Source organism: Urtica dioica, chromosome 1 (genome assembly GCF_054948205.1).
Source record: "Urtica dioica subsp. dioica isolate 48M chromosome 1, U.dioica_male_clone48M_v1_H2, whole genome shotgun sequence".
NCBI lineage: Eukaryota > Viridiplantae > Streptophyta > Magnoliopsida > Rosales > Urticaceae > Urtica > Urtica dioica.
Genome location: NC_142756.1, coordinates 23907351 through 23978825, shown reverse-complemented (window position 1 = coordinate 23978825; position 71475 = coordinate 23907351). Strand labels below are relative to the sequence as shown.

At 42.5% G+C, this 71475-nt stretch overlaps 3 protein-coding genes and 1 long non-coding RNA gene across 7 annotated transcripts; 2 read left to right on the top strand and 2 right to left on the bottom strand.

The window, feature by feature from the left end:
- Positions 1-129: 129 nt before the first annotated feature.
- Positions 130-1936, bottom strand: LOC149407820 (uncharacterized). Its single transcript, XR_016301718.1, has 3 exons — positions 1614-1936; positions 748-848; positions 130-367 (listed from the first exon to the last, which is right to left on the bottom strand). It is a non-coding gene; the product is annotated as an uncharacterized LOC149407820 (long non-coding RNA).
- Positions 1937-18439: 16503 nt separating this feature from the next.
- On the top strand, positions 18440-20461 carry LOC149407819 (RING/U-box superfamily protein). Of its 4 annotated transcripts, XM_089615634.1 has the most exons (3): positions 18440-18634; positions 19261-19990; positions 20119-20461. In XM_089615634.1, the coding sequence occupies exons 2-3, from the start codon at positions 19328-19330 to the stop codon at positions 20230-20232; spliced, it is 777 nt and encodes a 258-aa protein (XP_089471760.1). In that variant the 5' UTR covers positions 18440-18634; positions 19261-19327; the 3' UTR covers positions 20233-20461. The 4 variants fall into 4 exon arrangements, with proteins under 4 accessions (XP_089471760.1, XP_089471745.1, XP_089471756.1 ...); XM_089615619.1 differs by having other exon boundaries at positions 19261-20461; XM_089615630.1 differs by having other exon boundaries at positions 19245-20461.
- A 67-nt stretch (positions 20462-20528) lies between these two features.
- Positions 20529-23779, top strand: LOC149407818 (lysine-tRNA ligase). Its single transcript, XM_089615609.1, has 6 exons — positions 20529-21044; positions 21220-21369; positions 21461-21719; positions 22228-22446; positions 22698-22840; positions 23243-23779. The coding sequence occupies exons 1-6, from the start codon at positions 20736-20738 to the stop codon at positions 23543-23545; spliced, it is 1383 nt and encodes a 460-aa protein (XP_089471735.1). The 5' UTR covers positions 20529-20735; the 3' UTR covers positions 23546-23779.
- A 24928-nt stretch (positions 23780-48707) lies between these two features.
- LOC149407817 (uncharacterized) lies at positions 48708-49909 on the bottom strand. The gene is made up of 3 exons (XM_089622169.1): positions 49133-49909; positions 48758-48889; positions 48708-48713 (listed from the first exon to the last, which is right to left on the bottom strand). The coding sequence occupies exons 1-3, from the start codon at positions 49907-49909 to the stop codon at positions 48708-48710; spliced, it is 915 nt and encodes a 304-aa protein (XP_089478295.1).
- Between the last annotated feature and the right edge of the window lie 21566 nt (positions 49910-71475).

Here is a 71475-nt window from a genome sequence, read left to right as displayed (position 1 = left end):
AGTCTATCGCTCTTCCGTCCTCTCGATTCTAACCTACTTCCTAGAGTTAGAAGAGAGTCTAACTATACACAGAGCAAACGTGGCTGGTTCAAGTTAGCGTTTGAACCTAACGGGCGTACCCGAACTAAGTTTTCAAGCAAGAGTGGCCGAAGCCTTAACTTTCGAGTTTATTCATTTTAGGCTTTTACCTACTCTTGTTTACTAGCAAGCAAATGCACAAACAAACAGGGTTATACCCTTGGTAAGTAGTTGACTTATGTCTCCTCACTTACCCGGAATTGTTCGACAGAAAGCTTGACGATTCCCGAAGATGTCTTGCTTCACACGTTCTTCGAGGCACTTGGCACTTGTCGAAACGTCGGAAGAACTAGCATCCGAAGTTGAACATCCGTTAGTTATTGGATTCGAGTTTACTTAAAGAGGATATGGTTCGTTGTCGGGATTAGAGTTGGTTCGGAATTCGAGAATTTAATTTATTATTCCTCGGTTTTTCGGAAGTTAAACTTATTCAAGACTCGCGTACTCTCGAATCGAGAATGATACGAAATAAAGTTCAACGAGTAATCATGAGTCTTAAATAAATTAAATAATCCGAAATTAAAATAACCGAGAATTCCAAACGAATAATAAATTAAACTCACAAACGTTATTAAATAAATAATCATAAATTATTTATTTAAATACTGAAAATACATATCATAAAACAAACTAAAAGTATTTAAACGCTATAAGCGATTTAAAACTCACGAGTTAATCGAGCTTTATTTCGATAACTCCTTTATCCTGATATCTTCAAAAACCGGCCTTGTCGTTTTCGACTCGTCGGGTTCCCGCTCGTCCGTCAAGATCTGTAATTCAAACCCGGAATCCCATAACGAGTTAACATCTTAATTCCAACTCTAATAAACTTCCAAAATCCAAATCCCGTTTTCATAACTTACAACCCGAACCCAAAACCAATTCAAGCGAACTCAACCCGAATCCAACTAACCGAAAACGTCCTAACACAACAACGATCACAAACATATCAAACCGAGGCTCATAAATCAATCCACAAAACAGTCTCAACACCTCACATGATCCAATATAGCTCACGGCCAAAACACACAACCAAACTAAACAATTTCAAAACCTCAAAACAAACCCACGGTCAAGCAACTACTCAACCCAAGGTATATAGGTTCTCAGATTTATCCTAACAGCCTCAGATAACAACAATTCATCGTAAATCTGAAAACAAACCTTAAAGATTCACACGGCCAAGAGCAATCCTAATGAAAATTCGTCCAAAAATTCAACAGAATTCCAAACAGCCATTATCAACCAAAACTCAAGCTTTAAACAGGTTTAGAACGTCTCAGAATCATCACATAACTCGCAGAAATCAAAAGCCCCAAACAAAACCTAGTTTATCACATTTTCGGCCAAATTTCATACCAAAACCAAGAAAATTCATAACAATGCTCAAATCCGAGTTAGGAACATCTTTAATCAAGTCCCACAACAAATTAAAACCCATCAATTCCACTGATTTCGACTCGGATTCAAAACCCCCAATTTCACAAGCTATGAACCCTAGCTTTGAATCCAAACCAAAGAGAAGAAATCATCACCTTAATCAGCGAAATCCCTTGCTTCCACTGCTTCCTCGTCCTCTTCCCGGTGATTTCCCCTTGCTCCAACGTCCCGGTGGTTCACGGCGACGTTGTTCTTCCTCGGCCCGGAACGTGCGCGATGGAGGCTCAGCGAAGGTGATGGCGCGACGTGAAGAAGAAAGGAAGAGGGGAAGAGAAGTGGCGGTGATGGTGAAGCTCAGTAGCTCGACGAGCGTGAAGATGGAGCTCGAATTTTTTTGTTTCTTCTTTGTCTGGTTTTCTTTTTCGGCTGAGTAACGTGAGGAAGAAGAGGGAAAGAAGAGAGAGATAGAGAGAGACCGAGAATGAGAGAAAGAAAGAGAATGAGAGAGGGTGAGGTGGCCGAGAAAGAGCGAGGGAGAGTGGAATAAGTGGCCATGTGGCACTCTCTCGTCACGCCACATGTGCACAGGTGGTCCACTCAAATTTTGACACGACTCTCTTAAAACGACCCCTTTTTCTCTTTTTCTTTCAATCTCATCCTTCAAAATGTTGCACATAAGTCCTTTTAAAATAAAATCTCACAATCTTGTCCTTAATTAATTAAAAATAATCTTGAAAAATAACCGAGAAAATTAATATGATTTCCCGTTATTTTGAATATATTTAAGGGATTCCGGAATTAATTTTTACTCTCGAGATTTTTAAATCCCTGAGTATGTTCCGAATAATAATATTGAATTACTCGAATATTCTTATTCCGAAATTTCATCGACCTTAAATATTATCATTTTCCAAGATATTTAAAATTTACGGACGTCTCATATGCAACAAGAATTTGAATTAAAACTCGTCCAGTTTATTCAAATTCACAAGTCGAGCGTCTACAAATGTTTAGACATTACACGTACCGACATGTACCACGCTCACTGGGAACTGCGAGCTCGTCGCGATACGCACGCCGATAGGTAGCGTACTCGCTGGGAAATGAGCGCAACGGCCACCCAGCTCGCGCGCGCCGATAGGCAGCGAGTCACGAATGGATGGCCGAGAATCGCACCCGCCGGATGAAACTGGTCTAGCCAGCGTCCGCGGGAAACTTCGCCGCCAAATGCGGCAGTAATCCGTGCCGACCGGTTACGCTAAACATAGTAAGCCGAGTTCGTAAGACACGCACCAGTCAAAATACAAATCGATTACACTAAGCATAGCAAGTCGAGAAAATAAGACGCACAATAAAAGAAAGCTTCCATCAGAGCAAAACGATGTTGCACAAACAACCCGACGAGAAAAGTACGAAAGTACGACACATGTCAAACACAAAAAAATCCGAAAGAAAGCGTAAAGCGAGCGCTAAACAAGTGCGCAAAAAACCAAAGTAAAGTAGACTAGTCTGAGCCGAAGTCTATCTGCTCTTCGTCATCCTCGGGACGAGGAGCGCCCGACCCATCGACAGCCTCTCCACCAAGTGGACGGTTCGTCGATTGGGCGGCCTCCGCAGGGTCTTGGGGGTGCGGGTCGTTCACCTCTGGTTCGTCCTTAAAAGGAGGGAACATGGTCTTAAAAAAGGAGAAGGTTGTCCCTCGGGGCGCGTTCTCCTTCGCGGTCGCGTCTCGGACTCGCTTGGCCGCTTCGTAACGAGCCGCCTCCAACGCCAAGTCCCAATCGTCCTCCAAGTCCGTCTTGGATCGCACGGCGTCTTCCTTCTCCTCGGCGAGGGTCTGCATCTCCGTCCGTAAGGTGTCCCTCTCCCTCTCGACCTTAACCCGAGCGATCTCGCTCGCCGATAGTCGAGCATGGACAATGCTCAGCTCCGCATCCCGGCTCGAGAGTGCCACCTGGAGTTTCTTCGTTTCTCCCAGAAAGGTGTCAGCCGCCTGCTCCGCCTTCTCGCGAAGCGCCCTCTCGGCAGCCGATTCCCCGTGAGCTCGCTCCAGCTCCCCCTCGAGCGCTTCAAACTCTTGGGCGGTGCGGGTCCCCGCTAGGACGACAGCATGCGCAGCCTCCATACTCGTCTTCTCCTTTTCCATGATCTGCATGCGTCGTAGCATATCTCGGAGAATGCGATCGCTCCGCTCTTGGCGCGCGAGCATCTGCAAATAGATGAAACGCGGATAATCAAGATAAGCACGACAATCATACATAATGCAAGCAAACGAGCCATACCTTTCGGGCATCGCCGATCCCGTTCTGGAAGTGCTCAAGATCGCTCGTCGTCAGCAGACCTTTGAAATCCCGCAAGGAGGTCTCAAGGATCCCTCGGGAGCATTGATCTCTCAACTCTGCCGCCTCCGCTAGGAGCATAGAGTCCAGGCTGTTTGACACCGTCGATGTGTGAGCGCGTTTGTGGCCAGACGTGACCCGAGAGAGGCCGACGATGATGGTCGCTTGTTGGAGGAGATCGTTTCATTCCTCGCCCGCGATGGCGACCCCCCGCGACGGGCCTCGGCTGGAGGGCGAGCCACGATCGTAGCATCGTCGGTGGGCGTTGCTCTCGGCATTTGTGTTCGCGGTCGATGACGTCGAGCCATGGTACCTGCAGAGAAGAAAAGAGCGTTTGTCAGTTAAAACATAACGATAAGCATAAATAATGGAAGAACAACGATAGCGCGACGACGCATATTCGATCAGTACCCCCCGCGTCGGGTGGGGGAGCAGACGAACCCCCCGCCTCGGATTCCGGGCCGGTCTCCACTCCAGGTCCGGAGCATGAGGAGTCTTCGTCAGCAGGCACGAACCATCCGGTGGTTGCCATAAGATCCGGGGACTCGAAAAGCGATCCTTGCCGCCTCGAGTCGGGAACCGCTCCGATCACGAGCGCGAGTTCGGAGCTCTCGATGCCGTAGTCGGCCGGGAATTCAGCAACGGGGCCAAAGGTGAGAGGTGCCGTCCCGAAGGCAGATTCGGACAACCACACCCAAGGGTATCGGTGTTTCGAGGTCAGCTTGGTGAGGATGGTAAATCGCTTCCGGTGCTGAACCTTGTAGAAGCCGGGTTTCCCGGGAACATCGAAGACGGCCACGAGATTCCTGATGTCGTCAGCCGTCACGGCTCGACCCTTCGCTCGGTGCAGCATCATGTGGCAGGCAGCCACCATACGATAAAAAGATGGAGACATCTGGGCCGCATGAACACCGAGCCGAGCTAGAAGATCCTGGATCACGGGCTGAAAAGGCAATCGCAGCCCTCCCCGAAGGCTCGCCTCGTGAACGGCGGCGTACCCCCTCCGAGGACGAGTCGGCAGATCGTCGGACAACGGTCGCAAAAGCGATACGGCCGACGGGATGTGGAACCGCTTCCTCAAACCACAAAAGCTGGCAAATGAGAGCGAACTCGGGAAATCGATGCCGGAGCAGTCAAAGCTATCTCGAATCGCCGTTTCCCCGAGGGGAAACAACGAGGTTCGCTCTTCTTCCTGCGCAGTCGAGCTTGTTGGAGCGACCGATAGGACGCGACGACCCGACGTCTCTCCCGAACCCTCGTGGTGCCCGCTACAGTGGCTCGCTCGGGCCGCGGTGTGCGTGCTCGGCCCATTGGGGCCCGTTTCTCGGGTGTTGACCGCGAGAGGCAGCCCCGTCGGCGCATCCGGCCCGTTCGTGAGCCCATGGTGCGCGTCAAGCGATGGGATGGCCGTGTGGTCCCCATAGGATGCGTCCGGCCCAAGCTCGTGGTTCGGCCCGAAGTCCTGTGAGGGGTCAAGCTCTCTCTCACCTAGGCCCGGCCCAATGGGTCCTAGGGTTTGAGCATGCTTCAAGCTTTCCCCACCTAGGCCCAGCCCAATGGGCCCTAGGGTTTGGGAAGGGTCCAAGCTGGCCGCCCCCTCTCCTCCAACAGTGGATGGCCGGCGCGCCCCATCTCCGGCGCCGGCTCCTCCGCCCATGACGCCGGCCGTCGCCGGCGGCGTCTCCTCGTCGCGCGCGCCCCGGCCTGGTTGGGGCTGGTCCACCCGGGCCACCATGGTCTCCGGCCACCTGCAACGCGGCCCCACCCGCGCGGGTAGAGCCCCCCACGAAGCCGACCCGGCCGGACGCGGCCTCCCCAGCGCCGGCGCCGCCTCCACCGGCCCAGGCGGCGTGCCCCACGCCTGGGTTCGTCGCGCGCGCCTCCACCAGCGCCCCCCCCCCCCCCCCCGGGGTCGGGTTCGCCCCAGACGACGACGACGCAGCCGGGCAAGGCCCCCCCGGCAGCAGCGCGACCTCCCTCGGCCCCGTCGGCCCCGCCAGTGAGCTCCTCGGCCGCGTCGGCGTGCGTCTCGGCCCGCTCGGCCGTCCCGGCCCCGCCTGCACGCGCCATGGTCGCGCCCTCGCCCGCCTCGGCCCGCTCGGCCGACCCAGCCACGCCACAGCGCGACCCAACCACGCCACAGCGCGCCCCGGCCACGTCGGCCACGCCGGCGCTCGCCTCGACCCCGCCGGCGCCGTTCCCGGCCGGTCCGGCCCCGCCTGCGCCCTCGCTCGACCCAGCCCCGGCAGCGCGTGCCCCGGCTGCCCCCTCGCTCGCCTCAGCCACGCCAATGCTCGCCTCAGCCCCGCCGGCGTCGCCCTCGGCCGCTGGGTGCTCTCCCTCGCCCGCCAACCAAGCATCCACCGTGGGAAGGTCTTGGCCGTCCAAGTTCGTCGTCATTCGGTCTAGGAAAATCAAACCTAGGGAAGGGAGAGAGTGATGATCGACCGGAGGTGGTGAAATTCGATCTAGAAAATCGTCCAAAGTCTCGTGAGGGTCGTCAAAGAAGAACGAGACGAAATCCTCGGGGGGCCCATTCGCCGACGTGTGGTTGGGGGACCCCATGGGCGCGAATAACGACGAACACGTCAGCAAAAAATAATAAAATAATACCTAAAGTAAGCGAGCTTACCAATTATTGACAAGACGATTTGACGAGACGACTGAAGACGGAGCTGCTTGAGTTTACCACACGGGCTGCGCCCGGTGCCAAACTCGGGGGGCTAATGTTATCGGCCCGACGAGGTCCGACGGCTCGATCGACATTTCGGGCGGCCGAGCAAGCTCACTCGGCCAATGGCCGAGTGAAACCCTAGCTTCCAGCCCACACTCGGCCGGCCCATCAACTCACTCGGCCAATGGCCGAGTGAGCCTTCTCTCGGCCCAGGCCCATCACTCGGCCAATGGCCGAGTGAACTCCTCCATATGTTCACTCGGCCAATGGCCGAATGAAGCCCAGACGTCCCAGCATGTTCGCTCGGCCAAGGGCCGAGTGAAGCCTCCAGACGGCCCACCATGCTCGCTCGGCCAAACGCCGAGTGAGACCTCTCTCGGCCCAGACTTTTCATTCGGCCGATGGCCGAATGAAGCTCACCCGGCGTCCATTCCTTCACTCGGCCATTGGCCGAGTGAATCTCCCTCGGCGGCCAGCATCTCACTCGGCCATCGGCCGGCCGAGCCTCCTTCGGCCAATGGCCGACTCAGCCTCACTCGGCCAAGGGACCCTAAAAAAGTCCCTTGGTCGCCTATAAATACCGGGGTCCCTCCCCTGGTCCAGGTAATCCGAATTTGAGTACTGAAACGCTGTCGAACTCGTACCTCGCTAGTTTCTCTCAAGTCTCGACCCCTAAACACTAAACCCTCTACAATCCCCCTCAATCCTACTAATGTTGAGCGTCGGAGAGGTAAACAGAGGCAACCCCTCTGTTTCCCCTTTGTAGTTCACACCTTTTTGCTTACATTTCAGGTGCTTGGACGAGATAGAGATCACCTACAGCTAAGGGACGGCTTGGGATACCAAGCCCGACACGCTCGAGTTGAGACGAGACCACTTGGTCCGGCCTTGGGTCTGACCGTCTGCGACTCCTAAATCGTTGTCCGAAAAACTACGACAACAGTTTCTATCACTAAATCACTCGAAAAGAAGGAATCAATGAGTGGGCACTTTTAAACACTACGACTTAAGAACAAGTCTTGAAGTCGCAGAGCTAAACACTAGGTCGAGTGAGGACCTAGGTGCCAAGACAAGAAAAAATCGAAAATAAACTAGAGAGAGAGAGAGAGGATTTTCGGCCACAAGTTCTAGAGAGAGAGTCTCTCAAATCTCTTAAACTTGGATGAATGAATTGTGAGGAAATGAGGCTCCTATTTATAGGAGAGGTCTCACCTTCAATAAGGTAGTTTCCTCTTCTATAGAATATCACATATTCATGAGCTAATTTCCCTATTTCCTACTTGAGACACACGGCCAAAACAAGTCTTCTAGAAGCCTTGATTTGTTTCCTATGTTGTTCAAGGCTTGCCTTTTCTCTCATGTGGCCGATTCCTTATGCATCCCATATGCAAAATTTGTTTCCTCTTTTTCTTTTGGCAAGTATCTAAATACATTTATGCACAAAATAAACTCTTTCTCTTGGGTATTTTGGGCGCCCATCTCTCATCTAGAAGGAGCTTCTAGAAGCTTCTTCATTTGTTCATGACAACATGAGAAAAGCCCATTAAGAATTTTCAATAAAATTCTTATGAAATGAAATTAATTCACAAGGCCCAATAATCAAGTCATGGCCGAGTGACATTAAGTCATCAAATGAACTTGTCAAAAAATTTATTGACATTCATTTCATCCTATGTCTCAAAAGACAAAAATACCCTTTTAACTATTTTCGTTCTTGTTTTGACTTACCTTCCAGTTTAACTATTCCTATCGATGTGATTCGTGACAGTGACCTCATGGACCCAAATGAACAAAGCTTGAGCTAAACACTTGGACTCAAAAGTTCACAAACCTTTTCCAAGTTTAGCTTAATGCCAACTGACTCCACTAAAGAGCTGACACTGAAAATCTCTCGGTTCAAATGAATTTATTTTCTACTCAAGAATTCGACCTAATTATGATGAGCGGATCCACTGAACATTATCTATGTTTACCCTTCATGAATGTCATCAGCTAGTCGGGATTTACTAATTTACCATTTTACCCTTCTAGCTGTTATTTCCTCAACTCCTTTGTCGCTTGTGAATAAGTTAGAAACAATGTATTGACGAGGAGCTAACAAGTCACATTGTTTCATCCAAAAGAGTCAGGACTCAATTTGGACACTGGCCAGTTCATTTATTCACACTCCAAGGAACAAAGCATGAGGTGACATACATTGCATTTCAGCAATCTTGTACATGAATTCCATATCTATGAGAACTTCACAAAGTTACTCATGACAGACTCACAACTTAGTACTTCACCAATAGGCCTTGTTCGGAATCACATAGTGAGTCCGAACTTTAACTTTCTCAAATGAGAATACTAAGGTGTGAAATGGCATGTCTCATTTCAGGATTAAGGTAAGCATGATGCAATTCATACATAGTGACTTCGAGACATAAGAGGTTAAATGGTTTGTTCTTATATTGTCTCTAGAAGTGCACTGGTCAATTCAGTACCTTCGGAAGATACCTAGAAGAACTATAGAGTCCCCAACTCTCAATGCCTCATAACCAGACATCATAGATTCTTCTAACAATCATACTGAGGTCAATAGTACTTTGACCCTAAGATTGCGAATATATCGTTTTATGCAAACTACGAAGAATTTGTTCATGCAAATCTATATTTGTCTCTTCGTAAGTTGTTAAGTTTGTTTATGGACTAAAAGACTAAGGTTTTATCATAAAGCTTCAAACAAAGAAAGAATGAATGAACGTTTCAACTTTATTAATGAATGAATAGGCAATTACAAGCAAGAGTCTTCATGAGACTTTATTACATCAAATGTACAAAATAAAGACTACAACTCTTCTTGTGGGCACCATTGACAACAAACTCCCACTTGACTCAAAGAAGGTGTGTGTAGTCCTTCATGCCTAATCCCTCGCGATGTTGGTCGAAGACCTTGTTCGCTAGGGCCTTGGTGAATGGATCTGCGAGGTTGTCCACCGTTGAGATCTTCTTCACTTCCACATCTCCGCGCTGCACGATCTCTCGAATCAAATGGTATTTCCTCTCAATATGCTTAGAGCGCTTATGGCTTCTAGGTTCCTTTGAGTTAGCGACAGCCCCACTATTATCACAATAAAGGGTCATGGGCTCGTCGACGTTTGGAACAACTTCCAAATACTTAAGGAATTTTCTAAGCCATACAGCCTCTTTGGATGCTTCACAAGCAGCCACATATTCTGCTTCCATTGTTGAGTCAGCAATGCAAGATTGCTTAATACTTCTCAACACAACAGCTCCACCATTAAGGATGAACACAGATCCCGAAGTGGATTTCCTGGAATCCTTATCCGCTTGAAAATCGGAGTCGGTATATCCCGTCATAGTCAGGTCAGTACCTAAGTATGTAAGCATCAAGTTCCTAGTTCTTCGAAGATACTTAAGAACATGCTTAACAGCAATCCAGTGCTCGGGTCCAGGGTTGGATTGGAAACGACTAACTACGCCAACGGCGAAACAGATGTCAGGTCTAGTGCAAAGCATAGCATACATGAGGCTTCCTACGGCAGAGGCGTAAGGAATCTTCCTCATGTCTTCAATCTCTTGTGCAGTCTTGGGAGACTTGTCCTTAGAGAGTGAAACTCCATGCCTAAAGGGTGTTTGACCCCTCTTGCTGTCTTGCATCGAGAAGCGATCCATTACCTTATCAATATAAGATGCTTGAGAGAGCGACAGAGTCCGGTTTTTCCTATCTCGAAAGATTTGGATCCCCAGAATGTACGCGGCTTCTCCTAGATCCTTCATATCGAATTGCTTTGCCAGCCAGACCTTAACCTCAGATAACTTACCCACGTAATTACCAATGAGTAGTATATCATCGACATATAGTACCAGAAACACAACTTTGCCTTCGTGTATTAACTTGTAAACACAAGGCTCATCTATTGACTGTTCAAAGCCGAAGTTCTTTATAGTTTCATCGAATCAAATATTCCATGACCTAGATGCTTGCTTTAGTCCATAAATGGATTTAAGCAACTCACAAACCTTGGTCTCTTGACCTTTATCCACGAAACCGTCTGGTTGAGCCATCTAAATGCGCTCGTCAAGATTGCCATTCAGAAAGGCTGTCTTGACATCCATTTGCCAGATCTCATAGTCGAGAGCTGCAGCTATGGATAGGAGTATGCGGATGGATTTAAGCATCGCGACTGGCGAGAAGGTTTCTTCATAGTCAATCCCTTCTTGTTGGGTATAACCCTTCGCCACAAGTCGTGCTTTGAACGTCTCGACGTTCCCATCAGGACCCCTTTTCTTCTTGTATATCCACTTACACCCTACGGGTTTAATCCCTTCAGGAAGGTCTACAAGTTTCCAGACTTTGTTGACATACATCAAGTGCATTTCAACTTTCATGGCGTCAAGCCAAAGGTTTGATTCAGAACAAGCCATCGCTTGGCTATAGGAAACAGGGTCATCCATGTCGGAAACGGCTACTAGAGAGTCTCCATAAGACATGTACCTGTCAGGCTGTTGAACAGCCCTCCCACTACGTCGAAGTACTACTTGACGAGATTCTGATGAGTTAGGTTGTGTTTCAGTTGGGGTAAGAACAGTTCTTACAGATGAGGTAGAAGCTTCCTCACCCAACTTTTCTTCAAGCACAATTTTGCTTCTAGGTTTCGCATCCTTCATAAAGTCCTCCTCAAGGAAACGAGCATTCGTGCTAACGAAAGTCTTATCGTCCTCGGGACTATAGAAAGTAAAACCTTTGGTTTCCTTCGGATATCCTACAAACAGGCACAATTCTGACCTACTAGCCAACTTGCTAGTCTTTTGCCTCAGCACGTGTGCAGGGCAACCCCAAATTCGGATGCGGCCAAGATTCACTTTACGGCCAGTCCATCGTTCATAAGCGGCCGTTTTAGACGGAACTTGGTTCAGAATGTAAGCGGCTGTTTCGAGGGCATATCCCCAAAAGGAAAGCGGGAGTGATGAGTAACTCATCATTGATCTAACCATCTCCATAAGAGTTCGGTTTCTTCTCTCTGACACTCCGTTTTGTTGAGGTGTGCCAGGTGCGGTAAGCTGAGAAGCGATACCTTCTTCTTTAAGAAAGTCATCGAACTCTCCAAACATATACTCACCACCTCGATCAGATCGAAGGGTTTTGATCACTTTGCCAGTTTGCTTTTCCACTAAAGCCCTAAAGACCTTAAATACGTTAAAGGTCTCGGATTTGTGTTTGAGCAAATAGACAAACCCATATCGTGAGTAATCATCGGTGAAGGTAACGAAGTATTCGTATCCTCGACGTGTCTGTTGGTTGAGCGGACCACATACAACAGAATGTACTAGTTCCTAACAACTCAGTGACTCTTCGACCCTTATCAGAGAAAGGTCGCTTAGTCATTTTTCCTTCTATGCAGGATTCACAAGTAGGTAGTGAACCTATTGCAGAGGCTTGGAGGGGACCGTCCCTCACAAGTCTCTTAATCCTATCTAGACTGATATGACCAAGTCTTAAGTGCCATAGGTATGTTGATTTTGTTAGATCGGAGGATTCAGAAAGTTTGATCCTCTTTGGCTCCCTAATTAGATCGTTATCTATTTCGGTGTCTAAAAGAGAAGGTTGAGTGGGATAGATGTAAAAAAGAGCATTCTTCATACATGCATCAGTGACAAAAGAATTATCAGGAAACGAAATACGAATTCCATTCTTAATGAACTTTAAACAATAATCTTGCTCTAGAAGACGAGCAACGGATATTAAGTTCTTCCCAAAGGTATGAACAAAATAAACATTATTCAAGTTTAAAGTGCGGTCTTCAAAAGACAGCGTCACGGATCCCACAGCCTTCGCAGACACCAGGCTCCCATCACCCCATTTGAAACAGAACTCGCCTTCCTCTAAGCTTTTGGTTTTCTTAAAACCATTTAAGGAACAACAAATATGGTTAGTAGCAGCGGAGTCAAGAATCCACGTTGATACATTATCAGCTACTAAGCATGCTTCGGTAACTAGTACAATACTATGTTCCTTTGCTTTGAGATAGGCAGGACAGTTCTTTTTGTTGGCCTTGTAAGGTCCCTTCTCAGTTCTAGAGGCGGAGGCTTTGTGCTCAGTAGCATGTGCCTCTCCTTGATTCCTCTTTCTCTTAGTGAGACCTACAGCAGTGTGAAGTTCCTCCATAAGCTTGGTAACAGTGTACTCTAGCTTGTTAATGGAGTAGTTCATCTTGGAGGTATTAAGAGATGCAGGGAGAGTTTCTAAGATCACATCTATGACATTCTTCCCATCAATCTCAGATCCTAGGATTTCCTTTTTACTCAGATGACTAATGATCAATATCATAAAGTCTCCAACAGGAGTCCTAGCCTTCATGTGACAGTCCATAAACTGTCGCACTGCTTCTTGCCTTGCTTGACGCCTTTGCCCTCCAAGCATCTCATGGAGATTGGTGAGCATGTCGGCGGCAGACTCGATGTCACGATGTTGTTGTTGCAACACATTGTTCATTGATGCTAAGATATAGCACCTCACAATCTCATCGGAGCAGAGCCAGGCCGCCAAGGCATCTTTGTCCTCTTGAGTTGAATCATTATTCGTCAGAGGAGGACACGGGGTGGTGAGTACCCATTTGTGCTTGGTAAGGATTATGTCGAGGTTATGTTTCGAATCTACGTAGTTTTCGTTTTCGAGTTTGTTCGAGGAAAGGATGAACGAGAGATGTTTGCGAGACATGTTGCTTATTTAAGTTGAAACAAGTTTATGATTAGTCTTTGGTTTAGGATTTAAGTTTTATTAAGACTTTTATAAAATCCAAAGGTGTTATAAACCAAACGATAATTTACTCCCTCAAGAGAAGGCCGCAAAAAATCTCCTTTTATAAGTAAATGACACATCATTAATGCTAAGCCAAGATGTCAATACATCAATTTTGACTAGCCACCTTTTAAATTGGTTTGATCACTCACATCCTTTCGCAGAGCCTCAAGGGAGGATTACTAGGGATTGAGCCTAAGTGTGCAACCAACCACTTAGTCCAAAAGATCAGCTTTGAAAAACAATCCCCCAAGGGGAGGCCTTGTCATCATTGCATCACTCTCGGACGTAGCTCATTGAGCAATGATCGAAGCAATAACGCCTTGGAGTACTCACATTTAAGTGAGGGTCGCAAGAGCGGCTCTTAGTCCCACGTTATTGCATCTTTCATTAGTGTTGGGGATCGTGGGTTACAAACAACGAATATAACCCTCCCACTTAGTTTATGGAGTTGGTTCATCGACTCTTAAAAGTTCGGAAACAGATTTCCTAGTTAGAGAGCGACAGAGCGGACAACTATAAGAGAATCCTAGATCGACATGTTCAAAGCAGTATTAGTGCATAAAGGCACAAGGTACATACTCGATCTTTTCCTATTTTCTATTTTGGGAAAGTGCGTGAGGGAAGTGTGAACTTCAACTCACTCGAACACTTGAAAGTTTGAGATTACACATCTTTTTATTTTTCGGCTTGTCTACAAGGAGACCTCCCACTCAAATTTTCAAGAGCATATAGATTTTGAACATATGTGATATAGATATAGTTTTGAAAACATTTTGAAAATTTATTTGATTTGGATGACAAAATATTTTTCAAGTTTGAAAGTGAAAACGGTTTTTGAAAATTCAAACTAGTTTTGTAAAAATTCAATTTCAATTAAACTTTCAAAAATCAAAACATTTTAATCTTACACATCATGTTTATAATCATATGAAAAACATTTTTGCTCAAGAAAATTTTCTCATTAGAGTTCTATAACTCATGGTAGTGTGGTTTGAAAATCCGGATTTCTAAAAAACTGGAGTTTCAGACAGCCGCGCACCTCGGAGTGAAATCGCCATATCTGGCGGCTCCGATGTCCTTTTGAGCCGAAACCGGTGGTATTGGACAGAGGACAGACAGAGCTTTCATTAGATTCAAGAATCATTAAATTTAGATTTCTGAGCAGAGAGTTATACCACTTTATTGCGGGTTTACTCCAGCTCGAAGAAAAAGAAATAAATTAAAGCTTGGTCCTTTTTAGGTGCGAAAAAGAATCAAGCGTAACGGAACGTTTTAAGATGTTGTTTAAAGCTTTTATTTGTGTTTTATTAGCAGGGTAATAACATAGAATAAAAGAAATAACAACAGGCATAAAACAAATACGGTAAATAAAAGAAACTAGAAAGACAAGGTAACTAGTCCCAAATTTACCGAAATTTCTCAAACCTTTAAAACACGTTTTTCAATATAAAAAATTAAAACTTTTAGAACTGATTCTAATGTGTTTTAAAAACATCCCAAACTCATAGAAAATCAACATGGTTATTAATTTAAAGGCATGAGCAATAAATTAAAAAAAAAATCTTAAGATAACAATTCTAACTTGTCACAAAATTAGTAAACTTTCGAAAACGATTTTCAAGCTCATAATTTTAAAAATATGTACATGCATCTGTTTGACCATAGCTCTGATACCATTTGTTGGAATTGATCTAGGGTTTAAGAAAAAGATTAAACGCTTCGGGAAGCGGCAGAATTTTAAAAAATTTCTTTTCAAGTAAAACAGTTTTTACTAACCTAGACAAAGAAGCAAGTACATGTAATTAAAAACCAATATGAGCTAAAGAGTTTACTAACCTTTCTTGAAGCTTGAACTTTGAAGAAGCTTTTGGAAAGTTTGCAACGCTCGTCTCCCCTCGCAGCACGTCTCTCTTTCTTTCCTCGGCACCTCGAGCAACCACGAAAGTTTCTATCACTAAATCACTCGAAAAGAAGGAATCAGTGAGTGGACACTTTTAAACACTACGACTTAAGAACAAGTCTTGAAGTCGCAGAGCTAAACACTAGGTCGAGTGAGGACCTAGGTGCCAAGACAAGAAAAAATCGAAAATAAACTAGAGAGAGAGAGAGAGGATTTTCGGCCACAAGTTCTAGAGAGAGAGTCTCTCAAATCTCTTAAACTTGGATGAATGAATTGTGAGGAAATGAGGCTCCTATTTATAGGAGAGGTCTCACCTTCAATAAGGTAGTTTCCTCTTCTATAGAATATCACATATTCATGAGCTAATTTCCCTATTTCCTACTTGAGACACACGGCCAAAACAAGTCTTCTAGAAGCCTTGATTTGTTTCCTATTTTGTTCAAGGCTTGCCTTTTCTCTCATGTGGCCGATTCCTTATGCATCCCATATGCAAAATTTGTTTCCTCTTTTTCTTTTGGCAAGTATCTAAATACATTTATGCACAAAATAAACTCTTTCTCTTGGGTATTTTGGGCGCCCATCTCTCATCTAGAAGGAGCTTCTAGAAGCTTCTTCATTTGTTCATGACAACATGAGAAAAGCCCATTAAGAATTTTCAATAAAATTCTTATGAAATGAAATTAATTCACAAGGCCCAATAATCAAGTCATGGCCGAGTGACATTAAGTCATCAAATGAACTTGTCAAAAAATTTATTGACATTCATTTCATCCTATGTCTCAAAACACAAAAATACCCTTTTAACTATTTTCGTTCTTGTTATGACTTAGCTTCCAATTTAGCTATTCCTATCGATGTGATTCGTGACAGTGACCTCATGGACCCAAATGAACAAAGCTTGAGCTAAACACTTGGACTCAAAAGTTCACAAACCTTTTCCAAGTTTAGCTTAATGCCAACTGACTCCACTAAAGAGCTGACACTGAAAATCTCTCGATTCAAATGAATTTATTTTCTACTCAAGAATTCGACCTAATTATGATGAGCGGATCCACTGAATATTATCTATGTTTACCCTTCATGAATGTCATCAGCTAGTCGGGATTTACTAAATTACCATTTTACCCTTCTAGCTGTTATTTCCTCAACTCCTTTGTCGCTTGTGAATAAGTTAGAAACAATGTATTGACGAGGAGCTAACAAGTCACATTGTTTCATCCAAAAGAGTCAGGACTCAATTTGGACACTGGCCAGTTCATTTATTCACACTCCAAGGAACAAAGCATGAGGTGACATACATTGCATTTCAGCAATCTTGTACATGAATTCCATATCTATGAGAACTTCACAAAGTTACTCATGACATACTCACAACTTAGTACTTCACCAATAGGCCTTGTTCGGAATCACATAATGAGTCCGAACTTTGACTTTCTCAAATGAGAATACTAAGGTGTGAAATGGCATGTCTCATTTCAGGATTAAGGTAAGCATTATGCAATTCATACATAGTGACTTCGAGACATAAGAGGTTAAATGGTTTGTTCTTATATTGTCTCTAGAAGTGCACTGGTCAATTCAGTACCTTCGGAAGATACCTAGAAGAACTATAGAGTCCCCAACTCTCAATGCCTCATAACCAGACATCATAGATTCTTCTAACAATCATACTGAGGTCAATAGTCCTTTGACCCTAAGATTGCGAATATATCGTTTTAAGCAAACTACGAAGAGTTTGTTCATGCAAATCTACATTTGTCTCTTCGTAAGTTGTTAAGTTTGTTTATGGACTAAAAGACTAAGGTTTTATCATAAAGCTTCAAACAAAGAAAGAATGAATGAACGTTTCAACTTTATTAATGAATGAATATGCAATTACAAGCAAGAGTCTTCATGAGACTTTATTACATCAAATGTACAAAATAAAGACTACAACTCTTCTTGTGGGCACCATTGACAACAAGAGGAAGGACGGCTCTGAGGCGGCCTTGGAGAGGAATGACGGCTCTGAGGCGGCCTTGGAGAGGAAGGACGGCTCTGAGGCGGCCTTGGAGAGGAAGGACGGCTCTGAGGCGGCCTTTGAGAGGAAGGATGACTCTGAGGCGGCCTTGGAGAGGAAGGACGGCTCTGAGTCGGCCATGGAGGAAGGCCGGGTCTGAGTCGGCCTTGGAGGAAGGCCGGGTCTGAGTCGGCCTTGGACCGGCCACCGGCCGGGCGCCGGCTCTGGGCCGGCCATTGGTCAGGCGCCAGCTCGGTGGCCGACCGGGAGTCGACCGGTCGGACCGTGGCCGGCCGGGAGTCGCCGTGTGGTCCTTGGCTGGCCGGTCGGGAGTCGTTGTGACGGTCCCTGGCTGTCGTGGCGCGTTTTGACTCTTTTGCCCCTGTCGGTCGTCGACGGGCCGACAACAATCTCGTATTTATAGTTGCAGCATGTTGGCGAGCTCAGGTCATCTAGGGCCATGTCATGCGTCGAATGCCGTCTTATTGGGGGGGGGGGGGGGGTGGCATTTGACCCGGTTTGGATGGAACAGTTGAAGAATTTATGTTGCGGTTAGTATGCTTTGTCCAGGTCTTAAGGATACGGTTGAAATGTTTGCTGAGCAAGCTGACCTGGGCCTAGCTGACCTCTATCAAAGCTAGCTCGACTAATTGGTTATGCTTTGACCCGGTTTGTATGCTTTGACCCGGTTTGGATGGAACAGTTGAAGAATTTATGTTGCGGTTAGTATGCTTTGTCTAGGTCTTAAGGATACGGTTGAAATGTTTGCTGAGCAAGCTGACCTGGGCCTAGCTGACCTCTATCAAAGCTAGCTCGACTAATTGGTTATTTTCGAGACATCGAGCTTACCATATGCTATGTCCAAATCGATTCCTTTGCGGACAAGTTTCATTGGCTTGGGATAGTAAATCAAAATATTTTTCATATAAAAAGTTAAAGGATTTATTTTTCATATAGAGAGGTTTTGATTTTTTTAAATAAAATAGTAAATAATTATTTATTTTAGGAGTTCAATTTTTTTTTAAATAAACGAAAATGTGATATTTGTGATATAATATTTTTTGAGGATAGTTATATGTCATTTATACTAAATTGAAATGAGATGTACGATATTTCTGATAACTAATGATAAATCGCGTATTTCGATTAAAATTAATTTTAAATAAACTATAATTTTAATTAAAAATTGTCATTTGACTAATTATTTTATCGAGTCAAATTCTTCATGAATATAATTGATATTGTAAGTAACATAATTGATATTTTACAAAAACTAATTTCATTTCTTCACTTCGCTTTCACGCATTTGTCAAAGACTAATGTCTCTCAGAGCTTCAAAGCTCTCTTATATCACTCCCGCAGAGAAAAAAAAAAGAAGGTGATTGTCAGAGAGTTTAGGAATTTTTTTTTCTTGACCTCAAGACTCTCAGGTCGATCGTGTTCCGATTCACAATTACCCGTAAGATCTGTCTTCCGAAGCTAATCTCTCTCTTTTCTATTATTTGATTTCGAATCTTTCTCATAGGGTGTTTGAAAAGTGCCGAAGAATCGGTTATACCTTTATAAGTCGAAATATTTCAGATGGAGTTTATCGAACCTGTCATTTGATTTATTTTAATCGATTAGGTTACTCATTCTAGCGGTGTAAGTTATTGGTAATGGTATTGAGAATTAGAGCCATTTTGTGCTTTAATAACTCATATATTATACCATACACTGCAAAATGTGAGCTTTACAGTCACGGTCTTGTTTCCTGAGATTTGTTTGCCTGTTGAACTGTGAATTTAACCTAATACGAATTGCGGTGTCGAATGGAGGAAAAAAAACAAATCTTCCGAGCCTTTTATAGGGTGTTAGATTAGATTTCGTTTCTTATGTGCTAAAGAATTGATATTATCATTATATCTCGAAGCTTGTCAAATAAAGCTTATTTAATCTATCATTTGATTGATTTTGATCGCTTAAGTTCCTCATTTTAGCTCTACAAGCTATCGGTACTATTGCTTATTAGGGACTGTTTGTTGCTTTATAAATCTCGCCATTTGTTTGCCTGCTTAACAGTGTATCAGTTTAAATGCGGTGCAGTATATCGAATGGCAGTGCTTTCTCAGTAGAGAAACCTCGAAACCAGGTTCGGCGTTTAAGCGAGTAGATGTGGAACTTCGCGTCGGGTTGCATCGCCGGGACAGTGGGGTCGAAGAAGAAGCCTCCTCCGAATCCAAAGCCGGGCTCTTCGGATTGCTCGGACGACGAAGCTTTGTCTTCGGCGGCGGGACGAGAGGAAGGGCTCGAGTGTCCGATCTGCTGGGAGTCGTTCAACATTGTGGAGAACGTCCCGTTCGTGCTCTGGTGTGGCCACACGCTCTGCAAGAACTGCATCTTGGGGCTCCAGTGGGCGGTGGTGAAGTTCCCGACCCTCCCAATCCAGCTCCCTCTCTTCATCTCCTGCCCTTGGTGCAGCCTCTTGTCCTTTCGCCTCGTCTATCGTGGTACCCTCAAATTCCCCCGCAAGAACTATTTCCTCCTCTGGATGGTCGAGAGCATGAACGGAGATCGGGTCAAGAATCAGACCTGCTTCTCCGAACATCGTGGCTCGGGACCCACCTGGTCTCCGGAGACGAGTGGCGCTTCCTCCGGCGGGTGTGGCCTCCGACGGGGAACCTACCACCACCTACGCAACCACCGCGCAGTGCTGGCGAGGCCGGAGGAGCGCGGCCCACGGTCGGGAGATCACCTCCTAGGGTTCGAGAGACTGCATTTGTCCATCAAGAAATCGCTGTTCCTCTTCGTTCATCTGACGGCCAAGTTTCCGTTGGTACTGATATTCCTCATGATTGTCCTCTACGCCATTCCGGCCAGCGCGGCCATACTCGCTCTCTACGTGCTTGTCACAGTTCTGTTTGCTCTCCCGTCATTCCTCATACTCTACTTTTCGTATCCCAGTTTGGACTGGCTCGTCAGAGAGATCGTCACGTGAGAGACGCAGAGCCCGTGAATAGAAGTTCAACCAATTCGACGACTTTTCCAATCTCCTCCGAAGCTTCCACTCTTCTTTGACCAAATTCGTCCAGGGAGAGAATTCCCTCTATTTTATGCGTATGTAATCTTCAAAAAGTTGCGTTGTGGTAATTTGGCGTTTTTGTTTGTATATATTGTTGGAGGTTGTTCTGTAATAGCTAAATGCTTGTTTTTTAAACAAAATCGCAATAGATTTGCTCTGGGTATGTAATCGTAAAGTTTTATATCGATAATAGCTATGTAATTTATATTAATTTTATGTTTAAAATTCATTTCGACTGTAGTAGTAAAATAGATTTTCCCTCATACCTTCAATTTGAAGTAAAACCCAGGGGGTCGAAAGTTCTATGCTTTTTCAATTGTCTCCCGTCTACATCCAATTATGGACGAAAGCAAAGCCAAGTGAATCGCCACGTGTCAAAAAATATATCCCAGAGCTATTCCAACCTCAAGATTCAGTAAGATACCCACTTTCTGTTTAGTGGTTTTACAGGCTCTGCGGTGAAAGGACAAAAGAAGAAAAAGAGAAAAAAGAGATAGTAATGGTGGCGCCAATTGCTTCCACTTCCACTGCAAAATCTACTCTTTTGAACAATCCAGCGTTTCGGATAGATCCAACTTGTGGTTTTTTTGGCGGTTCCCTGAAGGGTCTTTGTTCGCAACAACAAAACCAGAAACCAAGAAACAAGAGCAGAGATGGGTTCAGTTTGGTCGTTGCTTCTTCTTCTTCTTCAAATCCCAACACTACAACCAGTGGACGTGGCAGTGATGGCGACAGATTCTACTTCAACTTCACCGGTTTCCCTTTCCCTCTCGGTCCTTTTCTCAACCGGCGCACTAGTAGGACCGAGGTCAGCTTCTTCTTCTCAACATCTTCTGCTGTGCAATATCTCGCTAAATATATACTAACTAAGAGAGTTTGTGACCCCAAAATTCTGAAAAAGGAATTACGTTGTTCCCTGAACAAAAGTGATATTATCATTAGAGCCTCACTAGAGTATTTTCCTTTTGTTGAATTGAGTTCAGGCTGTGAAAGGCTCTATATGGCTGTTTGAGCAAGAGCAAGCACTGGGTTTCAGCAGCATCTCGACAAACACTCGAATGACGGTCATCAAGCTCAAATCTGGAGGACTGTGGATTCACGCACCGATTGCTCCGACCAAGGAATGCATTAAGGTTTTAGTCCCATGTTTAACATACTTTGCTTATACTCATAGAAAATCGTCATTTCTTGTTGGCTGACAATGGATTCTGGTCTCTTTGGAAGCTCGTGAAAGAGCTCGGTGCTCCGGTAGAGTACATTGTTCTCCCCACATTTGCTTATGAGCATAAAATTTTTGTCGGCCCGTTTTCGAGAAAGTTCCCACGGGCTCAAGTCTGGGTAGCGCCAAGGCAGTGGAGTTGGCCATTGAACTTGCCGCTCGAGTTTTTCGGGATCTTTCGTTCAAAGACCTTAAAAGACGAGGACTTGTCCTCACCTTGGGCTGATGAGATCGAACACAAAATCCTAAGCTCGCCGGAAGTTGGTAAAAATATGGCCAGCCACTTTTGTTTTCTTTTTGCTCAAATAAAAAAAAAAAATTGTAACTAAACCACCAAAATTTGGAGGTTGCTAAATAACCAATCTTTGTATTTTAAGTAAATAATCATTATGGTGGTATAACATTGTTTGAACGTTTTTAGCATTCTATTTATGCCATTGGAGCCGGATGGTTTATTTGCAATTATTAACGATTATTTACAACTACTAGCGTTTTTTTGGTTTTGTTAATCAAATCTCGTGGTTATTCTGTTAAAATTTAGTAAAAGGTGGTTATATGGTAAACCTTAAGTTTTTGTAGAGAACCTATAAAATATACATATATAGATACATATATATATATATACATATGTATATATATAGATACATATATATATATATACATATGTATATATGTAGATACATATATATATATATATATATATATGTATCTATATATGTATATTTTATGTTTGGTTGTGGTTTTTTTTTCATTTTCTTTTTCTTGCCGCCAGGTATTGGACCATATGTGGAGGTAGCTTTCTATCATAAGCGTTCGAGAACGCTACTTGTAACAGATGCCGTAATTTTTGTTCCAAGAGAACCGCCCGAGTGTATCGGTAAAGAGTCCTTGTTGGCCTCAGCAAAGAATGGTTTGGCTGTGAAACTTCTTAGTAAAGGAAAACAAGTCCCCGATGATCCGGTACTTGACAACATGACGAACCGGCAAAAAGGTAGCTTCTTCATTTCAAGCTCCCCTATTGTCATGTTGAACCTGTGTTTTCTTAGTATAAACTAGTTAAATCAGACTGATTGGTTCGCGTATCGAATCTTTAACTGGCTTTATGAATGACCTAATGTTGTTGGACTGATTGGTTAACTTCTCATTTCTTAAACAGACTTTATTAATGATGTATCAAATCCATATTCTAAAGCTGTTGTCGCAGTTCGATAGAGAGAGGAACATGACTGTTTTGTGTTTCAGGATGGGAAAGAATGGTCCTCCAAATCTTATTTCTTGGTCCGGCGAACCTACTGGAGCCTAACGCCAGCTTTTCTCAGATGTCGCAGAAGCTGATTGTTTCACCCATCGTTAGGACTCTAGTCTTCAGCAAAGTTCCCGAAAAGGTAAGCCTCTAGTCTTCGGTAAAGTCCTATGCTGACTTGGAAGACAAATGGCACTCTGAAACTAGGGGTGTCAAAAGGGACGGGCCTGAGAAGGGTTTGAGAGGGCCTAAAAAGACCAATCCTTAAAAATTGGGAGAGTTACACGAATCACTTATTGAAGATGGTAATTCCTAGAATAATGCATTTTTAAAAAAAATTACAGATGATTTTGCCCTTATTCTAAATGAAACTGTAAACAAGAAAAAATAAGCTAAATGAAACTGTAAATCGTAAACAGTAAAAAAAAAGTCAAATAAAACTGTAACAAGCAAAAAGGTCTGGAGCTGTCCAAGGAGCTAAGAATGAGTTTGTGTCTAAACTCCAAGCCAATTTTTTTCCCTTCTCATCTCTGGAAAATTTCAGGTAAGAGATTGGACCAATAGGATAACACGAGACTGGAAGTTCCAGAGAATAATCCCGGCGCATTTCGCTGCTCCGATCACGGCAAACAAGTCGACTTTCTTGGCCGCGTTCGGGTTCTTGGATGAGCTTTTGGAAGAAGACCGTTATGCTGATTGGCCATCGCTATCTCTTCTCTTCGAGTCACTCACGGGAAAGGCGGCCTCTTATTTCCCTCTCGACGACATGAAGACATTGTCGTCTCTCGATCAGTTTCTAGTCTCCGCAGGGTTCGTGAAGAAAACTGTTTCCGGTCGAAAGCAATGATGATCATACAAATGCTCAGTTAAAAAAAAAATTACAATTGAAGAAAGGAAATCTTCTTGAAGTACTTTATTTTTTCCTTCTTTTGAAAATGGATTTTTGTTGTCATGTATATTACAGTTGCCAAGAGCTCTACATCATCTCTCTTTTATCATGAAAAATGCCTTCTTTAATTGCTTGATCTAACAGTATTAAATTACCCTATATTTTGTGTCAAAGTGTAACAACCTTCTTTAAAAAAATCTATGGGGCTGGTTGCTTAGTACTAGAAGCTTATTTAAACTCTAGCTTCAAATTTAAGATGTTATGCGCCTTGACTTTTTAGGGCTATTTAGTGGTTGAGACTTGAGAGTTGGGATGAGTAAAGGTTAGGCAGTTAGTTATATCGAATCAGGTCCAATATTTAATTGGGACAATTAGGTTAATGGTCTAATAGTCCACTTTTTATTTTAAAAAGTAAAATTTACTTCATTAAGAAAATAGCTCAATAGACCGTAATAAATTAAATTACTTGTTTTACTTAATTCAATTTACTTCGGTTTGATTGATTATTTTCATAATAAAATGAAACTTTACCTAAAATTTTAAAAGAAGTTTGAGGATTGATTAATTGCATCAAATTCTTCTATTTAATTAAGACAATGTGATTGCCTAATCATTGGCTTTTTTTATATGATTTAAATATTTTGTTCAAAAGGTTAATCAGATGGGGTTACAGCTTACAAACCAACCTGAAACCAATAAAGAAAAAAAAAATTAAAATAACCACTTGCTTTTTTATTAGAGAGTCACAACAATAACAAGAATATGCTACCCAAAGCACCAATTAGCAGTCACACCAAGAGCATGAGTATATTGTTTAATATTCTCCTAAGAAAAATTCTCATCTTTGCAAAAAAAAAAAAAAAGATAATACGAATAGTATATCTCCGTGTTTAATCGAAATACTGTTGGAATAGATCTAGGGTTAAGAAAAGACTTATCGCTTATAGCAAGCGGCGGAATATAAAAATTTATTTAAAACACGTAAAACGTTTTTACAACCCAGACAAAGTGCATGAACATATAATTTAAAATTTAAAACTGCATTTAGTTTTTACTCGGTACCAACCTTGAATGGAGATTGAACGTTGAGAAGCCTTCGGAAGGTTGAAACGTTCGTTTCCCCACGCAGCATGCCTCTCCCACTAGTCTTCTTGAACCTGTGAGCAACCACGAAAGTTTCTACCCCTAGAGTCTTAAGAGAATGTTGAATTTAGTGTGTGGGCACTTTTAAACACGATGACTCAAGAACAAGTCTTGGAGCCAAAGAGCTAAAACAAATGCTAGGTCTAATGAGGACCTATGTGCAAAAACAAAAGAACAAGAAGGGTTAGAGAGAGAGAGAGAGAGAGAGAGGGTGGTCAAATTCTAGACAGAGAAGCTCTCAATCTCTAAAATTGTGCGTTGTGAGTTGTGAATGAGGTGGAGTATTTATAGGGGAATGATTACATTCAAAAGGTAGTTTCCTCTTTTCTATAGAATATCACATATTCATGAGCAAATGTTTATTTCCTCTTTTCCTCATGTCACACGTCCAACTCATTGCTTCTAGAAGAAAATTTGTCTCCTCTTTTACTTGCTTTCTCCTTGGTTGGCCGCCCATATATTTCATTGTAAAGGAAATTTGTTTCCTCTTTTTCTTTTGGCAATTATCTTCATACGTCAATGCTCAAAATAAACTCTCTTTCCTCTATGATGGTGCACGAAATTAGGCTTCTAGAAGGAGCTTCCAGATGTTTTTTCATTTGTTCATAACAACATAAGAAAAGCCGATTAAGAATTTTCAAATCAAATTCCATGAAATGAAATTAATCCTCAGGGCCCAAATATTTCATTATAGCCGTTTGATTCGATTCCATTGTCATCATATGACAATGTCAAAAAACTTATTTATTGACATTCATAACATCCCATGTCCAAAAAAACAAAATTACCCTTTAGAAAATTTTCGTAAAACTTGTCTAGTTCTTGTTTTGACTTAGCTTTTAGTTTAACTAAACCTACTCTAATGACTTGTGGTAGTACCCTCATGGATCCAAATGAACAAAGCTTGAGCTAGCATACTTGGACTAAAAATTTCACAAACTTTTTCCAAGTTCTAGCTTAATGTCAACTGACTCCACTAAGAGTTGACACTGAAATCTCTTTGTGTTTACCCTTCATGAATATCATCAACTTGAATAGATATACAAAATTACCATTTTACCCTTCTAGCTGTTATTTCCTCAACTCCTTTGTCGCTTGTGAATAAGTTAGAAACAATGTATTGACGAGGAGCTAACAAGTCACATTGATTCATCCAAAAAATTCATGACTCAATTTGGACACTGGCCAGTTCATTTATTCACATTCCAAAGAACAAAGCATGATGTGATATACATTGCATTTCAGCAATCTTGTACATGCATTCCATATCTCTGAGATCTTCACAAAGTTACTCATGACATCTTCATAACTTAATACTTGACCAATAGGTCTTGTCTATATCACATAGTGAATCGAGAACTATGACTTTCTCAAATGAGAATACGTAAGCTATGAAATGACATGTCTCATTTCTGGATTAAAGTAAGCACGATACAATTCAGACGTAGTGACTTCGAGACATAAGAGGTTAAGTGGTTTGTTCTTATTCTGTTTCTAGAAGTGCACTGGTCAATTAAGTACCTTCAGAAGATACCTAGAAGAACTATAGAGTCTCCAACTCTCAATGTCCCATAACGAGACATGATAGATTCTCCTAACAATCATAATGGGATCAATAGCCCTTTGACCCTTAGATTGCGAATATACTGTTTCAAGCAAACCAAGCAGAGATTGTTCATGCAAATCTATATTTGACTCTTCATTTGTTGTTAGGTTTGTTTATTGACTAAAGACTATAGTTTATCATAAAGCTTCAAAGAGACAAGGAAGAATGAATGAACATTTCAACTTTTATTAATAATTCAGCAGTTACAAGCAAAAGTCTTCGAGAGACTTTATTACATCAAATGTACATAAGTGAAGACTACTACTCTTCTTGTAGGAACCATTGACAACAAACTCCCACTTGACTCAAAGAAGATGTGAGTAGTCCTTCATGCCTAATCCCTCCCGATGTTGGTCGAAGACCTTGTTGGATAGGGCCTTGGTGAATGGATCTGCTAGGTTGTCCACCGTTGAGATCTTCTTCAGCACCACGTCTCCGCGCTGCACGATCTCTCAAATAAAATGGTATTTCCTCTCAATATGTTTAGAGCGCTTATGGCTTCGAGGTTCTTTTGAGTTAGCGACAGCCCCACTGTTATCACAATAAAGGGTCATGGGCTCGTCGACGTTTGGAACGACTTCCAAATACTTAAGGAATTTTCGAAGCCATATGTTGTCGCAGTTTTTCGGACAACGATTTAGGAACCGGAAATGGTTAGACCCAAGGCCGGACCAAGTGGTCTCACTCCGGCTCGAGCGTGTCGGACTTGATATCTCAAGTCGTCCCTTAGCTGTCTGTAATGTCTATCTCGTCCAAGCACCTGAAACACAAGCGAAAAGGTGTGAACTACAAAGGGGAAACAGAGGGGTTGTCTCTGTTTACCTCTCCGACGCTCAACATTAGTAGGATTGAGGTGGTTGATAGAGGTTTAGTGTTTAGGGGTCGAGAGTTGAGAGAAACGAGCGAGTTGTGAGTTCGGCAGCGTTTCAGTACTCAAATTCGGATTTTCTGGGTCAAGGGAAGGACCCTTGTATTTATAGGCAGCCAAGGGGTGGCTTGAAGACCCCTTGGCCGAGTGAGCAAGGTTGGGCCGGCCTTGGAGGAGAGGGCCGGCCTTGGAGTGCCGGCCGTGGAGGGCCGGTCTTGGAGCGCCGGCCGTGGAGGGCCGGCCTTGGAGCGCCGGCCGTGGAGGGCCGGCCTTGGAGCGCCGGCCGAGGAGGGCCGGCCTTGGAGCGCCGGCCGTGGAGGGCCGGCCTTGGAGCGCCGGCCTTGGCCAGCGCCGGCCGTGGAGGGCCGGCCTTGGAGCGCCGGCCGAGGAGGGCCGGCCTTGGAGCGCCGGCCGTGGAGGGCCGGCCTTGGAGCGCCGGCCTTGGCCAGCGCCGGCCGTGGAGGGCCGGCCTTGGAGCGCCGGCCGTGGAGGGCCGGCCTTGGAGCGCCGGCCTTGGCCGGCGCCGGCCTTGGAGAGCCGGCCTTGGCCAGCGCCGGCCTTGGAGAGCCGGCCTTGGCAAGCGCCGGTCCTGGGCCGGTCATACGCCGGGCGGCCGCCGGCCGGGAGCTGGCTGGACGGCACTTGGCCGGCCGGGAGCCGCTGTGCGGGTCTTGCACCGGTCGCGTGGATCTAAGCGATGCCTTAGTTCTCGTCGGTCCGAGACGGACCGACAACATTAGCCCCCCGAGTTTCCGGTCGAGCGTAGATCGAGTGGAAACTCAAAATCTACGCCTTTATACGGATGCGGGATGAACGCTCTCGGGTTCGTGTCATGAGGAATGGCCCTCGCGCGTTGCGAGGGACGGCCTTTGTGCTTCGCGAGGGACGGCCTTTGTGCGTCGCGAGGGACGGCCTTCTGTTTCGGGTTGATCGTGCGTGGCTTATTTTCTCGGTCTGCCAATGAGGGCGTGATCGATTCTCGACTTGCCAACGAAGGCATAACCGATTTGCACGTCTTTGCTGTTTTGTGCGCGTCTTACTTTTCTCGATTTGCCAACGGAGGCACAATCGATTTGCACGTCTTTGTCGTTTAGTGCGCGTCTTATTTTTTCTCGATTTGCCAACGAAGGCATAATCGATTAGCACGTCTTCGTCGTTTAGTGCGCGTCTTACTTTTCTCGATTTGCCAACGAAGGCATAATCGATTAGCACGTCTTCGTCGTTTAGTGCGCGTCTTACTTTTCTCGATTTGCCAACGAAGGCATAATCGATTAGCACGTCTTCGTCGTTTAGTGCGCGTCTTATTTTTCTCGATTTGCCAACTAAGGCATAATCGATTAGCACGTCTTTGTTGTATTGTGCGCGTCTTATGTTCTCGATTTGCCAACGAAGGCACAATCGATTAGCACGTCTTTGTCGTATTGTGCGCGTCTTATGTTCTCGATTTGCCAACGAAGGCATAATCGATTAGCACGTCTTTGTTGTATTGTGCGCGTCTTATGTTCTCGATTTGCCAACGAAGGCATAATCGATTAGCACGTCTTTGTTGTTTTGTGCGCGTCTTATGTTCTCGATTTGCCAACGAAGGCATAATCGATTAGCACGTCTTTGTCGTATTGTGCGCGTCTTATGTTCTCGATTTGCCAACGAAGGCATAATCGATTAGCACGTCTTTGTCGTATTGTGCGCGTCTTATGTTCTCGATTTGCCAACGAAGGCATAATCGATTAGCACGTCTTTGTTGTATTGTGCGCGTCTTATGTTCTCGATTTGCCAACGAAGGCATAATCGATTAGCACGTCTTTGTTGTTTTGTGCGCGTCTTATTTTTCTCGATTTGCCAACGAAGACATAATCGATTAGCACGTCTTTGTTGTATCTTTTTTTTTTTTTTTTTTTTTTAGCATTGTTTCCCATTAGCCCCCCGAGTTTCTCGTGTACTCGTAGAGGAGACTAGAAATTTTACTGCAGCAAGATAAAGACTTCGAGATGAAATGTGATGCAATTATCATGCACAAATAGTAAAAAATTACATCCCTGGGCCATTGGCCTTATTGAAATTCGAGATTGTCTTAAAACTGGAAATAAAATGACATAATGAGAAAAGGGGGACGGGCTTAGCCCACGACATGCAGCTGTGAGCTCTCCGGTTCTTCAATCGCCGCCTGGTCCATGACAGTCACCGTCGCCGGACCCTTCCTTCCCTGCCATGGATGGCCTTCGTGCACCGTGGCTGCCCCGACCGTTCTCAGGACATACTCTTTTAATTTCCCGTCTTGAATCAGGGCCTCGATCTGACGCCTAAGATGGTAGCACTCGGACGTCAGATGCCCGTGATCCTGGTGGTACTCACAGAACTTATTTCGATCCCTCTTTGCGGGGTCCTTCGCAAGGGGAGCCGGACTTCCTAGCTTGTCGCGGTGTAGAGCTAGGATCCGCTCTTGCGGAGTGTTCAGCGGGGTGTACGTTGATAACGCTCGGAAGTTATCAACGTGCGACGATCTTGGACCGGAGAGGGGGCGACCGCTAGGGGTCCGGCCTCCCTTGCTCCTCTTGCTTTGAGGGTCGGGGCGATCTTCGTCCCGTTCTTCGCGGTGGCGACTACCTTGTCCTCCTGACTTCCGGCCATCGCGGCCATCGAGATAGTCCTCGATTCCCATATGTGTGCGGGCTCTCGTCATCAGCTCCGCCATGTCTCGCGGGACTTGCCCGACAATGGACTTGAGGAAGTCGCTCGTGCGAACTCCCTCGGTAATCGCCGTGATGGCGTCCCTGTCGTCGAAGCCCTCGACTTTGTGAGACTCCTCGGTGAAGCGAGCGAGGTATTGTCTCAATGTCTCATCTCTCCCCTGTCGAATGGAGAGGAGGTGGGTCTTCGATTTCTTTTGTGCCACGAGCGTGGCAAAGCGAGCGAGGAAAGCCTCTCGCAAGGCCCGGAAGGACGGGATGCTTCCAGGCCTCAAACTTTGGAACCACTCAAAGCCCGACCCTGTGAGGGTCAGGCTGAAGGCTTGGCAGAGGGTGGCGTCCGTCTGCCCTTGCATCGTCATCCACGTCTCATAGTGTTGGACGTGGAAGTGGGGGTCCGTACGTCCATCATAGGGGGGAATGGACGGTAACTTAAAGTTTCCCACGCATGGCTGCTCGAGGACTTGTGCGGCGAAGGGAGAGTACGATTCCTCGATCCCTCCGTATGGCCTTTGCCTCCCTGACTCCCTCATCTCGATGATTTGGTTTTGGAGGCTCTGGATCATTGTGACCATATCAAGCCCGTTGGCAGGGCCAATTGTCGGGGCCACGGGGGTCACCGGTCGGCGTTCATTGGACGCTTGGTCCACGACATTGGCCTGAGGTCGGCCAAGAGTTGCGGCGGGGAGCGCGTCCCTTCGAGAATTTAGCCTTTGGCGGAGATCCTCCCCTCGGGAGTTTCTCTGCGCCGTCAAGCGCTCTCTAAGGTCCACGCTTGGTGCGTGACGAGGCGAGGTCGCCCTTGGCCGGGTCGTCCGGCGAGCGCTTCGGCTATCGGCTCCATCGTCGACCAGAGTCGCTCTCTCCTCGGCGAGGGGCCGTGTCCGGCCACCTCTTGAGACCGAGGGGGCGAGTCCCCGGGACTGTGACCGTGCCTGTTGTCGCGCCGGGCACAAAGGATCGGCCAACGCACCGTTGGCCCTCTCGGGTCGCGCTTGAGCGAGGCTAGGGGTGGCCTCGTCGGTCCTCGACTCCTCCACGTACTCGGGGTCGGAGTAATCTTGAGCTGATCGATCCTCGACGTCGTAGCCGAGGAGACCGGCGATGAGGGAGCTGTCAACGCCGGGACGGTCAAGGAGCTCCGCGAGCCGCCGGGCCGTGTCCTCTCGGAGCTCGGCCTCGGGGTCGTTCACCGGGTCTTGGGGCTGGCTCTCGCTATCGCGAGGTTGCCCTTCAAGACGGTGCGCGGGGTTTCGGAGGTCGTACCTCGAGCTCGTCGCTCGGGTACCCGCGGAGGTAGAGGGTAGATGACTCATCTTTCGAGAGTCGTGAGAACAAAGGGAGAAAACTGGTAGAGGGAATGCGTCGTCAAGGTCGAGAGATGCCCTCCTTCTAGCGCCAAAATGTTGTCGCAGTTTTTCGGACAACGATTTAGGAACCGGAAATGGTTAGACCCAAGGCCGGACCAAGTGGTCTCACTCCGGCTCGAGCGTGTCGGACTTGATATCTCAAGTCGTCCCTTAGCTGTCTGTAATGTCTATCTCGTCCAAGCACCTGAAACACAAGCGAAAAGGTGTGAACTACAAAGGGGAAACAGAGGGGTTGCCTCTGTTTACCTCTCCGACGCTCAACATTAGTAGGATTGAGGTGGTTGATAGAGGTTTAGTGTTTAGGGGTCGAGAGTTGAGAGAAACGAGCGAGTTGTGAGTTCGGCAGCGTTTCAGTACTCAAATTCGGATTTTCTGGGTCAAGGGAAGGACCCTTGTATTTATAGGCAGCCAAGGGGTGGCTTGAAGACCCCTTGGCCGAGTGAGCAAGGTTGGGCCGGCCTTGGAGGAGAGGGCCGGCCTTGGAGTGCCGGCCGTGGAGGGCCGGTCTTGGAGCGCCGGCCGTGGAGGGCCGGCCTTGGAGCGCCGGCCGTGGAGGGCCGGCCTTGGAGCGCCGGCCGAGGAGGGCCGGCCTTGGAGCGCCGGCCGTGGAGGGCCGGCCTTGGAGCGCCGGCCTTGGCCAGCGCCGGCCGTGGAGGGCCGGCCTTGGAGCGCCGGCCGTGGAGGGCCGGCCTTGGAGCGCCGGCCGAGGAGGGCCGGCCTTGGAGCGCCGGCCGTGGAGGGCCGGCCTTGGAGCGCCGGCCTTGGCCAGCGCCGGCCGTGGAGGGCCGGCCTTGGAGCGCCGGCCGAGGAGGGCCGGCCTTGGAGCGCCGGCCGTGGAGGGCCGGCCTTGGAGCGCCGGCCTTGGCCAGCGCCGGCCGTGGAGGGCCGGCCTTGGAGCGCCGGCCGTGGAGGGCCGGCCTTGGAGCGCCGGCCGTGGAGGGCCGGCCTTGGAGCGCCGGCCTTGGAGAGCCGGCCTTGGCCAGCGCCGGCCTTGGAGAGCCGGCCTTGGCAAGCGCCGGTCCTGGGCCGGTCATACGCCGGGCGGCCGCCGGCCGGGAGCTGGCTGGACGGCACTTGGCCGGCCGGGAGCCGCTGTGCGGGTCTTGCACCGGTCGCGTGGATCTAAGCGATGCCTTAGTTCTCGTCGGTCCGAGACGGACCGACAACACCATACATCCTCTTTGGATGTTTCACAAGCAGCCACATATTCTGCTTCAATTGTGGAGTCAGCAATGCAAGATTGCTTGAAACTCCTCCAAACCACAGATCCACCACCATTAAGGATAAACTCAGATCCTGAAGTGGATTTCCTGGAATCCTTATCCGCATGAAAATCGGAGTCGGTATATCCCGTCATAGTCAGGTCAGTACCTGAATATGTAAGCATCAAGTTCCTAGTCCTCCGAAGATACTTATGAACATGCTTAACAGCAATCCAGTGGTCGGGTCTAGGGTTGGATTGAAAACGGCTAACTACGCCAACTGTAAAGCAGATATCTGGCCTAGTGCAAAGCATAGCATACATGAGACTTCCTACGGCTGAGGCGTAAATTTTTTTTCTAATGTCCTCAATCTCTTGTGCAGTCTTGGGAGACTGGTCCTTAGAGAGTGAGACTCCATGCCTAAAGGGTGTTTTGCCCTTCTTGGAGTCTTGCATCGAGAAACGATCCATCACCTTATCAATATAAGATGCTTGAGAGAGCGAAAAAGTCCGGTTCTTCCGATCTCGAAAGATTTGGATCCCCAGAATGTACGCATTTTCTCCTAGATCCTTCAAATCGAATTGCTTTGCTAGCCAGATCTTAACCTCATATAATCTACCTACATCATTACCTATGAGTAATATATCATCGACGCATAGTACCAGAAACACAACTTTGTCTTCGTGTATTAATTTCTAAACACACGGCTCATCTATTGAGTGCTCAAAACTGAGGCTCTTCATAGTTTCATCGAATCTAATATTCCATGACCTAGATGCTTGCTTTAATCCATAAATGGACTTAAGCAACTCACAAACCTTGGTCTCTAGACCTTCTTCTACGAAACTGTCTGGTTGAGCCATATAAATGCGCTCGTCAATATTGCCATTCAGAAAGGCAGTCTTAACATCCATTTTCCAGATCTCATAGTCGAGAGATGCGGTTATGGATAGAAGTATGCGGATGGATTTAAGCATCGTGACTGGCGCGAACGTATCCTCATAGTCAATACCTTCCTTTTTGGTATAACCCTTAGCCACTAGTCGTGCCTTGAATGTCTCGACGTTCCCATCCGGACCCCTTTTCTTCTTGTATATCCACTTACACCCTATTGGTTTAATCCCTTCGGGAAGGTCTACAAGTTTCTAGACTTTGTTGACATACATCGAGTGCATTTCAACTTTCATGGCGTCAAGCCAAAGGTTTGATTAAGAACTAACCATTGCATGACTGTAGGAAACAAGGTCATCCTTGTCAGAGACGACTATGAGAGTATCTCCGTAAGACATGTACTTGTCAGGCTTTTGAGAAACCCTCCCACTATGTCGAAGTATTACTTGACGAGGTTCTGATGAGTTATGTTGTGTTTCAGTTGGGGCAAGAATAGTTCTTACAGATGAGGTAGAAGTATCCTCACCCAACTTTTCTTCAAGCACAATTTTGCTTCTAGGTTTTACATCTTTCATAAAGTCCTCCTCAAGGAAACGAGCGTTCGTGCTAACGAAAGTCTTGTCATCCTTGGGAAAAACCTTTGGTTTCCTTTGGATATCCCACAAACAGGTACAATTCTGACCTACTAGCCAACTTGCTAGTCTTTTGCCTTAGCACATGTGCAGGGCAACCCCAAATTCGGATGTGGCCTAGATTTACTTTATGGCCAGTCCATCGTTCATAAGGAGTACTAGGAACCGTTTTAGACGGAACTTGGTTCAGAATGTAGGCTGCTGTTTCAAGGGCATATCCCCAAAAGGAAAGAGGGAGTGATGAGTAACTCATCATTGATCTAACCATCTCCATTAGAGTTCGGTTCCTTCTCTCTGACACTGCATTTTGTTGAGGTGTGCCAGGCGCTGTTAGCTGAGAAGCGATACCTTCTTCTCTAAGAAAGTCATCGAACTCTCCATACATATACTGACTACCTCGATCAGATCGAAGGGGTTTGATCTATTTGCCAGTTTGCTTTTCCACTAAAGCCCAGAAGACCTTAAATACGTTAAAGGTCTCGGATTTGTGTTTGAGAAAATAGACAAAACCGTATCTTGAGTAATCATCGATGAAGATAATGAAGTATTCATATCCTCCCCATGCCTGTGTACTGAGTTGTCCACATACATCAGAATGTTCAAGTTCCAGCAACTCAGTGGCTCTTCGACCCTTAGCTGAGAAAGGTCGCTTAGTCATTTTTCCTTTTATACAAGATTCACAAGTAGGTAATACAAGTAGGCAATGAACCTATTGCAGAGCCTTGGAGTGGACCATCCCTCACAAGTCTCTTAATCCTGTCTGGACTGATATGACCAAGTCTTAAGTGCCAGAGATATGTTGATTTTATTAGATCAGAGGAATCATAAAGTTTGAACTTCTTTGGCTCCCTAACTAGATCATTATCTATTTCAGTGTCTAAAAGCGAAGGTTGCGTGGGATAAATGTAAAAGAGAGCATTCTTCATACATGCATCAGTGACAAAATTATTATTGGAAAGAGAAATTCTAATTCCATCCTTAATAAACTTTAAACAATAATCTTGCTCATAAAAAAGAACAAGGGATATCAAGTTCTTCCCAAAGGAAGGAACTAAATAAACATTATTCAAATTTAAAGTTCGATCTTCAAAAGACAGCGTCACTGATCCCACGGCCTTTACTAACACCGAGCTCCCATCACCCCATCTGAAGGAGAAGTCACCTTCATCTAAGCTTTTGATTTTCTTGAAACCAGTCAAGGAACAACAAATATGGTTAGTAGCAGCGGAGTCAAGAATCCACTTTGATACATTATCAGCTACTAAGTATGCTTTGGTAATAAGTACATTACTAATTTCCTTTGCTTTGAGGTAGGCATAACAGTTCTTATTCTCGGCCTTGTGAGGTCTCTTCTTATATCCAGAGGTAGAGGCTTTGTGCTCACTAGCATGTACCTCTCCTTGATTCCTCTTTCTCTTAGTGAGACCTTTAGCAGTGTGAAACTCCTTCATAAGCTCGGTAACAAGGAGAGGTACATACCTTTAGCATGTACCTCTCCTTGATTCCTCTTTCTCTTAGTGAGACTTTCAGCAATGTGAAACTTCTTCATAAGCTCGGTACATGCTACTGAGCACAAAGCCTCCACCTCTCCTTATACCTCGCCTTGTACCCGAGCTTATTAAGGAGTTTCACACTGCTAAAGGTCCCACTAAGAGAAAGAGGAATCAAGGAGAGGTACATGCTATTGAGCACAAAGCCTCCACCTCTGGATATAAGAAGAGACCTCACAAGGCCGAGAAGAATAATTGTCATGCCTACCTCAAAGCAAAGGAAAAGAGTAATGTACTTATTACCTAAGCATGCTTAGTAGCTGATAATGTTGTTGGAATTGATCTACGGTTTTAAGAAAAAGTTTAACGCTTCGGGTAAGCGGCGGAATTTTAAAAATTTTCTTTTGGCAAGTAAAACGATTTTACTAACCTAGACAAAGAGCAAGCACATGTAAATAAAAACTATTATGAGCATAAATAATTTACTAACCTTTTTAGAAGCTTGAACATTGACAAGCCTTCGGAAGGTTGAAAACGTTTGTCTCCCTCGCAACACGTCTCTCCTCTTTCCTCCCCAACTCGAGCAACCACGAATGTTTCTATCACTATAATCACTCGAGAAAAATAGGAATAAGTGTGTGGGCACTTTTAAACACTACGACTCAAGAACAAGTTTCTATCACTACATTCATGCACAAAATAATTTCCCTTTCTCTCTTTATGTTGGGCGCCCAAGGCTTCTCTAGAAAGAGCTTCTAGAAGCTTCTTCATTTGTTCATGACAACATGAGAAAAGCCCATTAAGAATTTTCAATAAAATTCTTATGAAATGAAATTAATCCACAAGGCCCAATTAAACTAATTTGGCCGAGTGACATTAAGTCATTAAATGACCTTGTCAAAAAATTTATTGACATTCATTTCATCCTATGTCCAAAAGGACAAAAATACCCTTTTGACAATTTTCGTAAAACTTGTCTCGTTCTTGTTTTGACTTACCTTCTAGTTTAACTATTCCTACTCGATGTGATTTGTGACAGTGACCTCATGGACCCAAATGAACAAAGCTTGAGCTAAACACTTGGACTCAAAAGTTCACAAACCTTTTCCAAGTTTAGGTTAATGTCAACTGACTCCACTAAAGAGTTAACACTGAGAATCTCTCGCTTCAAATGAATTTATTTTCTACTCAAGAATTTGTTGTCAATGGTGCCCACAAGAAGAGTTGTAATCTTTATATTGTACATTTGATGTAATAAAGTCTCATGAAGACTCTTGCTTGCAATGGCTTATCCATTAATAAAAAGTTGAAACGTTCATTCAATCTTCCTTGTTTGAAGCTTTATGATAAAACCTTAGTCTTTAGTCCATAAACAAACTAAACAACTTACGAAGAGACAAATGTAGATTTGCATGAACAAACTCTTCGTAGTTTGCTTAAAACGATATATTCGCAATTTAAGGGTCAAAGGACTATTGACCCCAGTATGATTGTTAGAAGAATCTATGATGTCTGGTTATGAGGCATTGAGAGTTGGAGACTCTATAGCTCTTCTAGGTATCAACCGAAGGTACTGAATTGACCAATGCACTTCTAGAGATAATATAAGAACAAACCATTTAACCTCTTATGTCTCGAAGTCACTATGTATGAATTGCATCATGCTTACCTTAATCCTGAAATGAGACATGCCATTTCACACCTTAGTATTCTCATTTGAGAAAGTCAAAGTTCGGACTCACTATGTGATTCCGAACAAGGCCTATTGGTGAAGTACTAAGTTGTGAGTCTGTCATGAGTAACTTTGTGAAGTTCTCATAGATATGGAATTCATGTACAAGACTGCTGAAATGCAATATATATCACCTCATGCTTTGTTCCTTGGATTGTGAATAAATGAACTGGCCAGTGTCCAAATTGAGTCCTGACTCTTTTGGATGAAACAATGTGACTTGTTAGCTCCTCGTCAATACATTGTTTCTAACTTATTCACAAGCGACAAAGGAGTTGAGGAAATAACAGCTAGAAGGGTAAAATGGTAATTTTTTAAATCCCGACTAGCTGATGATATTCATGAAGGGTAAACACTGATTATATTCTGTGGATCCACTCATTACAATTAGGTTGAATTCTTGAGTAGAAAATAAATTCATTTGAACCGAGAGATTTTCAGTGTCAACTCTTTAGTGGAGTCAGTTGACATTAAGCTAAACTTGGAAAAAGTTTGTGAACTTTTGAGTCCAAGTATTTAGCTCAAGTTTTGTTCATTTGGATCCATGAGGTCACTGTCACGAATCACATCGAGTAGGAATAGTTAAACTGGAAGCTAAGTCAAAACAAAAACGAAAATTGTCAAAAGGGTATTTTTGTATTTTGAGGCAAAGGATGAAATGGATGTCAATAAATTTTTTGACAAGTTCATTTGATGACTTAATGTCACTCGGCCATATTAAAATAATTGGGCCTTGTGAATTAATTTCATTTCATAAGAATTTTATTGAAAATTCTTAATGGGCCTTTTTCATGTTGTCATGAACAAATGAAGAAGCTTCTAGAAGCTCCTTCTAGACTTGAAATGGGCGCCTACTACCCAAGAGATAGAGAGAATATTTTGTGCATAAATGTATCAAGATACTTGCCAAAAGAAAAAGAGGAAACAAATTTCCTCTAAGAGGAAAACAATATGGGCGGCCAACTAGGGCAAGGAGAGAGCAACACATAAAAGGAAAGAAATCCAAGAGCCTTCTAGATGCTCTATGGTCGTGTGAATCAAAGAGGTTATGGGCAATATTTGCTCATGAATATGTGATATTCTATAGAAGAGGAAACTACCTTATTGAAGGTAAGACCTCTCCTATAAATAAGAGCCTCATTCCACACATTTCATTCATCCAAGTTTTAGAGATTTGAGAGACTCTCTCTCTAGAACCTTGGCCGCCCCTCTCCTCTCTCTCTCTAGTCAATTTCGTTTTATTGTTTTGGCACCTAGGTCCTCATTTGACTTAGAGTTTAGCTCTGCGACTTCAAGACTTGTTCTTAAGTCGTAGTGTTTAAAAGTGCCCACTCACTGATTCCTTTTATTTCGAGTTATTTAATGATAGAAACTTTCGTGGTTGCTCGAGTCGCCGAGGAAAGAAAGAGAGACGTGCTGCGAGGGAGACGAGTGTTGCAACTTTCCAAAAGCTTCTCAAAGTTCAAGCTTCAAGAAAGGTTAGTAAACTTCTATGCTCATAATAGTTTTTATTTATATGTACTTGCACTTTGTCTAGGTTAGTAAAAACTGTTTTTACTTGAAAAGAAATTTTTTAAAATTCCGCCGCTTTGCGAAGCGTTTAACTTTTTCTTAAACCCTAGATCAATTCCAACAGAATTCAACTAATTGTGATGAGTGGATCCACGGAATATTATCTTTGTTTACCCTTCATGAATATCATCAGCTAGTCGGGATTTACAAAAATTCCCATTTTACCCTTCTAGCTGTTATTTCCTCAACTCCTTTGTCTCTTGTGAATAAGTTAGTAACAATGTATCGATGAGGAGCTAACAAGTCACATTGTTTCATCCAAAAGAGTCCGGACAAAATTTGGACACTCGCCAGTTCATTTATTCACATTCCAAGGAACAAAGCATGAGGTGATATACATTGCATTTCAGCAATCTTGTACATGAATTCCATATCTATGAAAACTTCACAAAGTTACTCATGACATTCTCACAACTTAGTACTTCACCAATAGGTCCTGTTCAGAATCACATAGTGAGTCCAAACTCTGACTTTCTCAAATGAGAATACGTAAGCTGTGAAATGGCATGTCTCATTTCGGGATTAAGGTAAGCACGATGCAATTCATACGTAGTAACTTCGAGACATAAGAGGTTAAATGGTTTGTTCTTATATTGTCTCTAGAAGTGCATTGGTCAATTCAGTACCTTCGGAAGATACCTAGAAGAACTATAGAGTCTCCAACTCTCAATGCCCCATAACCAGACACCATAGATTCTCCTAACAATCGTACTGGGGTCAACAGTCCTTTGACCCTTAGATTGCGAATATATCATTTTAAGCAAACTACGAAGAGTTTGTTCATGCCAATCAACATTTGTCTCTTCGTAAGTTGTTAAGTTTGTTTAAGGACTAAAGACTAATGTTTTATCACAAAGCTTCAAACAGACAAGGAAGAATGAATGAAAGTTTCAACTTTTTATTAATGAATAAGCAATTACAAGCATGAGTCTTCGTGAGACTTTATTACATCAAATGTACAAAATAATGACTACAACTCTTCTTGTGGGCACCATTGACAACAAACTCCCACTTGACTCAAAGAAGATGTGTGTAGTCCTTCATGCCTAATCTCTCTCGATGTTGGTCGAAGACCTTGTTCGCTAGGGCCTTGATAAATGGATCTGCCTGGTTGTCCACCTTGAGATTTTCTTCACTTCCACGTCTCCGCGCTACACGATCTCTCGAATCAAATGGTATTTCCTCTCAATATGTTTAGAGCGCTTATGCCTTCGAGGTTTCTTTTAGTTAGCGACAGCCCCACTATTATCACAATAAATGGTCATGGGCTCATCGAAGTTTGGAACAACTTTCACAATACTTAAGGAATTTTCTAAGCCATACAGCCTCTTTGGATGCTTCACAAGCAGCCACATATTGTTGAGTCAGGAATGCAAGATTGCTTAATACTCCTCCACACAACAGTTCCACCATTAAGGATGAACACAGATCCCGAAGTGGATTTCCTGGAATCCTTATCCGCTTGAAAATCGGAGTCGGTATATCCCGTCATAGTCAGCTCAGTACCTGAATATGTAAGCATCAAGTTCCTAGTTCTTCGAAGATACTTAAGAACATGCTTAACAGCAATCCAGTGCTCGGGTCCAGGGTTGGATTGGAAACGGCTAACTACGCCAAAGGCGAAACAGATGTCAGGTCTAGTGCATAGCATAACATACATGAGACTTCCTACGGCTGAGGCGTAAGGAATTTTTCTCATGTCTTCAATCTCTTGTGCAGTCTTTGGAGACTGGTCCTTAGAGAGTGAACCTCCATGCCTAAAGGGTGTTTGGCCCTTCTTGGAGTCTTGCATCGAGAAGCGATCCATCACCTTATCAATATAAGATCCTTGAGAGAGCGACAGGGTCCGGTTTTTCCGATCTCGAAAGATTTGGATCCCGAGAATGTACATGGCTTCTCCTAGATCCTTCATGTCGAATTGCTTTGCTAACTAGACCTTAACCTCAGATAATTTACCCACATCGTTACGAATGAGGAGTATATCATCGACATATAGTACTAGAAACACAACTTTGCCTTCGTGTATTAAGTTGTAAACACAAGGCTCATCTATTGACTGTTCAAAGCCGAAGGTTTTCACAGTTTCATCGAATCTAATATTCCATGACCTAGATGCTTGCTTTAGTCCATAAATGGACTTAAGTAACTCACAAACCTTGGTCTCTTGACCATTTTCCATGAAACCGTCTGGTTGAGCCATGTAAATGCGCTCGTCAAGATTGCCATTCAGGAAGGCTGTCTTGACATCCATTTACCAGATCTCATATTTGAGAGCTGCAGCTATGGATAGGAGCATGCGGATGGATTTAAGCATCGCGACTGGCGAGAAGGTTTCTTCATAGTCAATCCCTTCTTGTTGGGTATAACCCTTAGCCACAAGTTGTGCTTTGAACATCTCGGTATATCCATCCGAACCTCTTTTCTTCTTGTATATCCACTTACACCCTACGGGTTTAATCCCTTCAGGAAGGTCTACAAGTTTCCAGACTTTGTTGACATACATCGAGTGCATTTCAACTTTCATGGCGTCAAGCCAAAGGTTTGATTCAGAACAAGCCATTTTGTTGAGGTGTGCCAGGTGCGGTAAGCTGAGAAGCGATACCTTCGTCTTTAAGAAATTCATCGAACTCTCCAGACATATAATCACCACCTCGATCGGATCGAAGGGTTTTGATCACTTTGCCAGTTTGCTTTTCCACTAAAGCCCTAAAGACCTTAAATACATTAAAGGTCTTGGATTTGTGTTTGAGCAAATAGAGAAAACCATATCGCGAGTAATCATCGATGAAGGTGTCGAAGTATTCGTATCGTTGACGTGCCTGTTGGTTGAGCGGACCACATACATCAGAATGTACTAGTTCCAGTAACTCAGTGGCTGTTCGACCCTTATCGGAGAAAGGTGGCTTAGTCATTTTTCCTTCTATGCAGGATTCACAAGTAGGTAGTGAACCTATTGCAGAGGCTTGGAGTGGACCGTCCCTCACAAGTCTCTTAATCCTATCTAGACTGATATGACCAAGTCTTTAGTGCTAGAGATATTTTGAGTTTGTTAGTGTTGTCAATGGTGCCCACAAGAAGAGTTGTAATCTTTATATTGTACATTTGATGTAATAAAGTCTCATGAAGACTCTTGCTTGTAATTGCTTATTCATTAATAAAAAGTTGAAACGTTCATTCATTCTTCCGTGTCTGTTTGAAGCTTTATGATAAAACATTAGTGTTTAGTCCATAAACAAACTAAACAACTTACAAAGAGACAAATGTAAATTTGCATGAACAAACTCTTCGTAGTTTGCTTAAAACGATATATTCGCAATATAAGGGTCAAAGGACTATTGACCCCAGTATGATTGTTAGAAGAATCTATGATGTCTGGTTATGAGGCATTGAGAGTTGGAGACTCTATAGTTCTTCTAGGTATCTTCCGAAGGTACTGAATTGACCAGTGCACTTCTAGAGACAAGATAAGAACAAACCATTTAACCTCTTATGTCTCGAAGTCACTACGTATGAATTGCATAGTGCTTACCTTAATCCTGAAATGAGACATGTCATTTCACACCTTAGTATTCTCATTTGAGAAAGTCAGAGTTCGGACTCACTATGTGATTCCGAACAAGGCCTATTGGTAAAGTACTAAGTTGTGAGAATGTCATGAGTAACTTTGTGAAGATCTTATAGATATTGAATTCATGTACAAGATTGCTGAAATGCAATGTATATGACCTCATGCTTTGTTCCTTGGAGTGTGAATAAATGAACTGGCCAGTGTCCAAGTTGAGTCTTGACTCTTTTGGATGAAACAATGTGACTTGTTAGCTACTCGTCGATACGTTGTTTCTAACTTATTCTCAAGCGACAAAGGAGTTGAGGAAATAACAGCTAGAAGGGTAAAATGGTAATTTAGTAAATCCCGACTAGCTGATGACATTCATGAAGGGTAAACATAGATAATATTCAGTGGATCCGCTCATCATAATTAGGTCGAATTCTTGAGTAGAAAATAAATTCATTTGAACCGAGAGATTTTCAGTGTCAGCTCTTTAGTGGAGTCAGTTGGCATTAAGCTAAACTTGGAAAAGGTTTGTGAACTTTTGAGTCCAAGTATTTAGCTCAAGCTTTGTTCATTTGGATCCATGAGGTCACTGTCACGAATCACATCGAGTAGGAATAGTTAAACTGGAAGCTAAGTCAAAACAAGAACGAAAATTGTCAAAAGGGCATATTTGTCTTTTGAGACATAGGATGAAATGAATGTCAATAAATTTTTTGACAAGGTCATTTAATGACATGTTTCACTCGGCCAATATTAGTCTTATTGGGCCTTGTGGATTAATTTCATTTCATAAGAATTTTATTGATAATTCTTAATGGGCCTTTTTCATGTTGTCATGAACAAATGGAAAAGCTTCTAGAAGCCGTTTCTAGAAGGCTATAGGCGCCCAAATACCCAAGAGAAAGTGATATTATTTTGTGCATAAATGTATCAAGATACTTGCCAAAAGAAAAAGAGGAAACAAATTTCCTCTAAGAGGAACAAAAGAATCGGCCAAGAGGAGTCAAGGGAAAAGCAAACAAAAGAGGAAACAAATCCAAGGACTTACTTGTTTTGTGTTGGCCGTGCACCCCTATGAAGGAAAAGGGAAATTGGCTCATTAATATGTGATATTCTATAGAAGAGGAAATTAACTTATTGAAGGTGAGACCTCTCCTATAAATAGGAGCCTCATTCCAAACATTTAATTCATCCCAAGTTCTAGAGATTTGAGAGCTTCTCTCTCTAGCTTGGCCGATCCTCTCTCTCTATTCAATTTCGTTTTATTGTTTTGGCACCTAGGTCCTCATTTGACCTAGAGTTTAGCTCTGCGACTTCAAGACTCGTTCTTAAGTCGTAGTGTTTAAAAGTGTCCACACACTAATTCCTTTTATTTCAAGTGATTTAGTGATAGAAACATTCGTGGTTGCTCGAGTTGCCGAGGAAGAAAGAGAGACGTGCTGCGAGGGAGACGAACGTTATCAACCTTCCGAAGGCTCATCGACGTTCAAGCTTCTAAAGAGGTTAGTAAATTTATTATGCTCATATTAGTTTTATTTACATGTGCTTGCACTTTGTCTAGGTTTGTAAAAACTGTTTTACTTGAAAAAGAAATTTTTTAAAATTCCGCCGCTTAACGAAGCGTTAAACTTTTTCTTAAACCCTAGATCAATTCCAACAAATGGTATCAGAGCTATGGTCAAAGATATGCATGTACATGTATTTAAAATTATGAGCTTGAAAATCGTTTTCGAAAGCTTACTAATTTTGTGACAAGTTAGAATTGTTATCTTAGATTTTTTTTTTAATTTATTGCTCTTTCCTTTAAATTAAATATCATGTTGATTTTCTATGAGTTTGGGATGTTTTTAAAACACATTAGAATCAGTTCTAAAAGTTTTTAATTTTTTATATTGAAAAACGTGTTTTAAAGGTTTGAGAAATTTCGAGTAAATTTTTGTGACTAGTTTTCTTGTCTTACTAGTTTCTTATTTTTACTTGAATCGTTTTATGCTTGTTGTTATTTCTTTTATATCATATTATTACCTTGCTAATAAAACAACAATAAAAGCTTTAACAACATCCTAAAACGTTCCGTTACACTCGATTCTTTTTCGCACCTAAAAAGGACAAAGCTTTAATTATTTCTTTTTCTTCGAGCTGGAGTAAAACCCGCAGTATAAGTGGCATACCTCTCTGCTCAGAAATCGAAATTTAATTTTTTTTTTAATAAAATTAAAGCTCTGTCTGTCCTCTGTCCAATGCCACCGGTTTCAGGTCAAAAGGACATTGGAGCCGTTAGTTATGGCGATTTTACTCCGAGGTGCGCGGCTGTTCTGAAAGTCCAGTTTTTTAGAATTCCGGATTTTCAGCCCCACTACCATGAGTTATAGAACTCTAATGAGAAAAAATTTCTTGAGCAAAAATGTTTTTCATAAGATTATAAACATGATGTGTAAGATTAAAATGTTTTGATTTTTGAAAGTTTAATTGAAATTGAATTTTTACAAAACTAGTTTGAATTTTGAAAAACCTTTTTCGTTTTCAAACTTTAAAATATTTTGTCATCCAAATCATATAAGTTTTCAAAATGTTTTCAAAACTATATCTGATACGAACCTCGGCCGACTAAGCTCCGAGACCCGATACCCCAATAGCACAGCGACGGATCGTCTACGTTTTAGGAACGAAGGTGGATCGAATGACGCCACGGACGGACGCGAATGGCCGTCTGATGAGTCGGGCTCGAACTCCTACACGCACCGCTTTGTAAGAGACTCGAATAGTTCTAAACGAACCAAAGAGAGAATGAAAATCCTCACAGAAAAGTGTTTAACTCGAAATCAGAATTGTGTGTCTTCCATTCAGCCTAAAGGCTTAATTTATAGAGTTTACAAAGGTCAAATTCGCAGCTCCATGGGCCCCATAACCTAATAAGCCCATTTAGCCTTATTTAAGTACTAATAAGCATAAAACAAAGGACCAGCCCAATACAAACCATTATGGGCGTTTTAAATAACATGTCTTGGCCCAAATAACATAAACTGAAAATAGAAAAATAGGAATAGTCTGACTAATTCAATTCAGCCCAAATGACGTTCTTCATTGTTGTTTCTTGGCTTCCTTGAATCCTCTCCTTTGCGAGCTTGTCCCCTTCTTCATCTTGGAGCTTGATGATCAGATTGTTAAGCTCCTCCTTGAATTCCCTCGCTCGAGCTCTTGTCACGGGTCCTTCCGGCAATTGGTATTTTGCTTGCGGCTCCTTTTGGGGCATGTCCTCATCATTCCCCTCGTCTTGAAAAGGATTTTCCCTCAAATCATGATCTGCATCAAAAGGAGATAAGTCAGTCACATTGAATGTAGCACTAACATTATACTCACCTGGAAGATCCAATTTGTAGGCATTATGGTTGATCCTGCGAATAACTTGGAATGGTCCATCGCCACGCGGCTGTAGTTTGGACTTGCGTTGCTCAGGAAAACGCTCCTTGCGCATATGTAACCAGACCCAATCACCTGGTTCGAAAATCACTCTCTTGCGGCCCTTGTTGGCTTGCTGCGCATACTGCTCCGTTCTTCGCTCAATGTTGAGTCGTGCCCTCTCGTGAAGCTGCTTAACAAGCTTTGCTTTCTGTTCACCATCTAAATTCACATGCTCAGACATAGGAATAGGAGATAAATCCAACGGCGTTAGTGGGTTAAAACCATAGACAATCTCAAAGGGTGAGAACTTAGTAGATGAATGAATAGCGCGGTTATAAGCAAACTCAACATGTGGTAAACAATCTTCCCAAGTTTTGATATTCTTCTTAATTATTGCCCTCAACAAAGTCGACAAGGTCCTATTGACTACTTCGGTCTGACCATCAGTTTGGGGGTGACAAGTAGTCGAAAACAACAACCTAGTACCCAACTTAGCCCATAAGGTCTTCCAAAAGTAACTTAAGAACTTGGTATCCCTATCCGAGACAATCGTCCTAGGCATGCCATGCAACCTAACAATCTCTCGAAAGAACAGATCAGCAACATTAGAAGCATCATCGGTTTTGTGACATGGGATAAAATGTGCCATCTTTGAAAACCTATCAACCACTACAAAAACAGAATCACGACCCCGCTTAGTCCTAGGCAAGCCTAACACAAAATCCATAGATATATCTACCCAAGGTGAGCTAGGAATAGGCAAAGGTGTATACATACCGTGTGATTGAACTTTCGACTTAGCTTTCCTACATGTGATACAATTACCACAGATCCTCTCAACATCACGCTTCATGCGAGGCCAATAAAAGTGCTCTTGGATCACTCCTAGAGTTTTTGCTATCCCAAAATGTCCCATAAGGCCCCCACCATGAGCTTCCCTGACTAACAACTCCCGAAGAGAACAACTAGGCACACAAAGTCTACCAAGCCTGAACAAAAATCCATCATGCCTAAAATAATCTCCCGACGCCATCTTCTCACACTTCGTAAATATCTCACTAAACTCTCGGTCTTCTGGATACAACTCTTTGATATGTTCAAAACCAAGCAGTTTAGCATCTAAAGTGGAAAGTAAAACATACCTTCGAGAAAGGGCATCGGCTACCACATTCTCCTTACCTTGTTTGTACTTGATGACATATGGAAACGGCTCGATGAACTCCATCCATTGCGCATGCCGTTTGTTGAGCTTTTGTTGTCCCTTCAAGTACTTCAGTGACTCATGGTCGGTGTGGACCACGAACTCTCTTGGCAAAAGGTAGTGCTGCCAAGTCTCTAAAGCTCGAATTAATGCGTACATCTCCTTGTCGTAAGTGGGGTAATTAAGGGTGGCCCCACTCAATTTTTCGCTAAAATACGCAATCGGCCGTCGATCTTGCATGAGAACTGCTCCGATTCCCACGCCGGACGCATCACACTCAACCTTGAATGGTTTATCGAAGTTAGGTAATGCGAGACAAGGAGGGTTGACTAATTTCCCTTTGATTTTGGTGAACGCCTCCTCTTGTGCTTGCCCCCATGCGAACGCCACATTTTTCTTCATCACCTCCGTGAGCGGGGCAGCGATCGTGCTAAAATCTCTGACAAAGCGCCTATAAAAGCTCGCTAAGCCATGAAAACTTCGTACTTGTGCTGCATTTGTCGGCGTCGGCCACTCCTGAATAGCTTTCACCTTTTCCTCATCTACCTGCACTCCTTTTGAACTTACAACAAAACCCAAGAAGACAACGTGATCGGTGCAAAAGGTGCACTTGTCAAGGTTAGCAAATAACTGTTCACGTTTGAGTACAATAAAAACCTCACGCAAGTGTAAGACATGATCATCCAGGGTCTTGCTATAAATCAAAATATCATCAAAGTATACCACCACAAATTTACCAATGAACGAACGCAAAACATGATTCATAAGTCGCATAAATGTGCTAGGTGCATTAGTCAAACCAAAAGGCATCACTAACCATTCATACAACCCCAGTTTAGTTTTAAAAGCGGTTTTCCATTCATCCCCCTCTTTCATTCTAATTTGGTGGTACCCACTCTTTAAATCAATCTTAGAGAAAACACACGCACCATGTAATTCGTCTAACATATCATCCAATCTAGGAATGGGAAATCGATACCTGACCGTGATGTTGTTGATGGTTCGGCAATCCACGCACATCCTCTGGGACCCATCCTTCTTTGGAACCAATAGAACTGGTACGGCGCAAGGGCTCATGCTCTCTCTAATGTACCCCTTTGACAAAAGTTCCTCGACTTGCCGTTGCAACTCCTTCTTTTCCTCAGGGTTGGTTCGGTAGGCCGGTCTGTTTGGAAGCGAGGCTCCGGGTACAAGGTCAATCTGGTGCTCAATCCCTCGAATCGGTGGTAGTCTTGTTGGCATATCTCGAACAACAACGTCCTTGAACTCATGCAAAAGAGAAACAATGGCAGTAGGTAGAACCTCGCCATGTTGGTTAGTGAATAAGGCAGCCTCCTTGTACACAAGTAAAATCATCGGCTGTTTGGCAAAGAAGGCTTTCCTCACATCACTCTTTCCCGCAAAGAAGTTGTTTTGTTTTCTCTCACCGATTTTGTTTTTCATGACCCCATCTTTTTTTTCACTCCCCACTTCCCTCTCGGGTTTTCTCTCTGGGACTCTCTCTTTTTTTCTCTCTGTTTTTACCTCATCCCTTGGTTCTTTTCCTTTCTCTAGGGTCCTAAACCTTTCCCTCTCTTGTTGCATCCTCAGTTGATCTTCATGAACTTGCTTTGGAGTAAGGGGTGCGAGGGTGATGGTATGATTATTGTGCCTGAGTGAGTACTTGTTGGTGTAGCCGTCATGAGTCACCCTCCGGTCGAATTGCCACGGCCGCCCCAAAAGTATATGCCCCGCGTCCATTGGTGCCACGTCACAGAGCACCGAGTCCTCATAGCTGCCAATCCGGAAACTGATAAGGACTTGTTTGTAGACACGTACCTCTTCACCATCATTGAACCACTGAAGCTTGTAAGGGCGAGGGTGGTTTGTCGTGGGAAGTCCAAGCTTCTTCACTACAGCAATGCTGGCTATGTTCGTACAACTCCCTCCATCGACGATAACACTGAACACCTTCTCACCAATATGGCATCTGCTGTGAAAGATGTTTTCACGCTGCTCCTCATCATCTCGTACAACCTGCGCGTTCATAGTTCGTCGAGAGACCAACACAAGCTCTGCTGGTGCCTCAATTTCCTCGTCTGACTCTTCTCCGGTACACTCTTGGTCTTCCTCTTCATCGTCGGTAATCATCTCTCGGGTCGGAAGAATCGTCATGCTCCTCTTATTCGGGCATTGATTCGCGAAGTGACCTACTCCCTGGCACTTGAAGCACTTGATATCTCGATTTCGCTGAAATGACGTCTCCGGTTTCTTTTGAGCACTGGGACCAGGATTAGATGTGGTTGGGGTCGTGGAAGTGCTTGGCTTGGCTACGTCCCCTCGTGGTTTGAAACTGCTCTTCTCGTCTCGGTTGAAGGTCTTCTTCCATGCAGGTTGTTCTGAGAATCGGTTTCCCCGCATGCTACCCCTCGTCTTGAGCTGCTTCTCAATCTTGACGGCCAAGTGAACCAAATCCTCCATCTCGACATAATGCTGCAACTCCACCTTGTCCGCTATGGCAGGGTTCAGGCCGTTGATAAATCTGGCCATGGTAGACTCGCGATCTTCCTCGATGTTTGCTCGGATCATGGCAACCTCCATTTCCCGGTAGTACTCCTCAACACTGCGAGTGCCTTGCCGTAGGCGCTGAAGCTTCTGGTAGAGCTCTCGGTAATAGTGGCGAGGCACGAATCTCTTCCTCATGATGGCCTTCATCTCATCCCAAGTCTCTATGGGCTCCTCTCCATCCCGTTGCCTACTCGTCACCAGCTGATCCCACCAAACAATAGCATAATCAGTGAATTCAGCGGCAGCAAGTATTACCTTCTTGCGTTCGGTGTAGTTGTAGCAATTGAACACAAACTGGGCTTTGGTCTCCCATTCAAAGTAGGCGTCCGGGTCACTTTTCCCTTGGAATATTGGAATCTTCTGCTTGATGCCACCAATTCCTCCATCTTCTCTGTCCCTTCCTCCATGTCTTCTTTCGAACATTCTCTCGTTTCGTCCTCCTCTCCTATAATCCTCCTCTTCAAAATCATTCTCCATCTCATCTTCTGTCTCCTCCCTAGGCTGTCTTCGTCTTCCTCTGTTGGGAGCTTGTTGGCCTTCCTCCACTCTCTCAACACGTTCTCGTAGCGGCTCCAACTCTTCCCTCATCATCCTCCGCATTTCTCCTATCATGGCTTGCATCATCAGCCTCCGGTCTGGAATTCCCTCATCTGCGTCGCCGTTGTTAGACATGGTTGCTGCAAGATATTGTTAGTAATCAAAAGAAAACCTCACCAAACTCTCCCTCACGTGTTTACACTCAAATAATATCACTCAGCGCTCGTGTTTGATAATGGCGATAGTTATACTCTCTCTGCCTTTCACCACTCACTCAAACTCTCTATAGGCTCGTACCGAACTACTCAGAGACCAGGAAGGTGATGAAAGGAATTCGAAAACGATACACCAAAAACGACACAAACGACACCCAAACGACACGAACAATAAAAACGACACCCCAAATGACACAAACAAGAAAGATGACACCACGGAAAGTTATGATCAGGATCTTAAATAAGTCCCAAAACAATTCTCCCAAGGTGCGACAATCAGCCCACAATTGACAAATGGCGACACAAAAAAAATATCGATAGGATGTAGGGTACCTGGAAACGCTCCAAAACATACAAGGAATCTATCAGGAAAATAAAATTTCTTGAGCTCAAAAATACTCTTTTTTTTTTTTTTTTTTCGGATCCTCTTTTTTTTTTTTTTTTTTTTTTTTTTTTTTTATATCCGGGAGATAAATGCTAATTCAGAATTAATGTGAAACGCTGAAATTGATTGTGATCACACGAAATCAGGAAACGAATGAAATGGTAATTAAGTGGAAATTGATTCTGGAAATAAAAGGGATAAAAGCAAATCAGGGAAACTAAGATATAAAGATACTTCCGAAATTAGGTGCCATAAATCGGGAAACTGAATAAAATTGACTTCCTAAAACAGACCCCGGTAATTAACAAGAAATATATGATCTCCACGGATTCCCTTTTTTTTTTCGGATCTTTTTTTTTTTTTTTGATGCTCAAGAACACAGACTTAACACGAAAAGAACACAGACCTAACACAAGATAACAAACACAGACTCAACACAACAAATACGTACGTACGGAATGAACACAACACAAACGAAGAGACGAAAACAAAGAAAACGAAACAAAGGATAAGCAGACCTAAAAGTAGAGACTAGCTCTGATACCACTTGATACGAACCTCGGCCGACTAAGCTCCGAGACCCGATACCCCAATAGCACAGCGACGGATCGTCTACGTTTTAGGAACGAAGGTGGATCGAATGACGCCACGGACGGATGCGAATGGCCGTCTGATGAGTCGGGCTCGAACTCCTACACGCACCGCTTTGTAAGAGACTCGAATAGTTCTAAACGAACCAAAGAGAGAATGAAAATCCTCACAGAAAAGTGTTTAACTCGAAATCAGAATTGTGTGTCTTCCATTCAGCCTAAAGGCTTAATTTATAGAGTTTACAAAGGTCAAATTCGCAGCTCCATGGGCCCCATAACCTAATAAGCCCATTTAGCCTTATTTAAGTACTAATAAGCATAAAACAAAGGACCAGCCCAATACAAACCATTATGGGCGTTTTAAATAACATGTCTTGGCCCAAATAACATAAACTGAAAATAGAAAAATAGGAATAGTCTGACTAATTCAATTCAGCCCAAATGACGTTCTTCATTGTTGTTTCTTGGCTTCCTTGAATCCTCTCCTTTGCGAGCTTGTCCCCTTCTTCATCTTGGAGCTTGATGATCAGATTGTTAAGCTCCTCCTTGAATCTCCTCGCTCGAGCTCTTGTCACGGGTCCTTCCGGCACTTGGTATTTTGCTTGCGGCTCCTTTTGGGGCATGTCCTCATCAATATCTATATCACATATGTTCAAAATCTATATGCTCTTGAAATTTTGAGTGGGAGGTCCATTTGTAGACAAACCGAAAAATAAAAAGATGTGTAATCTCAAACTTTCAAGTGTTCGAGTGAGTTGAAGTTCACACTTGCCTCATGCACTTTCCCGAAATAGAAAATAGGAAAAGATCCGAGTATGTCCCTTGTGCCTTTATGCACTAACACTGCTCTGAACATGAATATCTAGGATTCTTTTCTAGTTGTCCGCTCTATCGCTCTATAACTAGGAAAACCATTTCCGAACTTATAAGAGTCGATGAACCAACTCCAAAAACTAAGTGGGAGGGTTATACTTGTTGTTTGTAACCCACGATCCCCAACACCAATGAAAGAAGCAATTAACGTGAGACTAAAAGCCGCTCTTGCGACCCTCCCTTAAATGGGAGTACTCCAAGGCGTTTTTGCTTCGATCATTGCTCAATGAGCTACGTCCGAGACTGAAACAATGATGACAAGGCCTCCCCTTGGGGGATTGTTTTTCAAAGTTGACCTTTTGGACTAAGTGGTTGGTTGCACACTTAGGCTCAATCCCTAGTAATCCTCCCTTGAGGCTCTCCGAAAGGATGTGAGTGATCAAACCAATTTAAAAGGTGGGTAGTCAAAATTGGTGTATTGACATCTTGGCTAAGCATTAATGATGTGTCATTTACTTATAAATGGAGATTTTTTGCGGCCTTCTCTTGAGGGAGTAAATTATCGTTTGGTTTAATACACTTTTGGATTTTATCAAGTCTTAAACAAACTTAAATCCTAAACAAAAGACTAAATCATAAACTTGTTTCAACTCATATAGGCAATATGTCTCTCAACCTTCTCTCGTTCATCCTTTCCTCGGACAAACTCGAAAACGAAAACTACGTAGATTCGAAACATAACCTCGATATCATCCTTACCATTAACAAGCACAAATGGGTACTCACCACCCCGTGTCTTCCTTAAACGAATGATGATTCGACTCAAGAGGACAAAGACGCCTTGGCGGCCTGGCTCTGCTCCGATGAGATTGTGAGGTGCTATATCTTAGCATCAATGAACAATGTGTTGCAACAACAACATCGTGACATCGTGCTTGCTGCCGACATGCTCAACAATCTCCATGACATATTTGGAGGGCAAAGGCGTCAAACAAGGCAACAAGCAGTCCGACAGTTTATGAACTATCGCATGAAGGCTAGGACTCCTGTTGGAGACTTTATGATATTGCTCATTAGTTATCTGAATAAAATGGAAATCCTAGGATCTGAGTTTGATGGGAATTGAATGTCATAGATATGATCTTAGAAACTCTCCCCGCATCTCTTGATACCTCCAAGATGAACTACTCCATAAACAAGCTACAATACATTGTTGCCAAGCTTATGATGGAACTTCACACTGCTGTAGGTCTCACTAAGAGAAAGAGGCACATGCTACTGAGCACAAAGCCTCCGCCTCTGGAACTAAGAAGAGACCTCACAAGGCCGATAAAAAGAACTATCCTGCCTATCTCAAAGCAAAGGAACATAGTATTGTACTAGTTACCGAAGCATGCTTAGTAGCTGATAATGTATCAACGCGGATTCTTGACTTTGCTGCTACTAACCATATTTGCTGTTCCTTGAATAGTTTCGAGAAAACCAAAAGCTTAGAGGAAGGCGAGTTCTGTTTCAAATGGGGTGATGGGAGCCTGGTGTCTGCGAAGGCTGTGGGATCCGTCACGCTGTCTTTTGAATTCCGCACTTTAAACTTGAATAATGTTTATTTTGTTCCTACCTTTGGGAAGAACTTAATATCCGTTGCTCGTCTTCTTGAGCAAGATTATTGTTTAAAGTTCATTGAAAATGGAATTCGTATTTCGTTTCCTAATAATTCTTTTGTCACTGATGCATGTATGAAGAATGCTCTTTTCTACATCTATCCCACTCAACCTTCTCTTTTAGACACCGAAATAGATAATGATCTAATTAGGGACCCAAAGAGGATCAAACTTTCTGAATCCTCCGATCTAACAAAATCAACATACCTATGGCACTTACGACTTGGTCATATCAGTCTAGATAGAATTATGAGACTTGTAAGGGACGGTCCACTCCAAGCCTCTGCAATAGGTTCACTACCTACTTATGAATCCTGCATAGAAGGAAAAATGACTAAGAGACCTTTCTCCGATAAGGGTCGAAGAGCCACTGAGTTGTTGGAACTAGTACATTCTGATGTATGTGGTCCGCTCAGCAAACAGGCACGTGGAGGATACGAATACTTCGTTACCTTAACCGATGATTACTTGTGATATGGGTTTGTCTATTTGCTCAAACACAAATCCGAGACCTTTAACGTATTTAAGGTCTTTAGGGCTTTAGTGGAAAAGCAAATTGGCAAAGTGATCAAAACCCTTCGATCTGATCGAGGTGGTGAGTATATGTCTGGAGAGTTCGATGACTTTCTTAAAGAAGAAGGTATCGCTTCTCAGCGTACCGCACCTGGCACACCTCAACAAAACGGAGTGTCAGAGAGAAGAAACCGAACTCTTATGGAGATGGTTAGATCAATGATGAGTTACTCATCACTCCCTCTTTCCTTTTGGGGATATGCCCTCGAAACAGCCGCTTATATTCTGAACCAAGTTCCATCCAACACGGTTCTTGGTACTCCTTATGAACGATGGACTGGCCGTAAAGTGAATCTTGGCCGCATCAGAATTTGGGGTTGCCCTGCACACGTGCTAAGGCAAAAGACTAGCAAGTTGGCTAGTAGGTCAGAATTGTGCTTGTTTGTGGGATATCCAAAGGAAACCAAGGGTTTCATCTTCTATAGTCCCGAGGACGATAAGACTTTCGTTAGCGCGAATGCTCGTTTCCTTGAGGAGGACTTTATGAAGGATGCAAAACCTAGAAGCAAAATTGTGCTTGAAGAAAAGTTGGGTGAGGAAGCTTCTACCTCATCCGTAAGAACTGTTCTTGCCCCAACTGAAACACAACCTAACTTATCAGAATCTCGTCAAGTAGTACTTCGACGTAGTGGGAGGGCTACTCAAAGGCCTGACAGGCACATGTCTTATGGAGACTCTCTCGTAGCCGAATCTGACATGGATGATCCTGTTTCCTATAGCCAAGCGATGGCTTGTTCTGAATCAAACCTTTGGATTGACGCCATGAAAGTTGAGATGCACTCGATGTATGTCAACAAAGTCTGGAAACTTGTAGACCTTCCTGAAGGGATTAAACCCGTAGGGTGTAAGTGGATATACAAGAAGAAAAAGGGTCCTGATGGGAACGTCGTGACGTTCAAAGCACGACTTGTGGCGAGGGGTTATACCCAACAAGAAGGGATTGACTATGAAGAAACTGTTTTCAATGGTGCCCACAAGAAGAGTTGTAATCTTTATATTGTACATTTGATGTAATAAAGTCTCATGAAAACTCTTGCTTGTAATTGCTTATTCATTAATAAAAAGTTGAAACGTTCATTCATCCTTCCGTGTCTGTTTGAAGCTTTATGAAAAAACATTAGTCTTTAATCCATAAACAAACTAAACAACTTACGAAGAGACAAATGTAGATTTGCATGAACAAACTCTTCGTAGTTTGCTTAAAACGATATATTCGCAATCTAAGGGTCAAAGTGTTGTCAATGGTGCCCACAAGAAGAGTAGTAGTGTCTATTTATGTACATTTGATGTCATATAGTCTTACGAAGACTCTTGCTTGTAATTGCTTATTCATTAATAAAAAGTTGAAACGTTCATTCAATCTTCCTTGTCTGAAGCTTTATGATAAAACCATAGTCTTTTAGTCCATAAACAAACTAAACAACTTACGAAGAGACAAATGTAGATTTGCATGAACAAACTCTTCGTAGTTTGCTTAAAACGATATATTCGCAATCTTAAGGTCAAAGGACTATTGACCTCAGTATGATTGTTAGAAGAATCTATGATGTCTGGTTATGAGGCATTGAGAGTTGGAGACTCTATAGTTCTTCTAGGTATCTTCCGAAGGTACTGAATTGACCAGTGCACTTCTAGAGACAATATAAGAACAAACCATTTAACCTCTTATGTCTCGAAGTCACTATGTATGAATTGCATCATGCTTACCTTAATCCTGAAATGAGACATGCCATTTCACACCTTAGTATTCTCATTTGAGAAAGTCAAAGTTCGGACTCACTATGTGATTCCGAACAAGGCCTATTGGTGAGGTACTAAGTTGTGAGTCTGTCATGAGTAACTTTGTGAAGTTCTCATAGATATGGAATTCATGTACAAGATTGCTGAAATGCAATGTATGTCACCTGATGCTTTGTTCCTTGGAGTGTGAATAAATGAACTGGCCAGTGTCCAAATTGAGTCCTGACTCTTTTGGATGAAACAATGTGACTTGTTAGCTCCTCGTCAATACATTGTTTCTAACTTATTCACAAGCGACAAAGGAGTTGAGGAAATAACAGCTAGAAGGGTAAAATGGTAATTTAGTAAATCCCGACTAGCTGATGACATTCATGAAGGGTAAACATAGATAATATTCAGTGGATCCGCTCATCATAATTAGGTCGAATTCTTGAGTAGAAAATAAATTCATTTGAACCGAGAGATTTTCAGTGTCAGCTCTTTAGTGGAGTCAGTTGGCATTAAGCTAAACTTGAAAAAGGTTTGTGAACTTTTGAGTCCAAGTGTTTAGATAAAGCTTTGTTCATTTGGGTCCATGAGGTCACTGTCACGAATCACATCGATAGGAATAGTTAAACTAGAAGCTAAGCCAAAACAAGAACGAAAATAGTTAAAAGGGTATTTTTGTCTTTTGAGACAAACGATGAAATGAATGTCAATAAATTTTTGACAAGGTCATTTTATGACATGTTTCACTCGGCCATGACTTGATCATTGGGCCTTGTGAATTAATTTCATTTCATAAGAATTTTATTGAAAATTCTAAATGGGCCTTTTCTTATGTTGTCTTGAACAAGTGAAGAAAATTCTAGAAACCTTTTTCTAGACATGTTGGGCGCCCATAATACCCAAGAAAGAGAAATTATTTTGTGCATAAATGTATTTAGATACTTGCCAAAAGAAAAAGAGGAAACAAATTTGCATATTAGATGCACAAGGGAATCGGCCAAGAGACTAATAGGCAAGCCAAGGAACAAAAAAGGAAACAAATCCTAGCCTTCTAGAAGGCTGCCTTGGGCGCCTAAGAGGAATGGGAAATAAGGGTTATTTTGCTCATGAATATGTGATATTCTATAGAAGAGGAAACTACCTTATTGAAGGTGAGACCTCTCCTATAAATAGGAGCCTCATTTCCTCACAATTCATTCATCCAAGTTTAAGAGATTTGAGAGACTCTCTCTCTAGAACTTGGCCGAAGTCCTCTTCTCTCTCTCTCTAGTTTATTTTCGATTTTTTTCTTGTCTTGGCACCTAGGTCCTCACTCGACCTAGCGTTTAGCTCTGCGACTTCAAGACTTGTTCTTAAGTCGTAGTGTTTAAAAGTGCCCACTCACTGATTCCTTCTTTTCGAGTGATTTAGTGATAGAAACTATCGTGGTTGCTCGAGTTCCCGAGGAAAGAAAAGAGAGACGTGCTGCGAGGGGAGATGAACGTTGCCAACCTTCCAAAGGCTCATCAACGTTCAAGCATCAAAAAGGTTAGTAACTTTAATAGCTCATATTAGTTTTTATTTACATGCACATGCTCTTGTCTAGGTTAGTAAAAACTAGTTTTACTTAAAAAGAATTTTTTAAAATTCTGCCTCTTAACGAAGCGTTAAACTTTTTCTCAAACCCTAGATCGATTCCAACAAATGGTATCAGAGCTATGGTCAAAGGAATGCATGTGCATGTTTTTAAATTATGAGCTTGAAAATCGTTTTCGAAAGTTTACTAATTTTGTGACAAGTTAGAATTGTAATCTTAGATTTTTTTTAATTTATTGCTCGTGCCTTTAAATTAAAAACCATGTTGATTTTCTATGAGTTTGGGATGATGTTAAAACACATTAGAATCAGTTCTAAAAGTTTTTAATTTTTTATATTGAAAAACGTGTTTTAAAGGTTTGAGAATTTTCGAGTAAATTTTGTGACTAGTTTTATTTTCTTGCTAGTTTCGTTTAGTTACTTGAATCGTTTTATGCATGTTGTTATTTCTTTTATTCTATGTTATTACCCTGCTAATAAAACACAAATAAAAGCTTTAAACAATATCTTAAAACGTTCCGTTACACTCGATTCTTTTTCGCACCTAAAAGGACGAAGCTTTAATTTATTTCTTTTTCTTCGAGCTGGAATGTAAACCCGCATTAAAAGCGGCATAACTCTCTGCTCAGAAATCGAAATTTAATGATTCTTGAATCAAATTAAAGCTCTGTCTGTCCTCTGTCCAATTCCACCAGTTTCGGCTGAAAAGGACATCGGAGCCGCCAGATATGGCGATTTTACTCCGAGGTGCGCGGCTGTCTGAAACTCCAGTTTTTTTAGAAATCCGGATTTTCAAACCCCACTACCATGAGTTATAGAACTCTAATGAGAAAATTTTCTTGAGCAAAAATGTTTTTCATATGATTATAAACATGATGTGTAAAGATTAAAAGTTTTGATTTTTGAAAGATTAATTGAAATTGAATTTTTACAAAACTAGTTTGAATTTTGAAAAACCGTTTTCACTTTCAAACTTGAAAATATTTTGTCATCCAAATCAAATAAGTTTTCAAAATGTTTTCAAAACTATATCTATATCACATATGTTCAAAATCTATATGCTCTTGAAATTTTGAGTTGGAGGTCTCCTTGTAGACAAGCCGAAAAATAAAAAGATGTGTAATCTCAAACTTTCAAGTGTTCGAGTGAGTTGAAGTTCACACTTCCCTCACGCACTTTCCCGAAATAGAAAATAGGAAAAGATCGAGTATGTACCTTGTGCCTTTATGCACTAATACTGCTCTGAACATGTCGATCTAAGATTCTCTTCTAGTTGTCCGCTCTGTCGCTCTCTAACTAGGAAATCTGTTTCCGAACTTAAAAGAGTCGATGAACCAACTCCAAAAACTAAGTGGGAGGGTTATACTCGTTGTTTGTAACCCTCGATCCCCAACACTAATGAAAGATGCAATAACGTGGGACTAAGAGCCGCTCTTGCGACCCTCACTTAAATGTGAGTACTCCAAGGCGTTATTGCTTCGATCATTGCTCAATGAGCTACGTCCGAGAGTGATGCAATGATGGCAAGGCCTCCCCTTGGGAGATTGTTTTTCAAAGCTGATCTTTTGGACTAAGTGGTTGGTTGCACACTTAGGCTCAATCCCTAGTATCCTTCCTTAAGGCTCTGCGAAAGGATATGAGTGATCAAACCAATTTACAAGGTGGCTAGTCAAAATGATGTACTGACATCTTGGCTTAGCATTAATGATGTGTCATTTACTTATAAATGGAGATTTTTTGCGGCCTTCTCTTGAGGGAGTAAATTATCGTTTAGTTTATAACACCTTTGGATTTTATAAAAAGTCTTAATAAAACTTAAATCCTAAACCAAAGACTAATCATAAACTTGTTTCAACTGTTATAGGCAATATGTCTCTCAACCATCTCTCAATCTTTCTTTCCTCGATCAAACTCGAAAACGAAAACTACGTAGATTCGAAACGTAACCTCGACATAATACCTACCGTTAACAAGCACAAATGGGTACTCACCACCCCGTGTCCTCCTCTGACGAATGATGATTCAATTCAAGAGGACAATGACGCCTTAGCGGCCTGGCTTCGATCCGATGAGATTGTGAGGTGCTATATCTTGGCATCTATGAACAATGTGCTGAAAGAGCAACATCGTGACATCGAGACTGCCGCTGACATGCTCTACAATCTCCTTGAGATGTTTGAAGGGCAAAGGCGTCAAGCAAGGCAACAAGCAGTCCGACAGTTTATGAACTGTCATATGAAGGCTAGGACTCCTGTTAGAGACTTTATGATACTGATCATTAGTTTTCTAAATAAGATGGAAATCCTAGGATCTGAGATTGATGGGAAGAATATCATAGATATGATCTTAGAAACTCTCCCCGGATCTCTTGATACCTCCAAGATGAACTACTCCATAAACAAGCTAGAGTACACTGTTACCAAGCTTATGGAGGAACATCACACTGCTGTAGGTCTCACTAAGAAAAAGAGGAATCAAGGAGAGGCACATGCTACTGAGCAAGAAGCCTCCGCCTCTAGAACTGTGAAGAGACCTGACAAGGCCGATAAAAAGAACTGTCCCGCCTATCTCAAAGCAAAGGAACATAGTATTGTACTAGTTACCAAAGCATGCTTAGTAGCTGATAATGTATCATCGTGGATTATTGACTCCGCTGCTACTAACCATATTTGTTGTTCCTTGAATGGTTTCAAGAAAACCAAAAGCTTAGAGGAAGGCGAGTTCTGTTTCAAATGGGGTGATGGGAGCCTGGTGTCTGCAAAGGCTGTGGGATCCGTGACGCTGTCTTTTGAAGACCGCACTTTAAATTTGAATAATGTTTATTTTGTTCCTACCTTTGGGAAGAACTTAATATCCGTTGCTCGTCTTCGTGAGCAAGATTATTGTTTAAAGTTCATTAAGAATGGAATTCGTATTTCGTTTCCTGATAATTCTTTTGTCACAGATGCATGTATGAAGAATGCCCTTTTCTACATCTATCCCACTCAACCTTCTCTTTTAGACACCGAAATAGATAACGATCTAATTAGGGAGCCAAAGAGGATCAAACTTTCTGAATCCTCCGATCTAACAAAATCAACATACCTCTGGCACTTAAGACTTGGTCATATCAGTCTAGATAGGATTAAGAGACTTGTGAGGGATGGTCCACTCCAAGCCTCTGCAATAGGCTCACTGCCTACTTGTGAATCCTGTATAGAAGGAAAAATGACTAAGCGACCTTTCTCCGATAAGGGTCGAAGAGCCACTGAGTTGCTGGAACTAATACATTCTGATGTATGTGGTCCGCTCAACCAACAGGCACGTGGAGGATACGAATACTTCGTTACCTTCACTGATGATTACTCAAGATATGGGTTTGTCTATTTGCTTAAACACAAATCCGAGACCTTTAACGTATTTAAGGTCTTTAGGGCTTTAGTGGAAAAGCAAACTGGCAAAGTGATCAAAACCCTTCGATCTGATCGAGGTGGTGAGTATATGTCTGGAGAGTTCGATGACTTTCTTAAAGAAGAAGGTATCGCTTCTCAGCTTACCGCACCTGGCACACCTCAACAAAACGGAGTGTCAGAGAGAAGAAACCGAACTCTTATGGAGATGGTTAGATCAATGATGAGTTACTCATCACTCCCGCTTTCCTTTTGGGGATATGCCCTCGAAACAGCCGCCTACATTCTGAACCAAGTTCCGTCCAAAACGGTTCCTGGTACTCCTTATGAACGATGGACTGGCCGTAAAGTGAATCTTGGCCACATCCGAATTTGGGGTTGCCCTGCACACGTGCTGAGGCAAAAGACTAGCAAGTTGGCTAGTAGGTCAGAATTGTGCCTGTTTGTAGGATATCCGAAGGAAACCAAAGGTTTTACTTTCTATAGTCCTGAGGACGATAAGACTTTCGTTAGCACGAATGCTCGTTTCCTTGAGGAGGACTTTATGAAGGATGCGAAACCTAGAAGCAAAATTGTGCTTGAAGAAAAGTTGGGTGAGGAAGCTTCTACCTCATCTGTAAGAACTGTTCTTACCCCAACTGAAACACAACCTAACTCATCAGAATCTCGTCAAGTAGTACTTAGACGTAGTGGGAGGGCTACTCAAAAGCCTGACAGGTACATGTCTTATGGAGACTCTCTTGTAGCCGTCTCCGACATGGATGACCCTGTTTCCTATAGCCAAGCGATGGCTTGTTCTGAATCAAACCTTTGGCTTGACGCCATGAAAGTTGAAATGCACTCGATGTATGTCAACAAAGTCTGGAAACTTGTAGACCTTCCTGAAGGGATTAAACCCGTAGGGTGTAAGTGGATATACAAGAAGAAAAGGGGTCCTGATGGGAACGTCGAGACGTTCAAAGCACGACTTGTGGCAAAGGGTTATACCCAACAAGAAGGGATTAACTATGAAGAAACCTTCTCGCCAGTCGCGATGCTTAAATCCATTCGCATACTCCTATCCATAGCTGCAGCTCTCGACTATGAGATCTGGCAAATGGATGTCAAGACAGCCTTTCTGAATGGCAATCTTGACGAGCGCATTTACATGGCTCAACCAGACGGTTTCGTGGATAAAGGTCAAGAGACCAAGGTTTGTGAGTTGCTTAAATCAATTTATGGACTAAAGCAAGCATCTAGGTCATGGAATATTAGATTCGATGAAACTGTAAAGAGCTTCGGCTTTGAACAGTCAATAGATGAGCCTTGTGTTTACAAGTTAATACACGAAGGCAAAGTTGTGTTTCTGGTACTATATGTCGATGATATACTACTCATTGGTAATGACGTGGGTAAGTTATCCGAGGTTAAGGTCTGGCTAGCAAAGCAATTCGATATGAAGGATCTAGGAGAAGCCGCGTACATTCTGGGGATCCAAATCTTTCGAGATAGGAAAAACCGGACCCTGTCGCTCTCTCAAGCATCTTATATTGATAAGGTGATGGATCGCTTCTCGATGCAAGACTGCAAGAGGGGTCAAACACCCTTTAGGCATGGAGTTTCACTATCTAAGGACCAGTCTCCCAAGACTGCACAAGAGATTGAAGACATGAGGAAAATTCCTTGCGCCTCTGCCGTAGGAAGCCTTATGTATGCTATGCTTTGCACTAGACCTGACATCTGTTTCGCCGTTGGCGTAGTTAGCCGTTTCCAATCCAACCCTGGACCCGAGCACTGGATTGCTGTTAAGCATGTTCTTAAGTATCTTCGAAGAACTAGGAACTTGATGCTTACATACTCAGGTACTGACCTGACTATGACGGGATATACCGACTCCGATTTTCAAGCGGATAAGGATTCCAGGAAATCCACTTCGGGATCTGTGTTCATCCTTAATGGTGGAGCTGTTGTGTGGAGAAGTATTAAGCAATCTTGCATTGCTGACTCCACAATGGAAGCAGAATATGTGGCTCCTTGTGAAGCATCCAAAGAGGCTGTATGACTTAAGAAATTCCTTAAGTATTTGGAAGTTGTTCCAAACGTCGACGAGCCCATGACCCTTTATTGTGATAATAGTGGGGCTGTCGCTAACTCAAAGGAACCTAGAAGCCATAAGCGCTCTAAGCATATTGAGAGGAAATACCATTTGATTCGAGAGATCGTGCAGCGCGGAGACGTGGAGGTGAAGTAGATCTCTGGAAGATCCATTCACCAAGGCCCTAGCGAACATGGTCTTCGACCAACTTCGAGAGGGATTAGGCATGTAGGACTACTCACATCTTCTTTGAGTCAAGTGGGAGTTTGTTGTCAATGGTGCCCACAAGAAGAGTAGTAGTGTCTATTTATGTACATTTGATGTCATATAGTCTTACGAAGACTCTTGCTTGTAATTGCTTATTCATTAATAAAAAGTTGAAACGTTCATTCAATCTTCCTTGTCTGAAGCTTTATGATAAAACCATAGTCTTTTAGTCCATAAACAAACTAAACAACTTACGAAGAGACAAATGTAGATTTGCATGAACAAACTCTTCGTAGTTTGCTTAAAACGATATATTCGCAATCTTAGGGTCAAAGGACTATTGACCTCAGTATGATTGTTAGAAGAATCTATGATGTCTGGTTATGAGGCATTGAGAGTTGGAGACTCTATAGTTCTTCTAGGTATCTTCCGAAGGTACTGAATTGACCAGTGCACTTCTAGAGACAATATAAGAACAAACCATTTAACCTCTTATGTCTCGAAGTCACTATGTATGAATTGCATCATGCTTACCGTAATCCTGAAATGAGACATGCCATTTAACACCTTAGTATTCTCATTTGAGAAAGTCAAATTTCGGACTCACTATGTGATTCCGAACAAGGCCTATTGGTGAGGTACTAAGTTGTGAGTCTGTCATGAGTAACTTTGTGAAGTTCTCATAGATATGGAATTCATGTACAAGATTGCTGAAATGCAATGTATGTCACCTGATGCTTTGTTCCTTGGAGTGTGAATAAATGAACTGGCCAGTGTCCAAATTGAGTCCTGACTCTTTTGGATGAAACAATGTGACTTGTTAGCTCCTTGTCAATACATTGTTTCTAACTTATTCACAAGCGACAAAGGAGTTGAGGAAATAACAGCTAGAAGGGTAAAATGGTAATTTAGTAAATCCCGACTAGCTGATGACATTCATGAAGGGTAAACATAGATAATATTCAGTGGATCCGCTCATCATAATTAGGTCGAATTCTTGAGTAGAAAATAAATTCATTTGAACCGAGAGATTTTCAGTGTCAGCTCTTTAGTGGAGTCAGTTGGCATTAAGCTAAACTTGGAAAAGGTTTGTGAACTTTTGAGTCCAAGTGTTTAGCTAAAGCTTTGTTCATTTGGGTCCATGAGGTCACTGTCACGAATCACATCGATAGGAATAGTTAAACTGGAAGCTAAGCCAAAACAAGAACGAAAATAGTTAAAAGGGTATTTTTGTCTTTTGAGACAAACGATGAAATGAATGTCAATAAATTTTTGACAAGGTCATTTTATGACATGTTTCACTCGGCCATGACTTGATCATTGGGCCTTGTGAATTAATTTCATTTCATAAGAATTTTATTGAAAATTCTAAATGGGCCTTTTCTTATGTTGTCTTGAACAAGTGAAGAAAATTCTAGAAGCCTTTTTCTAGACATGTTGGGCGCCCATAATACCCAAGAAAGAGAAATTATTTTGTGCATAAATGTATTTAGATACTTGCCAAAAGAAAAAGAGGAAACAAATTTGCATATTAGATGCACAAGGGAATCGGCCAAGAGACTAATAGGCAAGCCAAGGAACAAAAAAGGAAACAAATCCTAGCCTTCTAGAAGGCTGCCTTGGGCGCCTAAGAGGAATGGGAAATAAGGGTTATTTTGCTCATGAATATGTGATATTCTATAGAAGAGGAAACTACCTTATTGAAGGTGAGACCTCTCCTATAAATAGGAGCCTCATTTCCTCACAATTCATTCATCCAAGTTTAAGAGATTTGAGAGACTCTCTCTCTAGAACTTGGCCGAAGTCCTCTTCTCTCTCTCTCTAGTTTATTTTCGATTTTTTTCTTGTCTTGACACCTAGGTCCTCACTCGACCTAGCGTTTAGCTCTGCGACTTCAAGACTTGTTCTTAAGTCGTAGTGTTTAAAAGTGCCCACTCACTGATTCCTTCTTTTCGAGTGATTTAGTGATAGAAACTATCGTGGTTGCTCGAGTTCCCGAGGAAAGAAAAGAGAGACGTGCTGCGAGGGGAGACGAACGTTGCCAACCTTCCAAAGGCTCATCAACGTTCAAGCATCAAAAAGGTTAGTAACTTTAATAGCTCATATTAGTTTTTATTTACATGCACATGCTCTTGTCTAGGTTAGTAAAAACTAGTTTTACTTAAAAAGAATTTTTTAAAATTCCGCCGCTTAACGAAGCGTTAAACTTTTTCTCAAACCCTAGATCGATTCCAACACAAAGGACTATTGACCCCAGTATGATTGTTAGAAGAATCTATGATGTCTGGTTATGAGGCATTGAGAGTTGGAGACTCTATAGTTCTTCTAGGTATCTTCCGAAGGTACTGAATTGACCAGTGCACTTCTAGAGACAAGATAAGAACAAACCATTTAACCTCTTATGTCTCAAAGTCACTATGTATGAATTGCATCGTGCTTACCTTAATCCTGAAATGAGACATGTCATTTCACACCTTAGTATTCTCATTTGAGAAAGTCAGAGTACGGACTCACTATGTGATTCCAAACAAGGCGTATTGGTGAAGTACTAAGTTGTGAGTATGTCATGAGTAACTTTGTGAAGTTCTCATAGATATGGAATTCATGTACAAGATTGCTGAAATGCAATATATATCACCTCATGCTTTGTTCCTTGGAGTGTGAATAAATGAACTGGCCAGTGTCCAAATTGAGTCCTGATTCTTTTGGATGAAACAATGTGACTTGTTAGCTCCTCGTCACTACATTGTTTCTAACTTATTCACAAGCGACAAAGGAGTTGAGGAAATAACAGCTAGAAGGGTAAAATGGTAATTTTTTAAATCCCGACTAGCTGATGATATTCATGAAGGGTAAACACTGATAATATTTTGTGGATCCACTCATTACAATTAGGTTGAATTCTTGAGTAGAAAATAAATTCATTTGAACCGAGAGATTTTCAGTGTCAACTCTTTAGTGGAGTCAGTTGACATTAAGCTAATCTTGGAAAAGGTTTGTGAACTTTTGAGTCCAAGTATTTTAGCTCAAGCTTTGTTCAATGGGATCCATGAGGTCACTGTCACGAATCACATCGATTAGGAATAGTTAAACTGGAAGCTAAGTCAAAACAAGAACGAAAATTGTGAAAAGGGTTTTTTTTGTCTTTTTAGACATAGGATGAAATGAATGTCAATAAATTTTTTGACAAGTTCATTTGATGACTTAATGTCACTCGGCCATAATAAGATTAATTGGGCCTTGTGGATTAATTTCATTTCATAAGAATTTTATTGAAAATTCTTAATTGGCCTTTTTCATGTTGTCATGAACAAATGGAAAATCTTCTAGAAGGCCTTTCTAGAATGATGCTAGGCGCCCAACATACCAAAAGAGAGAGAGAATATTTTGTGCATGAATGTATCAAGATACTTGCCAAAAGAAAAAGAGGAAACAAATTTCCTCTAAGAGGAACAAGGAAATTCGGCCAAGACAAGTCAAAGAGGGAGAAGATAAATGAGGAAACAAATCCATGTGGCATATGTAATGCCTTACACGCCCAAAATGAAAAAGGGAAACAAGGGATTTCTTCATGAATATGTGATATTCAATATAGAAAAGGAAACTACTGTATTGAAGGTAAAGCCTCTCCTATAAATAGGAGCCTCATTCTTCTCATTTTTCTCATTCCACATAAGTTAGAGATTGAGAGCCTCTCTCTCTAGAACTTGTGGCCGCCAATCTCCTCTCTCTCTCTAGTCAATTTCGTTTTATTGTTTTGGCACCTAGGTCCTCATTTGACCTAGAGTTTAGCTCTGCGACTTCAAGACTCGTTCTTAAGTCGTAGTGTTTAAAAGTGCCCACTCACTGATTCCTTTTATTTCGAGTGATTTAGTGATAGAAACCATCGTGGTTGCTCGAGTTGCCGAGGAAAGAAAGAGAGACGTTCTGCGAGGAGACGAGCGTTGCAAACTTTCCAAAAGCTTCTCAAAGTTCAAGCTTCAAGAAAGGTTAGTAAACTTCTATGCTTATTATTGTTTTTATTTATATGTACTTGCTCTTTGTCTAGGTTAGTAAAAACCGTTTTACTTGAAAAAGAAAATTTTTAAAATTCCGCCGCTTAACGAAGCGTTAAACTTTTTCTTAAACCCTAGATCAATTCCAACAAATGATATCAGAGCTATGGTCAAAGATTAGCATGTACATGTATTTAAAATTATGAGCTAGAAAATCGTTTTCGAAAGTTTACTAATTTTGTGACAAGTTAAAATTGTTATCTTAGATTTTTTTTAATTTATTGCTCTTGCCTTTAAATTAAATATCATGTTGATTTTCTATGAGTTTGGGATGTTTTTAAAACAAATTAGAATCAGTTCTAAAAGTTTTTAATTTTTTATATTGAAAAACGTGTTTTAAAGGTTTGAGAAATTTCGAGTAAATTTTTGTGACTAGTTTTCTTGTCTTACTAGTTTCTTATTTTTACTTGAATCGTTTTATGCTTGTTGTTATTTATTTTATATCATATTATTACCTTGCTAATAAAACACCAATAAAAGCTTTAACAACATCCTAAAACGTTCCGTTACACTCGATTCTTTTTCGCACCTAAAAAGGACAAAGCTTTAATTATTTCTTTTTTTTTCGAGCTTGAGTAAAACCCACAGTATAAGTGGCATAACTCTCTGCTCCTAAATCTAAATTTAATGATTTTTGAATCAAATTAAAGCTCTGTCTGTCCTCTGTCCAATGCCACTGGTTTCAGGTTAAAAGGACATCGGAGCCGACAGTTATGATTATTTTACTCCAGTTATAAGCGGCTGTTCCGAAAGTTCAGTTTTTTAGAATTCCGGATTTTCAGCCCCACTACCATGAGTTATAGAACTCTAATGAGAAAAATTTCTTGAGCAAAAATGTTTTTCATAAGATTATAAACATGATGTGTAAGATTAAAATGTTTTGATTTTTGAAAGTTTAATTGAAATTGAATTTTTACAAAACTAGTTTGAATTTTGAAAAACCGTTTTCGCTTTCAAACTTGAAAAATATTTTGTCATCCAAATCAAATAAATATTCAAATTGTTTTCAAAACGATATCCATATCACATATGTTCAAAATCAATATGCTCTTGAAAATTTGAGTGGGAGGTCTCCTTGTAGACAAGCCAAAAAATAAAAAGATGTGTAATCTCAAACTTTCAAGTGTTCGAGTGAGTTGAAGTTCACACTTCCCTCATGCACTTTCCCGAAATAGAAAATAGGAAATGATCGAGTATGTACCTTGTGCCTTTATGCACTAACACTGCTTTGAACATGATGATCTAGGATTCTCTTCTAGTTGTCCGCTCTATCACTCTATAACTAGGAAAACCGTTTCCGAACTTATAAGAGTAGATGAACCAACTCCAAAAACTAAGTGGGAGGGTTATACTTATTGTTTGTAACCCACGATCCCCAACACTAATGAAAAGTACAATTGTCGCTAGACTAAGAGTCACCCTCGTGGCCCTCTCTTAAATGAGAGTACTCAAGGGCGCTTTGCACAGATCATTGCTCAATGAGCTAAATCCGAAAGTGAGACAATGAGACAAGACCTCCCCTCGGCGGATTGTTTTTCAAAGTCAATCTTTTGGACTAAGTGGTTGGTTACACACTTAGACTCAATCCCTAGTAATCCTCCCTCGACGCCCTGCGAAAGGATATGAATGATCAAACCAATTTAAAAGGTGGCTGGTCAAAATTGGTGTATTGACATCTTGGCTAAGCATTAATGATGTGTCATTTACTTATAAATGGAGATTTTTTGCGGCCTTCTCTTGAGGGAGTAAATTATCGTTTGGTTTATAACACCTTTGGATTTTATAAAGTCTTAAATAAAACTTAAATCCTAAACCAAAGACTAATCATAAACTTGTTTCAACTTATATAGGCAATATGTCTCTCAACCTTCTCTCGTTCATCCTTTCCTCGAACAAACTCGAAAACAAAAACTGCGTAGATTCGAAACATAACCTCGACATAATCCTTACCAAGCACAAATGGATACTCACCACCCCGTGTCCTCCCCTGACGAATAATGATTCAACTCAAGAGGACAAAGACGCCTTGGCGGCCTGGCTCTGCTCTGATGAGATTGTGAGGTGCTATATCTTAGCATCAATGAACAATGTGTTGCAACAACAACATCGTGACATCGAGACTGCCGCCGACATGCTCACCAATCTCCATGAGATGTTTGGAGGGCAAAGGCGTCAAGCAAGGCAAAAAGCAGTCCGACAATTTATGAACTGTCGCATGAAGGCTAGGACTCCTGTTGGAGACTTTATGATGTTGATCATTAGTCATCTGAGTAAAATGGAAATCCTAGGATCTGAGATTGATGGGAAGAATGTCATAGATGTGATCTTAGAAACTCTCCCCGCATCTCTTGATACCTCCAAGATGAACTACTCCATTAACAAGCTAGAGTACACTGTTACCAAGCTTATGGAGGAACTTCACACTGCTGTAGGCCTCACTAAGAGAAAGAGGAATAAAGGATAGGCACATGCTACTGAGCACAAAGCCTCCGCCTCTGGAACTAAGAAGAGACCTCACAAGGACGATAAAAAGAACTGTCCCGCCTATCTCAAAGCAAAGGAACATAGTATTGTACTAGTTACTGAAGCATGCTTAGTAGCTGATAATGTATCAACGTGGATTCTCGACTCCGCTGCTACTAACCATATTTCTTGTTCCTTGAATGGTTTCAAGAAAACCGAAAGCTTAGAGGAAGGCGAGTTCTGTTTCAAATGGGGAGATGGGAGCCTGGTGTCTGCAAAGGCTGTGGGATCCGTGAAGCTGTGTCTTGAAGACCGCACTTTAAACTTGAATAATGTTTATTTTGTTCCTACCTTTGGGAAGAACTTAATATCCGTTGCTCGTCTTCGTGAGCAAGATTATTGTTTAAAGTTCATAAAGAATGGAATTAGGATTTCGTTTCTTGATAATTCTTTTATCACTGATGCATGTATGAAGAATGGTCTTTTTTTTACATCTATCCCACTCAACCTTCTCTTTTAGACACCGAAATAGATAATGATCTAATTAGGGAGCCAAAGAGGATCAAACTTTCTGAATCCTCCGATCTAACAAAATCAACATACCTATGGCACTTAATGTTGGAATTGATCTAGGGTTTAAGAAAAAGTTTAACGCTTCGTTAAGCGGCGGAATTTTTAAAATTTTCTTTTCAAGTAAAAACGGTTTTTACTAACCTAGACAAAGAGCAAGTACCTATGAATAAAAACTATAATGAGCATAGAAGTTTACTAACCTTTCTTGAAGCTTGAACTTTGAGAAGCTTTTGGAAAGTTTGCAACGCTCATCTCCTCGCAGCACGTCTCTCTTTCTTTCCTCGGCAACTCGAGCAACCACGATGGTTTCTATCACTAAATCACTCGAAATAAAAGGAATCAGTGAGTGGGCACTTTTAAACACTACGACTTAAGAACGAGTCTTGAAGTGGCAGAGCTAAACTCTAGGTCAAATGAGGACCTAGGTGCCAAAACAATAAAACAAAAATCACTAGAGAGAGAGAGGAGAGGGGCGGCCACAAGTTCTACAGAGAGAGGCTCTCAATCTCTAACTTATGTGGAATGAGAAAACAATGAGAATGAGAGCCCTATTTATAGGAGAAGGGTTGGCCTTAGAAAAAGAAATTTCCTCTTTTTTCGAAGCATTCATAAGCAATCCCTTATTGCCCATTTTCTCCTATATGCGCCCAAGTCTCATTTCCTTTTAAGGGATTTGTTTCCTAATTTGTTTCCTCTTCATTTGGCTGAATTCCCTTAAGCATCATCATGCAAATTTGTTTCCTCTTTTTCTTTTGGCAAGTATCTTGATACATTTATGCACAAAATAATCTCTCCTATTTCTCTATAGGGTAGGCGCCCAAATGGTCTCTACAAAGGCCTTCTAGAAGCTTTTCTATTTGTTCATGACAACATGAAAAAGGCCCATTAAGAATTTTCAATAAAATTCTTATGAAATGAAATTAATCCACAAGGCCCAATTAATCTTATTATGGCCGAGTGTTACTTGTCATCAAATGACCATGTCAAAAAATTTATTGACATTCATTTCATCCTATGTCTCAAAAGAGAAAAATACCCTTTTGACAATTTTCGTTCTTGTTTTGACTTAGCTTCAAGTTTAACTATTCCTACTCGATGTGATTCGTGACAGTGACCTCGTGGACCCAAATGAACAAAGCTTGAGCTAAAAT

Coding starts and splice junctions, on each gene's coding strand:
- LOC149407819 (XM_089615619.1), top strand. CDS start 19,328: ATGTGGAACTTCGCGTCGGGTTGCATCGCCGGGACAGTGGGGTCGAAG.
- LOC149407818 (XM_089615609.1), top strand. CDS start 20,736: ATGGTGGCGCCAATTGCTTCCACTTCCACTGCAAAATCTACTCTTTTG. Junction 21,045..21,219: donor GGCGCACTAGTAGGACCGAG/GTCAGCTTCTTC, acceptor AATTGAGTTCAG/GCTGTGAAAGGCTCTATATG. Junction 21,370..21,460: donor CGACCAAGGAATGCATTAAG/GTTTTAGTCCCA, acceptor TCTCTTTGGAAG/CTCGTGAAAGAGCTCGGTGC.
- LOC149407817 (XM_089622169.1), bottom strand. CDS start 49,909: ATGTTCGAAAGAAGACATGGAGGAAGGGACAGAGAAGATGGAGGAATT. Junction 48,890..49,132: donor AGTGCTTCAAGTGCCAGGGA/GTAGGTCACTTC, acceptor ATTGGTGAGAAG/GTGTTCAGTGTTATCGTCGA.